Source organism: Xenopus tropicalis, chromosome 8, assembly GCF_000004195.4.
Source record: "Xenopus tropicalis strain Nigerian chromosome 8, UCB_Xtro_10.0, whole genome shotgun sequence".
Classification (NCBI taxonomy): domain Eukaryota; kingdom Metazoa; phylum Chordata; class Amphibia; order Anura; family Pipidae; genus Xenopus; species Xenopus tropicalis.
Genome location: NC_030684.2, coordinates 3,209,302 through 3,280,142, shown reverse-complemented (window position 1 = coordinate 3,280,142; position 70,841 = coordinate 3,209,302). Strand labels below are relative to the sequence as shown.

Sequence of the window (70,841 nt, the reverse complement as noted above, 5' to 3'; positions counted from 1 at the left end):
CGGGGTATTTTCATGGCAGCCAGATAATGCCAGCTTGGTTTTGCCCTGCAGGAAAGATGTTCAGCCAGACCACTATCTGCCGCTTTGAGTCCCTGCAGCTGACATTCAAAAATATGTGTAAACTCAAACCCCTATTGGAGCAATGGCTGGGAGAGGCGGAGAATAACGACAACCTACAGGAGGCAAGTTATTGGCTGAAAAACTGGGCAGGGTCCCTCTGTGTCTCCCCATTCTGTATGTGCCCCCCATCCCCCCTCTGTCTGGGCAGGGTCCCTCTGTGTCTCCCCATTCTGTATGTGCCCCTCACCTTCCCCTCTGTCTGGGCAGGGTCCCTCTGTGTCTCCCCATTCTGTATGTGCCCCTCACCTTCCCCTCTGTCTGGGCAGGGTCCCTCTGTGTCTCCCCATTCTGTATGTGCCCCTCACCTTCCCCTCTGTCTGGGCAGGGTCCCTCTGTGTCTCCCCATTCTGTATGTGCCCCTCACCTTCCCCTCTGTCTGGGCAGGGTCCCTCTGTGTCTCCCCATTCTGTATGTGCCCCCCCCCTCTGTCTGGGCAGGGTCCCTCTGTGTCTCCCCATTCTGTATGTGCCCCTCACCTTCCCCTCTGTCTGGGCAGGGTCCCTCTGTGTCTCCCCATTCTGTATGTGCCCCTCACCTTCCCCTCTGTCTGGGCAGGGTCCCTCTGTGTCTCCCCCCTTCTGTATGTGCCCCTCACCTTCCCCTCTGTCTGGGCAGGGTCCCTCTGTGTCTCCCCATTCTGTATGTGCCCCCCCCTCTGTCTGGGCAGGGTCCCTCTGTGTCTCCCCATTCTGTATGTGCCCCCCCCTCTGTCTGGGCAGGGTCCCTCTGTGTCTCCCCATTCTGTATGTGCCCCTCACCTTCCCCTCTGTCTATGGGTAATTATGGGGGTGCTCTTTCTATCCCCTATAATAAAACCCCCATTAAGGTTCCGCGTTCCTGTTCTAGATGATCCACAAGGCCCAGCTGGAGGAGCAGAACCGTAAGCGGAAGATGAGAACCTGCTTCGACAGTGTTCTGAAGGGCCGGCTGGAGGGCCACTTTATGTGCAACCAGAAGCCGGGGGCCCGGGAACTGGCCGAAATCGCCAAAGAACTCGGCCTGGAGAAAGACGTGAGTTGCGCGGCCTGGGCTTCATATACAGGTTTACTTACCCTTTAAACTGTAGTCAGGTTGGCGGTGGAGCTTTTTAATACTAAAACTGGGGGTGCAGAGTAAGCTAAGGATATTCACCCCCTCTCCTGAGCCCATGTTGGGGGGTGTTTAACCCCTTATTCCCCACCACCAATCGTGTTCCATTCCCCATTAGGTGGTGAGAGTCTGGTTCTGCAACCGGCGGCAGAAGGAGAAGAGCAAATCCAGAATGTCCAAGGCCCACGAGTTTGTGGGCGGTGCCAGCCCGGTGCCCTCCCCTGCGGAACACATCTCCCAGGACTACGGCTTGGCCCCCCTGCACCCCAACCGGCCCCCCTTCTACCCACCCCCCTTCCCTCGGAACGACCTGTTCCCCCACATGGTGCCGGGGATGTCCATGGGGGTCCTGACCGGCTGAGCTGCTGATTTTATTCTAGAACCTTCTGCCCAGAACTTGCCTTAATGGTGGGGGGGGGGGTTGCTTTTATTATTTTATGTGAGGAAGAGGAGTCGGGGCAGTTGCTGAACTACAACTGGGCGAGCCTCTGGGGTTCGGACCTGGGCCCCCCTGGCGTTCCTTTGTCTGGACCTGGGGGGGGGGGGGTTGTTTAAGTGCCCAGATTGGACAGTTATGATGATAAACCAGCACTTGTTAATTTGCACTGCATTATGGGAAGGGGTGGGGGGGTATTTCTACTGATGAGATTGGCCTAAGCTTTAATGATGCCCATTGGGTTTAAATGAGATACAAAGTAGCAGCAGTCGGTTCCGAGTCTGTATCTGTTTATATTCTCTGCACTGCTGGGTCCGACTCCGGAACCGGCCGGACAGATACTGGTGTAAGGCCTCCGATGGACCCAGTACCGGTTACCGACGCTGCCCCATTAGTGTTTGTTTGTCATTGGAATATCGGTTTGCTCTAATGTACACTGGCATGGATTGCAAGCTCTTGGGGCACTCCTGTGTGCAGATTATTGGTCATAGCTACAGAGGGGGAGGGGCCTAAAGGTGCCCACCTACTGCTGCGGGAGTTCATCACCTCCCTGCATTAAAGGGATGGGGTGGGGGTGACTAAAGCGGTTATTTTAGCAATCCTTATTGCATGGGGGGCAGTAACTGTATCTCACTGTGTAACCTCTGGTCTGTGTGTAGGTGCCCAGAGCATTCCCTTGGGAAACTGGGATTAATGTTATAACGCTGGGAATTGGGTTATATCATCCCCAGAGCCTTTTCCTATAACCTGATGTGTGACCTGATTCTAATAAAACTGCCTTATTCTTCCATTGCTTTGGCTTTTCTTTCCCTTTAAACTCTGTATGGCCCATTATTGGCCATAGTGTTTCCCTTAGACAGTACAGTATGGGGGTACAGCTTATTGTGTGCCCAGAACATTCCCTCTCTGTATATTTGTATTTATACATATGGGTAGGGGGTGCCATAGTGTTTCCCTTAGACAGTACAGTATGGGGGTACAGCTTATTGTGTGCCCAGAACATTCCCTCTCTGTATATTTGTATTTATACATATGGGTAGGAGGTGCCATAGTGTTTCCCTTAGACAGTACAGTATGGGGGTACAGCTTATTGTGTGCCCAGAACATTCCTTCTCTGTATATTTGTATTTATACATATGGGTAGGGGGTGCCATAGTGTTTCCCTTAGACAGTACAGTATGGGGGTACAGCTTATTGTGTGCCCAGAACATTCCCTCTCTGTATATTTGTATTTATACATATGGGTAGGAGGTGCCATAGTGTTTCCCTTAGACAGTACAGTATGGGGGTACAGCTTATTGTGTGCCCAGAACATTCCCTCTCTGTATATTTGTATTTATACATATGGGTAGGGGGTGCCATAGTGTTTCCCTTAGACAGTACAGTATGGGGGTACAGCTTATTGTGTGCCCAGAACATTCCTTCTCTGTATATTTGTATTTATACATATGGGTAGGGGGTGCCATAGTGTTTCCCTTAGACAGTACAGTATGGGGGTACAGCTTATTGTGTGCCCAGAACATTCCTTCTCTGTATATTTGTATTTATACATATGGGTAGGGGGTGCCATAGTGCTGCAGGCTGTGCTTCCTGTACAATTGCCCCCCCCCCCCCCATTAGGGCACATGGGGCTGCGCTATAAGGCAAGTACAGGACCAGGTGCCCATAACTTCCGCTTTAATTCTCAGGGGAAACAGAGTGATTTATGGCAGTGAGAGCGGCGCTCACATTCATAGTGAAACCCCGGGGTGCGAGACTGCTGGGAATAATTTGAGCAGAGATTTGTTCTCTGGGGGGGGGGTTGTCGGCAATGCACAGTGACAATTTTATGTACAATAAATAGTGACTGTCTGTGGCACCTTACAGCCCCCCTGGCATTCCCAGTACCCAGAGGCACAAACAGCCCCCCCCCAGCCCAATAAATAGTGACTGTCTGTGGCACCTTACAGCCCCCCTGGCATTCCCAGTACCCAGAGGCACAAACAGCCCCCCCAGCCCAATAAATAGTGACTGTCTGTGGCACCTTACAGCCCCCCTGGCATTCCCAGTACCCAGAGGCACAAACAGCCCCCCCCCAGCCCAATAAATAGTGACTGTCTGTGGCACCTTACAGCCCCCCTGGCATTCCCAGTACCCAGAGGCACAAACAGCCCCCCCAGCCCAATAAATAGTGACTGTCTGTGGCACCTTACAGCCCCCCTGGCATTCCCAGTACCCAGAGGCACAAACAGCCCCCCCCAGCCCAATAAATAGTGACTGTCTGTGGCACCTTACAGCCCCCCCGGCATTCCCAGTACCCAGAGGCACAAACAGCCCCCCCAGCCCAATAAATAGTGACTGTCTGTGGCACCTTACAGCCCCCCGGCATTCCCAGTACCCAGAGGCACAAACAGCCCCCCCAGCCCAATAAATAGTGACTGTCTGTGGCACCTTACAGCCCCCCTGGCATTCCCAGTACCCAGAGGCACAAACAGCCCCCCCCCCAGCCCAATAAATAGTGACTGTCTGTGGCACCTTACAGCCCCCCTGGCATTCCCAGTACCCAGAGGCACAAACACCCCCCCAGCCCAATAAATAGTGACTGTCTGTGGCACCTTACAGCCCCCCTGGCATTCCCAGTACCGCAGAGGCACAAACAGCCCCCCCCCCAGCCCAATAAATAGTGACTGTGGCACCTTACAGCCCCCCTGGCATTCCCAGTACCCAGAGGCACAAACAGTCCCCCCCCCCAGCCCAATAAATAGTGACTGTCTGTGGCACCTTACAGCCCCCCCTGGCATTCCCAGTACCCAGAGGCACAAACAGCCCCCCCAGCCCAATAAATAGTGACTGTCTGTGGCACCTTACAGCCCCCCTGGCATTCCCAGTACCCAGAGGCACAAACAGCCCCCCCCAGCCCAATAAATAGTGACTGTCTGTGGCACCTTACAGCCCCCTTGGCATTCCCAGTACCCAGAGGCACAAACAGCCCCCCCCCCAGCCCAATAAATAGTGACTGTCTGTGGCACCTTACAGCCCCCCTGGCATTCCCAGTACCCAGAGGCACAAACAGCCCCCCCAGCCCAATAAATAGTGACTGTCTGTGGCACCTTACAGCCCCCCTGGCATTCCCAGTACCCAGAGGCACAAACAGCCCCCCCAGCCCAATAAATAGTGACTGTCTGTGGCACCTTACAGCCCCCCTGGCATTCCCAGTACCCCAGAGGCACAAACAGCCCCCCCCCAGCCCAATAAATAGTGACTGTCTGTGGCACCTTACAGCCCCCCTGGCATTCCCAGTACCCAGAGGCACAAACAGCCCCCCCCCAGCCCAATAAATAGTGACTGTCTGTGGCACCTTACAGCCCCCCCAGCATTCCCAGTACCCAGAGGCACAAACAGCCCCCCCCCAGCCCAATAAATAGTGACTGTCTGTGGCACCTTACAGCCCCCCTGGCATTCCCAGTACCCAGAGGCACAAACAGCCCCCCCCCAGCCCAATAAATAGTGACTGTCTGTGGCACCTTACAGCCCCCCTGGCATTCCCAGTACCCAGAGGCACAAACAGCCCCCCCCAGCCCAATAAATAGTGACTGTCTGTGGTACCTCCCCCATGATCCTACTAAGCCCTGCCCCCTTTGTGTCACTGAGCCCCTGGGGTACCAGTGCTGCTCCCACCTACATTGGATTTAGGCACCTCCAGGCAGCAGGTCTGTAAGAGCAAATCAGAACATCAGATGGAGCCTGTGAGGTTATTGCTCCAGCCCTGGGCACATATCGACAATCTCTGCCATAAAGCGAGACTGCACTGCTGTTTTACTGCACTTAAACATCCCATAAAGTAACAAACATCTTTATTGGTATCACAGGAATACAGAATGTTCTCTCTATGGAGCAGTTGTGACTCTGTAGTGGAAAGTACCGGCTGTGGCCCCTGTAGGTCTCTCATTGGGCCCATAAGTAGGAAGGAAATGCTGAGGAGCCGGCCTATTGGTTGCCAATGTGTCCTGGAGGAATGATGTCACGTGTGCTATGATGTCACAGCTCTGAACACATCGCAGGTGGTTTAAAGGGCAAGATGACCTTAAAATTCACAAAAATAATCTGATTTACGTTTGCGAGTATTTCACATGCACCCACCAAGCTCCAATTTGGCATTTCACTATGTTATACGGTTGCTAAGCAGCCCTAGCAACCATACACAATGTACAATTTCACGGACTGCTGGGGGTCTGGATCAGTATATAAAGTTCTGTGAAAGGTTGGACTACGGGTTGTTAGTACTAAATTCTAACTTACCCTTTATATTTAGTTTTAGCCAGAGATAAAAAAAACCCACCGAGAGTTAACTTCCCCTTTAAAAATAAAGCTTCCTGTTACAATATGATGTAGAGAGGAATATTCTGATACAATTTGCAATTGGTCTTCATTGTTTATTTGAGTTTTTTTTCAATTATTTAGCTTTTCGTTCAGCGGCTATCTGGTTGCTAGGGTCCACATTACCTTAGCAACCAGGGAGGGGTTTGGATGAGAGGCTGATATATGAATAAGGAAGGGGCTGAATAGAAAGATAAGGAATAAAAAGTAACAGTAACAATAAAACTGGAGCCTCACAGAGCAATAGGGTTTGGTTGCCGGGGTCAGTTATCCTGTTGCTAGGGCTCAAATTACCTTAGCAACCAGGGAGTGGTTTGGATGAGAGGCTGGTATATGAATAAGGAAGGGGCTGAATAGAAAGATAAGGAATAAAAAGTAACAGTAACAATAAAACTGGAGCCTCACAGAGCAATAGGGTTTGGTTGCCGGGGTCAGTTATCCTGTTGCTAGGGCTCAAATTACCTTAGCAACCAGGGAGTGGTTTGGATGAGAGGCTGGTATATGAATAGGGGAGGGGCTGAATAGAAAGATAAGGAATAAAAAGTAACAATAACAATAAAACTGGAGCCTCACAGAGCAATAGGGTTTGGCTGCCGGGGTCAGTGACCCCCATTTGAAATACTGGAAGAAAAAGGCAAATAATTCAAAAACTATAACAAATAAAAAATGAAGACCATGTGCAAAGTTGCTAGGAATAGCTCATTTATTACTGAACCCCTTTAACCCATAGACGTATGTGGTTGCTAGGGTTCCATTCACCCTAGCAACCAGGCAGTTGTTCAGATAACACAGTGTTATGAGTCGTCCCGGGTTCTGTTCCAGATCCAGCCGTGTAGGTCCCTATAGACCTTGTTCCGGGGCAGGTTGGGTTGGGCCGCACAGATCAGACAGAATCGCTCCCTCCAGTCGCTGTAGATCTTCACTCCCTGTCGCTCCCTCCAGCGGAAATACCGCCGGTACCGCTCGTCGCTCAGGGTCCGCAGATATCGGGCGAGATGCTCGGGCGACGCGAAGTCCGACACGTGAATGAACGAATCGGCCGGGACGAATCGCTCGTAGTTTTCCCGGGGGGGTCCCAGCACGACGGGGACGGAGCCGGAGAGGAAGGAGTTAAACCAGAGCTTCTCCGTGATGTAGTCCCGGTGCCGGGAATTCTCCAGCGCTAAGTAGAACCGGTACCGGGACACGGTGGGGAGGAGGCAGGCCGGGCACAGGGGCCGCCGGTTCGCTTTACCGTAAATATCCACCTTCAGGTAGTGGGACAGGTTGGAGTAGAAGGCGGCTCTTTCCTGAGACTTACGGTAGTGACTGACCACCCAGGACACCTGTCCGGTCTTGTTGGGCAAGTTGGGCACCTTGGCCGGCTGAGGGACCAGCATCCCATAGGGCACGAATATATCCGAGTCGGTCCGATAACTCAACGTCCAATTGAAAAGCTCATTCAGTTCCACATCCTTATGCATGTAGGTCGGGGGTTCCAAGGAGGCCCAGACCCATTTCTGACCCAACGGCCGGACCGTGTCCGGGAACTCGAATCCCTTTTCCCTCAGCTCCTTATGGTGAAACACCACGACCTGGGCCCGGGGGAAGTCGCTGCGATTACCCGTCAGTCTGCAGCCCCCGATACCGAACCGATCCAGACAGACGTTCCCGGAAAGGTCCATCGGCCTATGGAAGGGCCAGTGCCAGATCAGGATGGTGAGTGGGTCTGGGGGGCCCTGGGCGACCCCGGGGGGAGAGATTAATACAAAGCTGCTGTTCCAGAAGAGAAGTCCAATCAGAACCATGGAGCCCAGGGCGGAGCAGCAGCGCAGTCTGTGGCCCAAACTCATGCTCCTCCCACCAGTGGGCACCGACTGGGCATCAGGGTTACTATGGAGAAAGAGACGAACATTAGGAGCTTCGCCTGTTAAACTACATTTCCCAGCATGCCTCATCAGCCACCCAGTGAGGGTAAAGATCTGCTGGTTTGGCCCCGGGGCCAATGATTGGATCATAAGAGACAGATACAGGTCTATCAGGAGAGACCCACGTCAATAGGCCAATGGCCAAAGGGATTATAAGCCCCGCCCAATAGGTATTTGACCACTTTTCAGCCAGATATCTACTGGCCGAGGCAGTTGGGGAAGGGTCAGAGAAGCCGCCCTGAAGGGGCTCAGTCAGCAGCTTAAAGCAGTAGCCTTTTAATTATTTCAGTTATCTGGTTGCTAGGGTCCAAATGACCTTAGCAACCAGGGAGGGGTTTGAATGAGAGACTGGTATATGAATAGGGGAGGGGCTGAATAGAAAGATAAGGAATAAAAAGTAACAATAACAATAAAACTGGAGCCTCACAGAGCAATAGGGTTTGGCTGCCGGGGTCACTGACCCCCCCAGTAGCAGGAAATGCTGAGATCTGATAATTACCAGTATTCGGTACATGGGGGCCGGTAGTGATGGTAAATCCCGTATCTGGGCTTAATCAATTTCTAAGAAAAAATAAACATTTCAGAAGAACGATACTGGGAATCTTCCTGTTTCTCTTGGGGTGAGCCCCCCCATCTAATCACAGAGGCCCCAGGAACATAGACATAAAGGTTTTAGTGGGATTTTCCCTAAAAGACGAAATATAAAATACAGTATATATATATATATATGGGGCGTATGAGTCAGAAACAGCCTGTGTGGAAGCAGAATGCATCTACATTTACACACAGACATACAATATCCTTTTAATGCTTATACAGCTAGCTAGAATCTCAGCCATAAAGCAGGACAGGACTGCTGCTTACAATGGGGGGGATCAGATAGGATCTGTGCCACTGTGACAGAATGCTCTGTTATACAGATAGCTAGAATCTCAGCCATAAAGCAGGACAGGACTGCTGCTTACAATGGGGGGGATCAGATAGGATCTGTGCCACTGTGACAGAATGCTCTGTTATACAGATAGCTAGAATCTCAGCCATAAAGCAGGGCAGGACTGCTGCTTACAATGGGGGGATCAGATAGGATCTGTGCCACTGTGACAGAATGCTCTGTTATACAGATAGCTAGAATCTCAGCCATAAAGCAGGGCAGGACTGCTGCTTACAATGAGGGATCAGATAGGATCTGTGCCACTGTGACAGAATGCTCTGTTATACAGATAGCTAGAATCTCAGCCATAAAGCAGGGCAGGACTGCTGCTTACAATGGGGGGATCAGATAGGATCTGTGCCACTGTGACAGAATGCTCTGTTATACAGATAGCTAGAATCTCAGCCATAAAGCAGGGCAGGACTGCTGCTTACAATGAGGGATCAGATAGGATCTGTGCCACTGTGACAGAATGCTCTGTTATACAGATAGCTAGAATCTCAGCCATAAAGCAGGGCAGGACTGCTGCTTACAATGGGGGGATCAGATAGGATCTGTGCCACTGTGACAGAATGCTCTGTTATACAGATAGCTAGAATCTCAGCCATAAAGCAGGGCAGGACTGCTGCTTACAATGGGGGGATCAGATAGGATCTGTGCCACTGTGACAGAATGCTCTGTTATACAGATAGCTAGAATCTCAGCCATAAAGCAGGGCAGGACTGCTGCTTACAATGGGGGGATCAGATAGGATCTGTGCCACTGTGACAGAATGCTCTGTTATACAGATAGCTAGAATCTCAGCCATAAAGCAGGGCAGGACTGCTGCTTACAATGAGGGATCAGATAGGATCTGTGCCACTGTGACAGAATGCTCTGTTATACAGATAGCTAGAATCTCAGCCATAAAGCAGGGCAGGACTGCTGCTTACAATGGGGGGGGGGGAGGATAAAACTCACCTCTGATATTTAGGGGGTCCCCGGCTGCTCGTTCCTGTGAGCCCCTCGCTGATGACATCGGGTTGGGTCGGCGCCGCGGCTCTGATGCCCCCGAATGCCCGGTGTCTCCAGGGAGATTCATGTTCTTCTTGTTTCCTTTACCCCAGAAAAAGCTGAGATCCCAGGTCCCACCCCCTGCGGGCAGAGGCGCTTCTGCATTGGATGTTGCGCTCTTGGGCCGAGCGGTGTCAGCAATAAATCTCCCCGGCGACCGCGCTCGGTTACAAACACGCAAGGTGGGACCTCGGTTCCTTCTGCTTTTCTTGCAAGCGGAGCCCCTGCCCCCCCCCCGCCCTCTTCTTCCTGCCCCGAGGCCATGCCCCATACAGACTGGCACCCCGTGCCCCATACAGACTGGCACCCCGTGCCCCATACAGACTGGCACCCAGTGCCCCATACAGACTGGCACCCCGTGCCCCATACAGACTGACACCCCGTGCCCCATACAGACTGGCACCCCGTGCCCCATACAGACTGGCACCCCGTGCCCCATACAGACTGGCACCCCGTGCCCCATACAGACTGGCACCCCGTGCCCCATACAGACTGGCACCCCGTGCCCCATACAGACTGGCATACAGACTGGCACCCCGTGCCCCATACAGACTGGCACCCCGTGCCCCATACAGACTGGCACCCAATGCCCCATACAGACTGGCACCCAGTGCCCCATACAGACTGGCACCCAGTACCCCATACAGACTGGCACCCAGTGCCCCATACAGACTGGCACCCAGTGCCCCATACAGACTGGCACCCAGTACCCCATACAGACTGCACCCCCATACAGACTGGCACCGCCAGTGCCCCATACCATACAGACGGGCACCCAATGCCCCATACAGACTGGCAACCAGTGCCCCCCATACAGACTGGCACCCCGTGCCCCATACAGACTGGCACCAGTGCCCCATACAGACTGGCACCCCGTGCCCCACACACACTGGCAACCAGTGCCCCATACAGACTGGCACCCACCCAGTGCCCTACAGACTGGCATACTGTGGCCCATACAGACTGGCATACCCCATACAGACTGGCATCCAGATACAGACTGGCCCAGTACCCCACATACAGACTGACACCCCGTGCCCCATACAGACTGGCATCCCGTGCCCCATACAGACTGGCACCCAGTACCCCATACAGACTGGCACCCAGTACCCCATACAGACTGGCACCCCGTGCCCCATACAGACTGGCACCCCATACCGACTGGAAACCAGTGCCCCATACAGACTGGTATCCGGTGCCCTACATTGGCACCCAGTGGCCCATACAGACTGGCCGGTGCCCCATACAGACTGGCACCCAGTGGCCCATACAGACTGGCACCCAGTGGCCCATACAGACTGGCACCCAGTGGCCCATACAGACTGGCATCCCAGAACCAGTACCACAATAAGCCCCTGCTGAGCCCACGGACCTGGGGGGGGTCCATTTATCCTATAGGAGAAACACCATCGAATTTAAAGGGGAAATCCGCACGAAAAGATAATTTTTTTGCCTAATGGCGCAATGCCCTATTCCTAGCAATTTTGCAATTGGTCTTCATTATTTATTTCCTATACTTTATAAATGATTTACTTTCCTCTTTTGCCTTTTCCCAATTTTCAAGCTGGGGGGGGTCGCTGACCCCGGCTGCTGGCAGCGATCACTTTATAAAGCTACAATTTTATTGTTATCGTTACTTTTTATTTCTTATTCTCCTATTGGTTCCCTCATCTATTCGTGTTCCACTGCCTGGTTGCTAAGGTATATAAGACCCTAGCAACCAAAGAGCTGGTGACATACTGAACTAGAGAGCCGCTGCAAACCACACGGAAACCACAAAAAGAACAAAACATGAAGACTAATTGCAAATTGTCTCGGAATATCGATATCGATGTTGTACTAAGAGTTCGTTTTAAAGGGGAACAAACCCTCTAATAAGATGCAATGATGTTGTACCTCCAAAAAAAAGGGGTGGTGCCCCAGTCACTCACATGTTATAGAGACGCTCTCTTTATCATTACTCATCTCTCAAGCACTGAAACCTCAAGTCTAACAGGATGTCACTTGGCACGATCCCCCCCCCCCCCAGAACTGCAACTCTCATCCTTCCAAGTGTGAGCGTCCCAAGGCCGAGCCCCCCAACATCTGGCTCAGTGCCAGGCAGTAATGAAACTGAAATCAACTGGCGTCATGGAATCCCCCCGTATCCCTAACCCCCCATGGAACCGTATATTGTCAGTACAGTATGGGGGTACAGCTTATTGTGTGCCCAGAACATTCCTTCTCTGTATATTTGTATTTATACATATGGGTAGGGGGTGCCATAGTGTTTCCCTTAGACAGTACAGTATGGGGGTACAGCTTATTGTGTGCCCAGAACATTCCTTCTCTGTATATTTGTATTTATACATATGGGTAGGAGGTGCCATAGTGTTTCCCTTAGACAGTACAGTATGGGGGTACAGCTTATTGTGTGCCCAGAACATTCCTTCTCTGTATATTTGTATTTATACATATGGGTAGGGGGTGCCATAGTGTTTCCCTTAGACAGTACAGTATGGGGGTACAGCTTATTGTGTGCCCAGAACATTCCTTCTCTGTATATTTGTATTTATACATATGGGTAGGGGGTGCCATAGTGTTTCCCTTAGACAGTACAGTATGGGGGTACAGCTTATTGTGTGCCCAGAACATTCCTTCTCTGTATATTTGTATTTATACATATGGGTAGGAGGTGCCATAGTGTTTCCCTTAGACAGTACAGTATGGGGGTACAGCTTATTGTGTGCCCAGAACATTCCTTCTCTGTATATTTGTATTTATACATATGGGTAGGAGGTGCCATAGTGTTTCCCTTAGACAGTACAGTATGGGGGTACAGCTTATTGTGTGCCCAGAACATTCCTTCTCTGTATATTTGTATTTATACATATGGGTAGGGGGTGCCATAGTGTTTCCCTTAGACAGTACAGTATGGGGGTACAGCTTATTGTGTGCCCAGAACATTCCTTCTCTGTATATTTGTATTTATACATATGGGTAGGGGGTGCCATAGTGTTTCCCTTAGACAGTACAGTATGGGGGTACAGCTTATTGTGTGCCCAGAACATTCCTTCTCTGTATATTTGTATTTATACATATGGGTAGGGGGTGCCATAGTGTTTCCCTTAGACAGTACAGTATGGGGGTACAGCTTATTGTGTGCCCAGAACATTCCTTCTCTGTATATTTGTATTTATACATATGGGTAGGGGGTGCCATAGTGTTTCCCTTAGACAGTACAGTATGGGGGTACAGCTTATTGTGTGCCCAGAACATTCCTTCTCTGTATATTTGTATTTATACATATGGGTAGGGGTGCCATAGTGTTTCCCTTAGACAGTACAGTATGGGGGTACAGCTTATTGTGTGCCCAGAACATTCCTTCTCTGTATATTTGTATTTATACATATGGGTAGGGGGTGCCATAGTGTTTCCCTTAGACAGTACAGTATGGGGGTACAGCTTATTGTGTGCCCAGAACATTCCTTCTCTGTATATTTGTATTTTACATATGGGTAGGGGGTGCCATAGTGTTTCCCTTAGACAGTACAGTATGGGGGTACAGCTTATTGTGTGCCCAGAACATTCCTTCTCTGTATATTTGTATTTATACATATGGGTAGGGGGTGCCATAGTGTTTCCCTTAGACAGTACAGTATGGGGGTACAGCTTATTGTGTGCCCAGAACATTCCTTCTCTGTATATTTGTATTTATACATATGGGTAGGGGGTGCCATAGTGTTTTCCCTTAGACAGTACAGTATGGGGGTACAGCTTATTGTGTGCCCAGAACATTCCTTCTCTGTATATTTGTATTTATACATATGGGTAGGGGGTGCCATAGTGTTTCCCTTAGACAGTACAGTATGGGGGTACAGCTTATTGTGTGCCCAGAACATTCCTTCTCTGTATATTTGTATTTATACATATGGGTAGGAGGTGCCATAGTGTTTCCCTTAGACAGAAGCCTTTGCCTGACAGTTGCACAAGGGCGGCAGATGGTGCAACGCTGGTGAGAAAGTTCCATTTACCCTTCCTGCACGTTGTGCAATCTGAAGGTGGCACCTGCGGTTCCTATAGCGACGTGACAGCCAATGAGAGGAGGGAGGCCAGAGATAGTTGAATTAGTGAGGGCACGTTTGGGCCCAGTTCTGGGCAGCGCCACCGGTACCCACAGCCACTCTGTGCCCATCTCTTGCCAAAGGGCACAAGTTCATGGGGGCACTGACCCGCCCAATCAGCTTCTCTCTCTGTCGGCGCCAGTTGAACCCAGCGGTTTCCTGTTGTTCTGCACCCACAGCCCAACGCCCATTGCGCCTCTCTCTCTGGCACCCGGAGGCACCGGCCGGGCAAGGTGAGCGAGGGAGGAAACCGCCGGCTGTGATTGATGCGCCGAGAGAAAAGGGAAGAAATGGGTCAGAAAATGCTGAAATCAACCACGGAAATGAAAGAAATCAGTCATTTTAGCACCTCTGGGGGGGGCGGGGGGGCAAAACCATGACTCAAATATCCATGGGGCAGTCCGACAGTTTAACCCTATCATGTGGCTTCAGCCCATAGAGATATATTTTCCCCTCTACTGAACTGCGAAATGGTATGGCAGCTCCCACCCTTGTGTATAAATACCCTATTCCCCCCCGTATCCCAGGCGGATGGTTTGGGCAGGGGGCGGGCATAGATGGATAAGAGAGGTGGATTATGGGTCAATCAGGCAGGAGCCAATATTGATCCAATGTATTGATCCCAATGCAGACAAATAGGGGGCGTCTCTGTTCCCTCCAGGTGCAGTAGGGTGCCGGAGAGACTGGGCATGGGTGCCATTACCTTCCTGCAGGGGGCGCAGTAGGGTGCTGGAGAGACTGGGCATGGGTGCCATTACCTTCCTGCAGGGGGCGCAGTAGGGTGCCGGAGAGACTGGGCATGGGTGCCATTACCTTCCTGCAGGGGGCGCAGTAGGGTGCCGGAGAGACTGGGCATGGGTGCCATTACCTTCCTGCAGGGGGCGCAGTAGGGTGCCGGAGAGACTGGGCATGGGTGCCATTACCTTCCTGCAGGGGGCGCAGTAGGGTGCCGGAGAGATTGGGCATGGGTGCCATTACCTTCCTGCAGGGGGCGCAGTAGGGTGCCGGAGAGACTGGGCATGGGTGCCATTACCTTCCTGCAGGGGGCGCAGTAGGGTGCCGGAGAGACTGGGCATGGGTGCGGTTACCTTCCTGCAGGGGGCGCAGTAGGGTGCCGGAGAGACTGGGCATGGGTGCCATTACCTTCCTGCAGGGGGCGCAGTAGGGTGCGGGAGAGATTGGGCATGGGTGCCATTACCTTCCTGCAGGGGGAGCAGTAGGGTGCCGGAGAGACTGGGCATGGGTGCCATTACCTTCCTGCAGGGGGCGCAGTAGGGTGCCGGAGAGACTGGGCATGGGTGCCATTACCTTCCTGCAGGGGGCGCAGTAGGGTGCCGGAGAGACTGGGCATGGGTGCCATTACCTTCCTGCAGGGGGCGCAGTAGGGTGCCAGAGAGACTGGGCATGGGTGCCATTACCTTCCTGCAGGGGGCGCAGTAGGGTGCCAGAGAGACTGGGCATGGGTGCCATTACCTTCCTGCAGGGGGCGCAGTAGGGTGCCAGAGAGACTGGGCATGGGTGCCATTACCTTCCTGCAGGGGGAGCAGTAGGGTGCCGGAGACAGGGCATGGGTGCCGTTACCTTCCTGCAGGGGGCGCAGTAGGGTGCCGGAGAGACTGGGCATGGGTGCCATTACCTTCCTGCAGGGGGCGCAGTAGGGTGCCAGAGAGACTGGGCATGGGTGCCATTACCTTCCTGCAGGGGGAGCAGTAGGGTGCCGGAGACAGGGCATGGGTGCCGTTACCTTCCTGCAGGGGGCGCAGTAGGGTGCCGGAGAGACTGGGCATGGGTGCCGTTACCTTCCTGCAGGGGGCGCAGTAGGGTGCGGGAGAGACTGGGCATGGGTGCCGTTACCTTCCTGCAGGGGGCGCAGTAGGGTGCCGGAGAGACTGGGCATGGGTGCCGTTACCTTCCTGCAGGGGGCGCAGTAGGGTGCCGGAGAGACTGGGCATGGGTGCAGTTACCTTCCTGCAGGGGGCGCAGTAGGGTGCTAGAGAGACTGGGCATGGGTGCCGTTACCTTCCTGCAGGGGGCGCAGTAGGGTGCGGGAGAGATTGGGCATGGGTGCCGTTACCTTCCTGCAGGGGGCGCAGTAGGGTGCTGGAGAGACTGGGCATGGGTGCCGTTACCTTCCTGCAGGGGGCGCAGTAGGGTGCCGGAGAGACTGGGCATGGGTGCGGTTACCTTCCTGCAGGGGGCGCAGTAGGGTGCGGGAGAGACTGGGCATGGGTGCCGTTACCTTCCTGCAGGGGGTGCAGTAGGGTGCTGGAGAGACTGGGCATGGGTGCCGTTACCTTCCTGCAGGGGGCGCAGAAGGGTGCGGGAGAGACTGGGCATGGGTGCCGTTACCTTCCTGCAGGGGGCGCAATAGGGTGCCGGAGAGACTGGGCATGGGTGCGGTTACCTTCCTGCAGGGGGCGCAGTAGGGTGCGGGAGAGACTGGGCATGGGTGCCATTACCTTCCTGAAGGGGGTGCTGGAGAGGCTGGGCATGGGTGCCGTTACCTTCCTGCAGGGGGCGCAGTAGGGTGCGGGAGAGACTGGGCATGGGTGCCGTTACCTTCCTGCAGGGGGCGCAGTAGGGTGCGGGAGAGACTGGGCATGGGTGCCGTTACCTTCCTGCAGGGGGCGCAGTAGGGTGCGGGAGAGACTGGGCATGGGTGCCATTACCTTCCTGCAGGGGGCGCAGTAGGGTGCGGGAGAGACTGGGCATGGGTGCCGTTACCTTCCTGCAGGGGGCGCAGTAGGGTGCTGGAGAGACTGGGCATGGGTGCCGTTACCTTCCTGCAGGGGGTGCTGGAGAGACTGGGCATGGGTGCCGTTACCTTCCTGAAGGGGGCGCAGATATAATGCTTCCCTCTCCTGCAGATCCGTAATGCACTGAGTTATACGTTGCAGCGCCATCTGGTGGCCATTAGTGGAAACGCCAGTGTTAATGTTTAGGAAGGAAGAACAGAAGACACCAAGGGGGTAGAAAAGTGAAGGGGGGGGGGGGGGGGGGAGATTGGGGGCAACAGATAAAGACCGGGAGGGTAATGAGAAGAGAGGGGGATAGAATATTCAGGTGACACTGGAGGTAACAGACCCGGTGGGGGGGGGCAATACTCAGGGCAGTATATATACACATGGGGGTATATGGAACAAATAGATTGTTGTGTGTTACTGGTATCATTGAACCAGTGAGGGTCTCCCAGCTTTGGGGAACCCCATACAAACTACTTGTCCCAGGCCCCTCCCACTTACCCATCATTCTCTTCTATGTGTCACATGGTATAACTGAATCAGTGGAAGCAAAACTCAGAAACCTTATTCCAATGGAATGTTGCCCAGCTGGTCGGAAAGTGGATGGGGGGGGGCAGTAACCATGGGGGGCAGTAACTAGGGGGGCACATATTGTATCACAGCTGTTTCCTTTTATGTGGGGTAAAGAGACCCCTAAGGCTTTGCTAGAATCTTCTCTCCCCAGAAGGTAAAGTTATGAGCGATACACACACTGACCACTAGATGGCGCCATGTCATCTCTTTAAGCCATAAATAAATTGCATTCTGCCTCTGAGTTTTCATCCTATTAAATGTTATAGGACCTACCCCCCCCGTATTGTAACGTCCCATCCCCTAACCCCCCCATATTGTAATGTTCTGTCCCCTATACCCCCTTATTGTTATATCTTGCCCCCTAACCCCCCTGTATTGTAATGTTCTGCCCCCTAACCCCCCTGTATTGTAATGTTCTGTCCCCTATACCCCCTTATTGTTATATCTTGCCCCCTAACCCCCCTGTATTGTAATGTTCTGTCCCCTAACCCCCCTGTATTGTAATGTTCTGTCCCCTATACCCCCTTATTGTTATATCTTGCCCCCTAACCCCCCTGTATTGTAATGTTCTGTCCCCTAACCCCCCTGTATTGTAATGTTCTGTCCCCTATACCCCCTTATTGTTATATCTTGCCCCCTAACCCCCCTGTATTGTAATGTTCTGCCCCCTAACCCCCCTGTATTGTAATGTTCTGTCCCCTATACCCCCTTATTGTTATATCTTGCCCCCTAACCCCCCTGTATTGTAATGTTCTGTCCCTTATACCCCTTATTGTTATATCTTGCCCCCTAACCCCCCTGTATTGTAATGTTCTGTCCCCTATACCCCCCTTATTGTTATATCTTGCCCCCTAACCCCCCTGTATTGCATTACATGCACACTACATGGCCGCAGTAAATCCAGTGTAGGCTGCAGCGTGTGAATGAGCGATGCCTTATGGGTCCCTATGGGGTGCGACCCCCTGGCTCGGATGGGAAATCGTCTCTACAGGAACGGTTTTTGCTGCACTTTCCTAGTTAACCCTGTATTTCGGTGAGTGCGGCGCTGGGTGTACTGTGCCTTTAAGGGGAGGGGCTTAGGCAGACAGGCAGGGGATGAAATTTAATGCAGCAGCAGAGGAGGAGGAGGAGGCAGAGGGAGAGAAGGAGCCGATACAAACACAGCTGGTGCCATAGGGAGCCCCAAATGCACGACAGGTTGCTGCTGAACTAGAGACCTCAGCGTACAAGGGTAACACTGGGCACAGGCCCCCCCCTCTGCTCCCACAATCCTCTGCTGCTTCCCAGGTAGAGGGGGGCAGCCCCCCCTGACTGAGCAAGAAGCCATGTCTCCCTATGTCAATCCCCCTCTCTCTTCTGCCCCTTAACCCTTTACCGCACCAGCAGGAAGGAGATTGCTGCCCCTGGGGGGGGGGGGGGGTAAAGCAGCCCCTTGGCCATGGGGTTCCTACACCAACTGCACCTCCTGCTATGGAAGAACATCACCCTGAAGCGCCGAAGCCCCGTAAGTACCCCCTTAATTATGCTTTGGGGGGTGGGGGGCTCATTCTGTGGGTACTGGGGAGAATCTACACCCCCCCAGGGGCATCATTGGTCCCATTGGTGCACAGCGGGGGTAGTTATTGGCGACTACTGCGGCAGCAAAGAGGTTAATAGAGATTGCTGGTCTGCCATTGGTTTGAGCCACACTGTAAAGAGTTAAATACGACCGGTTGGGGGGAGTGGGGGGGGGTATGGGGCAAGTTGGGGTAAATGGGCACTGTCTGCCATTGACATATATATAAATGTAGGTTATAGCAGGATTATTTAGGTCAGAGACGTCCAATCGGTGGGCTGAGCCCTTGGCTGGGAGAGGATGATGGGAGTTGTAGTGCCCGACGTCCATCCGATTGGCCGATTCTTAATTCAATGGGAAACTGATGCCAAAAATAGAAGGGAAAGATGAACAAGAAGAAGATATAAATGAGGGGGGGGGGGGGGCTGTGATGGAAGCTGTGGGGGGACCCCTAACCCCCCCCCCCATACCCAGAGGCCTCACCTGCTGTAGGGGGGGGGGGATCCATTTCTCAGTACCACTGAGTTTGATTGACAGCTCCGGTTCTGCAGCAACTGATCAGCACTCACAGACTGGGCCTCGCCAGGGATTGGCTATTTCTGCCTCCCATCTGGGGGGGGGTATCGGCGCAAGGTGGGGGGGGCCCCCCAGTCGTCCCCCCCCCCCCCCCCCCGCTCATTAGCAGCTGCCTGACTGTCACTGTTGTATTTCTGGTTCAGGAATATCTGGCACCTGTGGATATCGCTGGGGGGGGGGGGGGGGCTAAGGGCCACATCTTGAGGGGGGGGCCCTGTCAGTGGAATAATGGCTGCCCCTGCCCCCCCCCAGTCTCTTCCTCACCTCCTGCCTTTTCCTCCTCCTCCCAATCCTGCGCCGCTTCCTTCCACCTCTGCCCAATCCGTGCCCTGCTACGTGCCAACCCTCCCCTCTCTTAGAGTGTCAGCTCTTCAGGGCAGGATCTGGCCAATCTGCACCGGGCACATGATGAGAAATAGCGGCAGTGGCCGGGGGTTCTGGGAGTTGTGCGTTACCTGTGCAGCTGCAATATGGGGTCTTGTGATCTCAAGAGCTTGCAGTCTGTTTCCTTGGTGCTGCCATAGAGACGGAATCTCTCTCTGAATGAGTTTGGCCACTCACAGGCACCGTACCTAAAGGGAAACTAACCCTCCAGTGTATGAAAAAAGCTCACTGGGCCTTAAATATGGGGGGGTGAGGAATGATACTGGGCCGGGGTGGGGGTGGGGACCACTAACTGGTTGCTAAGATCAGTGCTCCTAGCAACTAGATAGGATCCAAACTAGAATGGCTGGCACAGTCACATGATTACCCGTCATGTTAAAGTTGATTTAAAGGTACAGGTTCTAGGTTGAGGGGCTTCTAGGGTGGGGGGGGCACCTGGGGCACATTCCAAGGTGTCCAGTTAGTAGTTAATGGGGGGGGGGGTTGAACTATAACTTGATACTCAGCCTGTTTCCCATTGTGCTTAATAGGATTAAAGGGAAAGCTAAGCCGCTGCCAAACCCACTTGTTTTTGTGTCTGGCAGATATCGTGCCAATCAGGCGCCCCGGGCACGGTGCCACCTAGTGTGTCGCTTGGCACTAAATAATGCAGAGCCCGTGTGGGTGTCACAGCACCCGCCCCCCCCCCCCCTTCCCCTCTCCCTCCGTGTGATTGGATCATGGATGGGTGCCAGGGAATTCTAATCACACGCCAGGGATCCCCTGGGGGCAGGACAGCCACGTAGGCCCGGGGGGGGGGTACAGCGGCCAATATATCAGCAGGGAGGCCTGGGGGGGGTACAGCGGCCAATATATCAGCAGGGAGGCCTGGGGGGGGTACAGCGGCCAATATATCAGCAGGGAGGCCTGGGGGGGGGTACAGCGGCCAATATATCAGCAGGGAGGCCCGGGGGGGGTACAGCGGCCAATATATCAGCAGGGAGGCCCGGGGGGGGGGGTACAGCGGCCAATATATCAGCAGGGAGGCCCGGGGGGGATACAGCGGCCAATATAATAGCAGGGAGGCCCGGGGGGGATACAGCGGCCAATATATCAGCAGGGAGGCCCGGGGGGGATACAGCGGCCAATAAATCAGCAGGGAGGCCCGGGGGGGGGATAGAGTGGCCAATATATCAGCAGGGAGGCCCGGGGGGGGGTACAGTGGCCAATATATCAGCAGGGAGGCCCGGGGGGGGATACAGCGGCCAATATATCAGCAGGGAGGCCCGGGGGGGGATACAGTGGCCAATATATCAGCAGGGAGGCCCGGGGGGGGGATACAGTGGCCAATATATCAGCAGGGAGGCCCGGGGGGGGATACAGCGGCCAATATATCAGCAGGGAGGGCCCGGGGGGGGATACAGTGGCCAATATATCAGCAGGGAGGCCCGGGGGGGATACAGCGGCCAATATATCAGCAGGGAGGCCCGGGGGGGGATACAGTGGCCAATATATCAGCAGGGAGGCCCGGGGGGGGATACAGCGGCCAATATATCAGCAGGGAGGCCCGGGGGGGATACAGCGGCCAATATATCAGCAGGGAGGCCCGGGGGGGGGTACAGCGGCCAATATATCAGCAGGGAGGCCCGGGGGGGATACAGCGGCCAGTATATCAGCAGGGAGGCCCGGGGGGGGATACAGCGGCCAATATATCAGCAGGGAGGCCCGGGGGGGGATACAGCGGCCAATATATCAGCAGGGAGGCCCGGGGGGGATACAGCGGCCAATATATCAGCAGGGAGGCCCGGGGGGGATACAGCGGCCAATATATCAGCAGGGAGGCCCGGGGGGGATACAGCGGCCAATATATCAGCAGGGAGGCCCGGGGGGGGATACAGCGGCCAATATATCAGCAGGGAGGCCCGGGGGGGGATACAGCGGCCAATATATCAGCAGGGAGGCCCGGGGGGATACAGCGGCCAATATATCAGCAGGGAGGCCCGGGGGGGGGTACAGCGGCCAATATATCAGCAGGGAGGCCCGGGGGGGGGGATACAGCGGCCAATATATCAGCAGGGAGGCCCGGGGGGGATACAGCGGCCAATATATCAGCAGGGAGGCCCGGGGGGGATACAGCGGCCAATATATCAGCAGGGAGGCCCGGGGGGGGGGATACAGCGGCCAATATATCAGCAGGGAGGCCCGGGGGGGGATACAGCGGCCAATATATCAGCAGGGAGGCCCGGGGGGGATACAGCGGCCAATATATCAGCAGGGAGGCCCGGGGGGGGGTACAGCGGCCAATATATCAGCAGGGAGGCCCGGGGGGGGGGATACAGCGGCCAATATATCAGCAGGGAGGCCCGGGGGGGATACAGCGGCCAATATATCAGCAGGGAGGCCCGGGGGGGATACAGCGGCCAGTATATCAGCAGGGAGGCCAGTAAGGTGTCCCCGGGGGCACTGGGCCCCAGGGCAGCATGGGAGATGCTGAGAGACACATATCTCTGGGTAAATAGAAGCTTTACTTCCCCTTTAATGGACAATGTGCAATGTGTCCCCCCGGCCGGTTGCCAAGGATACAGCGCCCGGCTACGCTCTTGCACGGCGGATGGTGTAACCTGTTATTTGTACGGTGCCCTCGGGGCTGTAATTAACCGGGGACAATATTTATCAGTCACTCGGGAGTTAATTAGTGGAACAGACGGAAAGGGTTCAACGAGGCGACACTTGCGGGCGGCAGCTCTAATTATCGTGTTTATAAAGCAGATGCCGAGGTGCAGTACAGCCGGGGGGGGGGCTAGCGGCTGTACCCCCAGAGCTTACAGTCTGGGGGGGGGCAGTATGGCAGCTCCCTCCTGGGGCTTTAAAGGGGGGATCACCTTGTGTTACAGAATTCGAAGCAACTTTTCAATTGGTCTTTATTATTTATTTCTTATAGTTTTTGAATTATTTGCCTCTTTGCAGCTTTCAAATGGGGGTCACTGACCCCGGCAACCAAACCCTATTGCTCTGTGAGGCTCCAGTTTTATTGTTACTTTTTATTCCTTCTCTTTCTATTCAGCCCCTCCCCTATTCATATACCTGTCTCTCATTTAAAGTGTTCCCTGGTTGCTAAGGTAATTAGGACCCTAGCAACCAGATAGCTGCTGAACAAAAAGTACAATAACTAAAAAAGTACAAATGATAAAAAAGGAAGACCAACTGCAAATTGTCCCAGAATATCACTCTCTACATCTTAAGTTTAATTCAAAGGTGAACATCCCCTTTTAAGGGTGAATAACTGATAAACGAGGGTGGGTGCCCCAGGCAAGGGCAGTAAGGATTATAGGGTTGAGTCTGAGTTTCTACTGAGCCGATCTGATTGGATACAAGAGGTTTTGAGACCTTTAATAAGCTCTGATTCATGTGATTTTATAGCCACTGTGACCCCCAACCCACTTACCGACTGGGCCACTGTGACCCCCAACCCACTTACCGACTGGGCCACCGTGACCCCAAACCCACTTACCCACTGGGCCACTGTGACCCCCAACCCACTTACCGACTGGCCGGACCCCCAACCTACCGTGGGCCACCGACCCCAACCCACTTACCAACTGGGCCACCCGTGACCCCCAACCCACTTACCGACTGGGCCACCGTGACCTCCCAATCCACTTAACCGACTGGGCCACCGTGACCCCCAACCCATTACCGACTGGGCCACCGTGACCCCCAACCACTTACCGACTGGCCACCGTGACCCCCAACCCACTTACCGACTGGGCACCGTGACCCCCAACCACTTACCGACTGGGCCACCGTGACCCCAACCCACTTACCGACTGGGCCACCGTGACCCCCAACCCCACTTACGACTGCGGCCACGTGACCCCCAACCCACTTACCGACTGGGCCACCGTGACCCCCAACCCACTTACCGGACTGGGCCACCGTGACCCCAACCCACTTACCGACTGGGCCACCGTGACCCCCAACCCACTTACCGATGGGCACCGTGACCCCCCAACCCACTTACCGACTGGGCCACCGTGACCCCCAACCCACTTACCGACTGGGCCACCGTGACCCCCAACCCACTTACCGACTGGGCCACCGTGACCCCCAACCACTTACCGACTGGGCCACCGTGACCCCCAACCCACTTACCGACTGGCCACCGTGACCCCCAACCCACTACCGACTGGGCCACCGTGACCCCCAACCCACTTACCGACTGGGCCACCGTGACCCCCAACCCACTTACCGGACTGGGCCACCGTGACCCCAACCCACTTACCGACTGGGCCACCGTGACCCCCAACCCACTTACCGACTGGGGCCACCGTGACCCCCAACCCACTTACCGACTGGCCCGGCCCCACCCCTACGCTGGCCACCGGCCCCCAACCCCACTTACCGACTGGGCCACCGTGACCCCCAACCCACTTACCGACTGGGCCACCGTGACCCCCAACCCACTTACCGACTGGGCCACCGTGACCCCCAACCCACTTACCGACTGGGCCACCGTGACCCCCAACCCACTTACCGACTGGGCCACCGTGACCCCCAACCCACTTACCGACTGGGCCCACCGTGACCCCCAACCCACTTACCGACTGGGCCACCGTGACCCCCAACCCACTTACCGACTGGGGCCACCGTGACCCCCAACCCACTTACCGACTGGGCCACCGTGACCCCCAACCCACTTACCGACTGGGCCACCGTGACCCCCAACCCACTTACCGACTGGGCCACCGTGACCCCCAACCCACTTAGGGGCCCCGTACTGGGGCCACCGTGACCCCCAACCCACTTACCGACTGGGCCACCGTGACCCCCAACCCACTTACCGACTGGGCCACCGTGACCCCCAACCCACTTACCGACTGGGCCACCGTGACCCCCAACCCACTTACCGACTGGCCACCGTGACCCCCAACCCACTTACCGGACTGGGCCACCGTGACCCCCAACCCACTTACCGACTGGGCCACCGTGACCCCCAACCCACTTACCGACTGGGCCACCGTGACCCCCAACCCACTTACCGACTGGGCCACCGTGACCCCCAACCCACTTACCGACTGGGCCACCGTGACCCCCAACCCACTTACCGACTGGGCCACCGTGACCCCCAACCCACTTACCGACTGGGCCACCGTGACCCCCAACCCACTTACCGACTGGGCCACCGTGACCCCCAACCCACTTACCGACTGGGCCCGTGACCCCAACCCACCGTGACTGGGCCCCACCCACTTACCGACTGGGCCACCGTGACCCCCAACCCACTTACCGACTGGGCCACCGTGACCCCCAACCCACTTACCGACTGGGCCACCGTGACCTCACATATTGACCTGGGCCCCAGGGCTCAGAGAGAGCGAGAATCTCTGTTTCTATTTAACATGTAAAGTGATATGGCAGCTCCCACCCCTGTGTATAAATACAAATATACAAAGAGAGGAGCCCCCCCAGGAACATGTTGTCTCTGATTCCCAGTCCTGTTACTCAGCGCCATGAAATACTGGGGGGGGGGGTATAAAGTGTCTCCATCGCCCCCCATGGAAATGATCCCAACAACCAACTTTATTGTGTCTCCGGCCAGAGACTCTCATCATAAACACAAAGTGGCCATTGAACTTTACTCTGTGTCTCACCCCCCCCCCCCCCCCCCCCCCCGAGTCCGAATGTCACCCCCAGCTGGAACTGCTGAAGGGCACGACAACTAGAAACTATAATGGTGCCGTTATCTGTCATATTCCCCTCTCACAGAACCCCTCAGTGACTGCTAATATCCTTATCATTTACAGTAGGGGGTACATTATCCCTTATAATACATGAGTGATACTCAGAGTTCCCTGTATAACTCAGCCTGCAGCCTTGTGCCTTTATATGGGGGGCACAGAACCCCTCAGTGACTGCTAATATCCTTATCATTTACAGTAGGGGGTACATTATCCCTTATAATACATGAGTGATACTCAGAGTTCCCTGTATAACTCAGCCTGCAGCCTTGTGCCTTTATATGGGGGGCACAGAACCCCTCAGTGACTGCTAATATCCTTATCATTTACAGTAGGGGGTACATTATCCCTTATAATACATGAGTGATACTCAGAGTTCCCTGTATAACTCAGCCTGCAGCCTTGTGCCTTTATATGGGCACAGAACCCCTCAGTGACTGCTAATATCCTTATCATTTACAGTAGGGGGTACATTATCCCTTATAATACATGAGTGATACTCAGAGTTCCCTGTATAACTCAGCCTGCAGCCTTGTGCCTTTATATGGGGGGCACAGAGCCCCTCAGTGACTGCTAATATCCTTATCATTTACAGTAGGGGGTACATTATCCCTTATAATACATGAGTGATACTCAGAGTTCCCTGTATAACTCAGCCTGCAGCCTTGTGCCTTTATATGGGGGGCACAGAACCCCTCAGTGACTGCTAATATCCTTATCATTTACAGTAGGGGGTACATTATCCCTTATAATACATGAGTGATACTCAGAGTTCCCTGTATAACTCAGCCTGCAGCCTTGTGCCTTTATATGGGGGGCACAGAACCCCTCAGTGACTGCTAATATCCTTATCATTTACAGTAGGGGGTACATTATCCCTTATAATACATGAGTGATACTCAGAGTTCCCTGTATAACTCAGCCTGCAGCCTTGTGCCTTTATATGGGGGGCACAGAACCCCTCAGTGACTGCTAATATCCTTATCATTTACAGTAGGGGGTACATTATCCCTTATAATACATGAGTGATACTCAGAGTTCCCTGTATAACTCAGCCTGCAGCCTTGTGCCTTTATATGGGGGGCACAGAACCCCTCAGTGACTGCTAATATCCTTATCATTTACAGTAGGGGGTACATTATCCCTTATAATACATGAGTGATACAATAGGGGCTGGCGCGGGTGGCAGTTGGTGCCAGGGGGCACACAGGCCCTTTGTTTCCTGCCCATCAATATGATACTAGAATGCCCGGCTGGCACAGGCTGGCACCACAGATGCCCCGGGGTAACAGGAAGGGAGGGGAGGGGGTCGGTATATAACAGACACGGCTCTGCACCAACCACTTCCTGTAATATTGATCTCGGTCAGAGTCGGAACCTTTCGGATGCTCGGATATTGGCCAACTTCCCCACACTGTCTGTGATTTGGGGGGGTCCCTCCACTGTACGGCCCCCTTGCCCCCCATGTTTGTATTGCTATAGAGGTGGGAGCTGCCATGTTGCTCTATGTACCATTAGCATTCATCTCTCATCCCGACCCCCCCCAGTGCTCACTCCCCCCCCCCCCAATCAGCCAATCGCTACGCCTGCTCTGCACTCTCTTTGATTAATCCCTGGGGAGGTTCTACCTCTCTCTGTACATGCGGCCGGGGAGCCAAATCTCACCCAGCACCCATACACAGGGTGGCAGAGAGAGGCCGTGGGCACAGTGGCACCTTATGGCACGTGGTGTTTATTTATATCTCTGTCACCGCAAGTTCATGAATAAAACAAAGGGGAACTGAGCTACGTAGCATCATATTCAGCCCTTCCCTGCACTGCTGGTTCTGACTCCTGATACAACTCCCCAATATCCATTCATTCCTCAATCTCACTGGGTTTATAGTTATGTGTAACTGTCACTGTGTCTGTCCCTTTCCCTTCCCTGCACTGCTGGTTCTGACTCCTGATACAACTCCCCAATACCCATTCATCCCTCATTCTCACTGGGTTTATAGTTATGTGTAACTTTCACTGTGTCTGTCCCTTTCCCTTCCCTGCACTGCTGGTTCTGACTCCTGATACAACTCCCCAATATCCATTCATCCCTCATTCTCACTGGGTTTATAGTTATGTGTAACTGTCACTGTGTCTGTCCCTTTCCCTGCACTGCTGGTTCTGACTCCTGATACAACTCCCCAATACCCATTCATTCCTCATTCTCACTGGGTTTATAGTTATGTGTAACTGTCACTGTGTCTGTCCCTTTCCCTTCCCTGCACTGCTGGTTCTGACTCCTGATACAACTCCCCAATATCCATTCATTCCTCATTCTCACTGGGTTTATAGTTATGTGTAACTGTCACTGTGTCTGTCCCTTTCCCTTCCCTGCACTGCTGGTTCTGACTCCTGATACAACTCCCCAATACCCATTCATTCCTCATTCTCACTGGGTTTATAGTTATGTGTAACTGTCACTGTCCCTTTCCCTTCCCTGCACTGCTGGTTCTGACTCCTGATACAACTCCCCAATATCCATTCATCCCTCATTCTCACTGGGTTTATAGTTATGTGTAACTGTCACTGTGTCTGTCCCTTTCCCTTCCCTGCACTGCTGGTTCTGACTCCTGATACAACTCCCCAATACCCATTCACCCCTCATTCTCACTGGGTTTATAGTTATGTGTAACTGTCACTGTGTCTGTCCCTTTCCCTTCCCTGCACTGCTGGTTCTGACTCGCGATACAATGTAAAACCCACTAATCCTTTATTGTATCCACAGTGGGTTCTGACGTTCGAAATCTTTATCCCTTTGGTGCTGTTCTTTATCCTCCTTGGCCTGAGACAGAAGAAACCAACCATCCCAGTGAAGGAAGGTAAGTACAACCGAAATGTCTTGTAAGCAGCAGTCCTGCCCTGCTTTATGGCTGAGATTCTAGCTATCTGTATAACAGAGCATTCTGTCACAGTGGCACAGATCCTATCTGATCCCCCCATTGTAAGCAGCAGTCCTGCCCTGCTTTATGGCTGAGATTCTAGCTATCTGTATAACAGAGCATTCTGTCACAGTGGCACAGATCCTATCTGATCCCCCCATTGTAAGTAGCAGTCCTGCCCTGCTTTATGGCTGAGATTCTAGCTATCTGTATAACAGAGCATTCTGTCACAGTGGCACAGATCCTATCTGATCCCCCCATTGTAAGCAGCAGTCCTGCCCTGCTTTATGGCTGAGATTCTAGCTATCTGTATAACAGAGCATTCTGTCACAGTGGCACAGATCCTATCTGATCCCCCCATTGTAAGCAGCAGTCCTGCCCTGCTTTATGGCTGAGATTCTAGCTATCTGTATAACAGAGCATTCTGTCACAGTGGCACAGATCCTATCCCCCCCCATTGTAAGCAGCAGTCCTGCCCTGCTTTATGGCTGAGATTCTAGCTATCTGTATAACAGAGCATTCTGTCACAGTGGCACAGATCCTATCTGATCCCCCCATTGTAAGCAGCAGTCCTGCCCTGCTTTATGGCTGAGATTCTAGCTATCTGTATAACAGAGCATTCTGTCACAGTGGCACAGATCCTATCTGATCCCCCCATTGTAAGCAGCAGTCCTGCCCTGCTTTATGGCTGAGATTCTAGCTATCTGTATAACAGAGCATTCTGTCACAGTGGCACAGATCCTATCTGATCCCCCCATTGTAAGCAGCAGTCCTGCCCTGCTTTATGGCTGAGATTCTAGCTATCTGTATAACAGAGCATTCTGTCACAGTGGCACAGATCCTATCTGATCCCCCCATTGTAAGCAGCAGTCCTGCCCTGCTTTATGGCTGAGATTCTAGCTATCTGTATAACAGAGCATTCTGTCACAGTGGCACAGATCCTATCTGATCCCCCCATTGTAAGCAGCAGTCCTGCCCTGCTTTATGGCTGAGATTCTAGCTATCTGTATAACCCCCCCAGATTCTGCAGGTTTATGACATAGGAGATAAGGAATGTAGATTATTTGGGCGGCTGCGGATTGGCCGGTTAATGATTGGCAGAGGGATTTATTGCCGTTCGGGGATACTGGATATTGACAGAATAATTTCACCTGGGGGGGGGGGGGAAGCGCCTGTGTGGGCGGCTCAGCCCTGGCCCTGAAAGGGTTACTGCTTCTAGGGAACAGGTTGGGGGGGGGCATTTTTGCCATTAAATATTATTTGGCCCAGTGCCCCCCAGGCTGGCAGAGAGACAGCGCGGAGAAGTTGTTTCCAATTAAAGTGACGGCGCTGATCCGCGTGACTGTTACACCGTGTTCCTTTGTATCGGATCAGCGTGTATTGTGGTTCTGCTCTTCCTGCTGACGCTGCTTTAGGGCAACAGAACTCTGTGCTCCCAGGGACTGAGACCGGCCCCATAATCCTTTGTTTCATAATTAATATGTACATTAGCCCACTTGATTAAGCCGGGGGGGGTTGTTTTACAGAGGCCACGAGCAGCAGTACAACTTGACTTTTTAGGACTGACAATAAAATCCTTTAGAAACCCACTACTAATATCCCTCTGAACCCCCTACTGATATCCCTCTGAACCCCCTACTGATATCCCTCTGAACCCCCTACTGATATCCCTCTGAACCCCCCTACTGATATCCCTCTGAACCCCCTACTTGATATCCCTCTGAACCCCCTACTGATATCCCTCTGAACCCCCTACTGATATCCCTCTGAACCCCCTACTGATATCCCTCTGAACCCCCTACTGATATCCCTCTGAACCCCCTACTGATATCCCTCTGAACCCTACTAATCCTGACCCCCTACTGATATCCCTCTGAACCCCCTACTGATATCCCTCTGAACCCACTACTAATATCACTCTGAACCCCCCTACTGATATCCCTCTGAACCCCCCTACTGATATCCCTCTGAACCCACTACTGAATATCACTCTGAACCCCCTACTGATATCCCTCTGAACCCCTACTGATATCCCTCTGAACCCCTACTGATATCCACTCTGAACCCCCTACTGATATCCCTCTGAACCCCCTACTGATATCCCTCTGAACCCCCTACTGATATCCCTCTGAACCCCCTTACTGATATCCCTCTGAACCCCCTACTGGTATCCCTCTGAACCCCCTTACTGGTATCCCTCTGAACCCCCTACTGATATCCCTCTGAACCCCCTACTGATATCCCTCTGAACCCCCTACTGATATCCCTCTGAACCCTACTGATATCCCTCTGAACCCCTACTGATATCCCTTCTGAACCCCCTACTGATATCCCTCTGAACCCCCTACTGATATCCCTCTGAACCCCCTACTGATATCCTCTGAACCCCCCTACTGATATCCCTCTGAACCCCCTACTGATATCCCTCTGAACCCCCTACTGATATCCCTCTGAACCCCCTACTGATATCCCTCTGAACCCCCTACTGATATCCCTCTGAACCCCCTACTGATATCCCTCTGAACCCCCTACTGATATCCCTCTGAACCCCCTACTGATATCCCTCTGAACCCCCTACTGATATCCCTCTGAACCCCCTACTGATATCCCTCTGAACCCCCTACTGATATCCCTCTGAACCCCCTACTGATATCCCTCTGAACCCTACGAACCCTGAACCCCTACTGATATCCCTCTGAACCCCCTACTGATATCCCTCTGAACCCCCTACTGATATCCCTCTGAACCCCCTACTGATATCCCTCTGAACCCCTACTGATATCCCTCTGAACCCCCTACTGATATCCCTCTGAACCCCCTACTGATATCCCTCTGAACCCCCTACTGATATCCCTCTGAACCCCCTACTGATATCCCTCTGAACCCCCTACTGATATCCCTCTGAACCCCCTACTGATATCCCTCTGAACCCCCCTACTGATATCCCTCTGAACCCCCTACTGATATCCCTCTGAACCCCCTACTGATATCCCTCTGAACCCCCTACTGATATCCCTCTGAACCCCCTACTGATATCCCTCTGAACCCCCCTACTGATATCCCTCTGAACCCCCTACTGATATCCCTCTGAACCCCCTACTGATATCCCTCTGAACCCCCTACTGATATCCCTCTGAACCCCCTACTGATATCCCTCTGAACCCCCTACTGATATCCCTCTGAACCCCCTACTGATATCCCTCTGAACCCCCTACTGATATCCCTCTGAACCCCCTACTGATATCCCTCTGAACCCCCCTACTGATATCCCTCTGAACCCCTACTGATATCCCTCTGAACCCCCCTACTGATATCCCTCTGAACCCCCTACTGATATCCCTCTGAACCCCCCTACTGATATCCCTCTGAACCCCCTACTGATATCACTCTGAACCCCACTCAGACCATAAGGGGCCTACATAAGACCACACCCAACAGGATCTCCAAACCCTCCCAATAAATAGCTGCCCAATTACTGCCCAGATACCAGACGGGTGACTTTGCCCCCATACATAGGCTGTAGGGTTATTGACTTGGTATCGAGGGGCCAGTTGGTGGCAAATATTGCCCCCAGTATGGACCATCTCTATTCCAAGCCAAGGGGACAATATAATGTGTGTAGGAGACCAGTCCTGAGTGCTCATTGGCCGAGGCTGGCACTACTAGATGCCCACTGACTTCACTGGAAATAGAGAACTTAAGGCCCAGGTTGTTGCTCGGTGCCGGATACCCACACCCTCCAATGAAATGCCCCGGGCACACCCTGCGGTTGGAATTTTCCATTCTCTGCCCGGGGCCACAGGTTCTTGTTGGCACAACAAGACTTACCAACAGCAGAGGTGGAGTTGCCAAGGTTAAACATTTCCACCTGCTCTTGAGCAACTGCCCTGAAATACCGGTTCTACTGAGGGCATTATCTCATGCCGCCATCTTGGATAGGGGCAATAATCATCTGACCTCATGGAAAATGTTGCGAACACAACGTTCTGTAGACCCTAATGTTCCACCACCACCGCGCCGTAGCCATAGTGTCTATGTTCCTGGGTTCCCACTCTCACCATCCTGGTACCATTGGCCAATTAAGCGAGAGAGAGATATTTTGGAACCTGTGCCAACCGCCATCTTGGATAGGGGCAACACAATAACCATCTTGACTTATCTGTTGGTCTCTATATTTTGTGGTTGTTTCTTTTCTGTTTGTTTTAATTTTTGTTTTCTTTTTTCCATGAATTTCTTTTATTTTCTCACCCATCACTGCCCGATTCCGCATCGCATGCTCCAGTCTGTAAGTGGCCCGTTCTGGTTTCCATTTTGGTGTGGCTCGAGTTGAAGGGTGGCGTTGGCATCTTCCTTCTGTTACCCCCATCTCTCCCCCACCCGCTGTTTAACATGGCTGCCCTACTCTATTATTGTCCAACCTGCAGTCTTCCAGCTGGTGTTGCTGTTTGCCCTCAGCTAGAGGGCAGAAGGTTGGAGGCTTCCACCCATCTCCACATTAGGGAGCCTTTGTGACCAGTAGTAGCCTCCAGAGATGATAGCCCTCCCAACATGAGAATAGAGTGTCATAGAAGAAGACTCATTTCCACCAGGGACCATCACATGACCCATCTTACTCATCTCATTCTACAAACCCCACTAGAATTGTCTTTGGGACCATCTCTTCAGTGGTCCTACAGTTCCCCAGTAGAGTCAACAAACAATCCCTTACGATTCCTGTTCTTGAAGTCCATGTGTTTATAGGAGAAGTAGGGTCACAATATCTGACTAACGTGGAGGTGATTGGTCTCTGGTTGATATCTTCTGTCTCTAACGGTTAAGGGTTTAAGTGTCTTCTACTTTCCAAGGCTGAATAACAATCCTTCTTGTTCCCTCTGGTAATAAGTACTGTTGAGACGTTCTCTTGAAGGACATGAGGTAGATCTTAGTCTTTACTGAGGGCCAGGGATGTCATACTGTGTATAATACATAGTGGAGAGAGGAGAGAAGAATGTCTTCCAAGCAGATCTTCAGTAAAGGAGAAGTTCTCAGGGCAGGTTGCATGGTCTATGTATGTTCTACAGATCATGAAACAAAGGAGGTCACCATGTGCCTGTCCTACTCATGGACCTTTTCCTCAAATCTAGGAATATATTCTTGCTAAGTGAAGTCCTTTCTCCTAGTCATTAGAATAAACCTCACTTTGAGGTCCAACATTTGGTCAGGAACCCCGTTGAGTTGCTAGGACAGCAAGTAAGCGTTCACCCCAAATGACATTTAAGGTGGGCTTCCAAAAACATCAAGGAGAGGTTTCTGGTCCTATTCTCAAGGAAAGCCCATGCCTGGGGCCCCTCTAGAAGTCGGGTCTAACCCTGCTCTGAACCTTGTGTCCTGGGTTCTTGCCGTTCTACTCACTGCTGGAGATATTGGGCCAGTGTTCCGTTAGGGATTTATTTATTAACCTCTTTCTTTCTCTGCTCTGTGTTGATATTTAATTAATAACTTTCCTTTTCTTTATCTTCTGACCTTGGTCTTCATGCTCTCCATGTGTCTAACTGCCCAACCTTTCTCCTTCCCTTTATTCCCCCCATAATATTCTGCTCCTTCTTCAACTTTTTCCAACTATTAACTCCCCCTCTCATTGGTGGGTTGTCTTGTTCCTTTGGGTTTGGGGTTTGCTTCTCCGTTGACCTCTTCTTCTTCTTTTTATCCTCCTACCACCTATATGGATCTGAACCACAACAGCATACTACACAGCTGCCCCACTGACCTCTGCTGGAATATTACCGGTCATGCAGTCTCTGTGCCCAGATGGACAGAGGGATGAGTACGGGTTCCTGCAATACACCAATTCCACGTAAGTTCCACTATATAAGTTCTTGACTGTCAAGACTGACCGGTTGCAGGTAGACAGGTGTGGAGCCCATACACTCATAATGACCTGTACAGACAAGGGACAAAGCAGAGTTCAGTAGACATGCCAATGGTCTAGAGCAGACATAGAACAGGCGGCAACTCAGGAATCAGGCAGGGGGCCAAGATCCCAAGAAGGGGCAAGGAACCAGGAAGCGGGTCAGGAACCAGAAATACAGAGCAGACAAAGAACAGTCAGGCACTCTGAAACACGGCAGAGGTTCGGGAACCCAGCAAGGGGACAGGAACCAGGCAAGGGGGTCAGGAACCAGGCAGGGACCAGAAAACTGGCAGAGGGTTAGGAACCAGGCAGTGGCCCAGGAACCAGTAAACCACAGCAGACAAAGAACAGGCAGGTACTCGGGAAGCTGGCAGAGGGCCAGGAACCCAAGAAGGTGCAAGGAACCAGGCAAGGGGTCAGGAACCAGGAAACTGACAGAAGGTTAGGAGCCAGGCAATGGGCCAGGAACTAGTAAACCACAGCAGACAAGAACAGGCAGGTACTCAGGAAGCTGGCAGCGGAACCCAAGAAAGTGCAAGGAACCAGTCAGGGAGTCGGGAACCTGGCAGAGGGTCGGGAACCTAACAAGGGGCAAGAAATCAGGCAGAGGATCCGGAACCTAACAAAGGCCAAGAACCAGGTAGAGGGCCAGGAACCTAGCAAGGGGCAAGAAACCAGGCAGAGGATCAGGAACCTAACATGGGGCAAGAAACCAGGCAGAGGATCAGGAACCTAACAAGGGGCAAGAAACCAGGCAGAGGATCAGGAACCTAATAACAGTCAAGAACCAGGCAGAGGGTCAGGAACCTAACAAGGGGCAAGAAACCAGGCAGAGGATCAGGAACCTAACAAGGGGCCAGGAACCAGGCAGAGGATCAGGAACCTAACAAGGGGCCAGGAACCAGGCAGAGGATCAGGAACCTAACAAGGGGCAAGAAACCAGGCAGAGGATCAGGAACCTAACAAGGGGCCAGGAACCTAACAAGGGGCCAGGAACCAGGCAGAGGATCAGGAACCTAACAAGGGGCCAGGACCAGGCAGAGGATCAGGAACCTAACAAGGGGCAAGAAACTAGGCAGAGGATCAGGAACCTAACAAGGGGCCAGGAACCAGGCAGAGGATCAGGAACCTAACAAGGGGCCAGGAACCAGGCAGAGGATCAGGAACCTAACAAGGGGCCAGGAACCAGGCAGAGGATCAGGAACCTAACAAGGGGCCAGGAACCAGGCAGAGGATCAGGAACCTAACAAGGGGCCAGGAACCAGGCAGAGGATCAGGAACCTAACAAGGGGCCAGGAACCAGGCAGAGGATCAGGAACCTAACAAGGGGCCAGGAACCAGGCAGAGGATCAGGAACCTAACAAGGGGCCAGGAACCAGGCAGAGGATCAGGAACCTAACAAGGGGCCAGGAACCAGGCAGAGGATCAGGAACCTAACAAGGGGCCAGGAACCAGGCAGAGGATCAGGAACCTAACAAGGGGCCAGGAACCAGGCAGGGAGTCAGGGACCAGAAATCTTGAGCAGACAAAGAACAGACATGCACTCAGGAACGAGACTGAGGGTCAGGAACCCAGCAAGGGCTCGTAAACTAGACAGGGGGTCCAGGGTCAGGAACCTGTCATGTGAGGGTCAGGAACCAGGCAGGGGGTCAGGAACCAATGTAATATGATGTGACTTATACCCTGGGGATCAGGTACAAACACATATTTAATATGGTTGGGTGCAGGTACCAGGGAGTTAGTGAGCGGCGCGCACCTTCCTCTTCCTGTTAGTGCAGCGCGGATTAACCACAGAGTCACTCTGACATAATAATCATATTTTCTGCATCTTCTGAATGGGAACAATTAGTGACCCAGAATGCACTGGGATTCGCTCACAGCTTGATCCACACACAGGGATCTGATTGTAAGCTTCATGGCTTAAGAATTTATAAACCCACATTTAATTCGGTTTCTGCTCCTGGGCTGCTCTCTTTCCCATGGTCAGGCAGGATTTCTTCACTTACCCAGGGGGAGGTTCCTGCCTGACCATGGGAAAGAGAGCAGCCCAGGAGCAGGAAGTACAGAGAATCAGAGCTCTGTACCTGGGTAAGTACTGGGGGGAGATTGGATTCACTTACCCAGGGGGAGGTTCCTGCCTGACCATGGGAAAGAGAGCAGCCCAGGAGCAGGAAGTACAGAGAATCAGAGCTCTGTACCTGGGTAAGTACTGGGGGGAGATTGGATTCACTTACCCAGGGGGGGGTTCCTGCCTGACCATGGGAAAGAGAGCAGCCCAGGAGCAGGAAGTACAGAGAATCAGAGCTCTGTACCTGGGTAAGTACTGGGGGGAGATTGGATTCACTTACCCAGGGGGAGGTTCCTGCCTGACCATGGGAAAGAGAGCAGCCCAGGAGCAGGAAGTACAGAGAATCAGAGCTCTGTACCTGGGTAAGTACTGGGGGGAGATTGGATTCACTTACCCAGGGGGAGGTTCCTGCCTGACCATGGGAAAGAGAGCAGCCCAGGAGCAGGAAGTACAGAGAATCAGAGCTCTGTACCTGGGTAAGTACTGGGGGGAGATTGGATTCACTTACCCAGGGGGAGGTTCCTGTCTGACCATGGGAAAGAGAGCAGCCCATGAGCAGGAAGTACAGAGAATCAGAGCTCTGTACCTGGGTAAGTACTGGGGGGAGATTGGATTCACTTACCCAGGGGGGGTTCCTGCCTGACCATGGGAAAGAGAGCAGCCCAGGAGCAGGAAGTACAGAGAATCAGAGCTCTGTACCTGGGTAAGTACTGGGGGGAGATTGGATTCACTTACCCAGGGGGAGGTTCCTGCCTGACCATGGGAAAGAGAGCAGCCCAGGAGCAGGAAGTACAGAGAATCAGAGCTCTGTACCTGGGTAAGTACTGGGGGGAGATTGAATTCACTTACCCAGGGGGAGGTTCCTGTCGGACCATGGGAAAGAGAGCAGCCCAGGGGCAGGAAGTACAGGGAATCAGAGTTCTGTACCTCGGTAAGTACTGGGGGGAGATTGAATTCACTTACCCAGGGGGGGGGGGGGTTCCTGCCTGACCATGGGAAAGAGAGCAGCCCAGGAGCAGGAAGTACAGAGAATCAGAGCTCTGTACCTGGGTAAGTACTGGGGGGAGATTGGATTCACTTACCCAGGGGGAGGTTCCTGCCTGACCATGGGAAAGAGAGCAGCCCAGGAGCAGGAAGTACAGAGAATCAGAGCTCTGTACCTGGGTAAGTACTGGGGGGAGATTGGATTCACTTACCCAGGGGGAGGTTCCTGCCTGACCATGGGAAAGAGAGCAGCCCAGGAGCAGGAAGTACAGAGAATCAGAGCTCTGTACCTGGGTAAGTACTGGGGGGAGATTGGATTCACTTACCCAGGGGGAGGTTCCTGCCTGACCATGGGAAAGAGAGCAGCCCAGGAGCAGGAAGTACAGAGAATCAGAGCTCTGTACCTGGGTAAGTACTGGGGGGAGATTGAATTCACTTACCCAGGGGGAGGTTCCTGTCGGACCATGGGAAAGAGAGCAGCCCAGGAGCAGGAAGTACAGAGAATCAGAGCTCTGTACCTGGGTAAGTACTGGGGGGAGATTGGATTCACTTACCCAGGGGAGGTTCCTGCCTGACCATGGGAAAGAGAGCAGCCCAGGAGCAGGAAGTACAGAGAATCAGAGCTCTGTACCTGGGTAAGTACTGGGGGGAGATTGGATTCACTTACCCAGGGGAGGTTCCTGCCTGACCATGGGAAAGAGAGCAGCCCAGGAGCAGGAAGTACAGAGAATCAGAGCTCTGTACCTGGGTAAGTACTGGGGGGAGGTTGGATTCACTTACCCAGGGGGGGGGGTTCCTGCCTGACCATGGGAAAGAGAGCAGCCCAGGAGCAGGAAGTACATGTCCGTCTGTCTCTCTGTTTATAGAGTGACGCAGCTGCTGGAGAGACTGACGGAAGTGGTGGGAGACAGTAACTTGTTTGACTCCAACCGACCCGGTTTGGGAGAGGAACTCGAATCCCTCAAACATCACTTGGAATCACTGAGCAGCGACCCCAGCTCCTTCGAGAACCATTTCCACAGCCAATCAGGTACCGACCAGATGAACCTCACTAAATGGCCGGGATAGGCTAGACGTCATGTGACTATTCCTCCTGTTTGTTTCAGTGTGGGACCTGCCATGTTGCTTGCCATAATGGTATTCTTGTAGGCCTTGTACATTCTCATGTAGGCAACAGCACCCTCTAGTGATCATAAATAGGTAGTACCATTGGCAATGCAGGCTTTAGTCATGGCAAGCAATATGGCAGCTCTCAACTATGGAGATGTAAAAAAGTTATTTATTTATTTATATCTTGTGCCCAGGGTTTACATTGGACTCAGTGGTGAAGGATAAGGAGGCATTTCGGGGTTTCCTGAGCCGCAATCTCTCCCTTCCCAGCGACATTGTTGATTTGCTGGCCGGATCCAACATCAACCTGCAAGAGGTATGTGGCCCCCGGGTACCCCTGGAACTATAGCGGGGTGACTGTTACCCCAATGTTTCTATATATCTGTAACCTTGTTATGGGCTAAGGGGGCCCAGCCTGAAGGCCAGTTAGGGGGGGATTTGGGGTGAGTGCTTATTTGTGCCCTGGGTACCCCTGGAACTATAGCGGGGTGACTGTTACCCCAATGTTTCTATATATCTGTAACCTTGTTATGGGCTAAGGGGGCCCAGCCTGAAGGCCAGTTAGGGGGGGATTTGGGGTGAGTGCTTATTTGTGCCCTGGGTACCCCTGGAACTATAGCGGGGTGACTGTTACCCCCAATGTTTCTATATATCTGTAACCTTGTTATGGGCTAAGGGGGCCCAGCCTGAAGGCCAGTTAGGGGGGGATTTGGGGTGCTTATTTGTGCCCTGGGTACCCCTGGAACTATAGCGGGGTGACTGTTACCCCAATGTTTCTATATATCTGTAACCTTGTTATGGGCTAAGGGGGCCCAGCCTGAAGGCCAGTTAGGGGGGGATTTGGGGGTGAGTGCTTATTTGTGCCCTGGGTACCCCTGGAACTATAGCGGGGTGACTGTTACCCCAATGTTTCTATATATCTGTAATCTTGTTATGGGCTAAGGGGGCCCAGCCTGAAGGCCAGTTAGGGGGGGATTTGGGGTGAGTGCTTGTGCCCTGGGTACCCCTGGAACTATAGCGGGGTGACTGTTACCCCAATGTTTCTATATATCTGTAACCTTGTTATGGGCTAAGGGGGCCCAGCCTGAAGGCCAGTTAGGGGGGGATTTGGGGTGAGTGCTTGTGCCCTGGGTACCCCTGGAACTATAGCAGGGTGACTGTTACCCCAATGTTTCTATATATCTGTAACCTTGTTATGGGCTAAGGGGGCCCAGCCTGAAGGCCAGTTAGGGGGGGATTTGGGGTGAGTGCTTGTGCCCTGGGTACCCCTGGAACTATAGCGGGGTGACTGTTACCCCAATGTTTCTATATATCTGTAACCTTGTTATGGGCTAAGGGGGCCCAGTCTGAAGGCCAGTTAGGGGGGGATTTGGGGTGAGTGCTTATTTGTGCCCTGGGTACCCCTGGAACTATAGCGGGGTGACTGTTACCCCAATGTTTCTATATATCTGTAACCTTGTTATGGGCTAAGGGGGCCCAGCCTGAAGGCCAGTTAGGGGGGGATTTGGGGTGAGTGCTTATTTGTGCCCTGGGTACCCCTGGAACTATAGCGGGGTGACTGTCACCCCAATGTTTCTATATATCTGTAACCTTGTTATGGGCTAAGGGGGCCCAGCCTGAAGGCCAGTTAGGGGGGGATTTGGGGTGAGTGCTTATTTGTGCCCTGGGTACCCCTGGAACTATAGCGGGGTGACTGTTACCCCAATGTTTCTATATATCTGTAACCTTGTTATGGGCTAAGTTTAAACTCTCCCCGGGGGCAAGGACAACTTCCATATAAACGTGTCCTCCTAAGATACTATTCAGATACTAAGGTTCTATCCGACCTTCTCCTTTATTTCTCTCTCTCCGGCAGGTCTACCATCTGTTTTTCAGTTCTCCGTATCTGTCTCCCAAAGAGCCGCCGGACAGGAGTCACTGGGATGCTGCAACATCGGTTGGAGAACATCTCCTCAACCTGCCTGTGAGCACCAATTTCACTTATATTTAACCCCTACAGGTCTTTTCTTCCTCCAGTAAGATCTTTAGATCTTTTATTCTGGTCAAGGAAGTATGAAATGTAAATTTTGGCTTTGTGCCTCCATGTTGGATTATAAGAGGTGGAATGTTCCTGTGGTCTCAGGGGCTTCTTCCAGGGAAATGGAAATCACTGAAGAAGGGGCTGATCCACAAGGCGCTGAAGGACCCCTTGAGATCGGGGCACAAGTTGGCGCTACTTCGACTCCTGACGTTGGCTCTTGGGTTGTCCATTCCCAACCTGTCGCCCGAAAGCTACGACCCCCAAGAGGTGGTAAAGGACCTGGAGGTAATTAAGGGTTCCATAGATTTCTGTGCTGCCCTCACTACTTCAACCATCTTAGCACCCAAGGAATATCTCCTATGGGTCTACTGTATATGGGCAGGACCATCCTGGGTCAAGGGCATTTTTGGTGGAGAACTGGTCGAGTTAATATTCTGTGTTCTGGGTTTGTTCTAGGAGATCATCTTCACCCCTTCTGCCTTGGAATCCCTGACCTGTGAAGGGAGCTCGGACGAACTTGGAAATATCCTAAAAACCTCCGAGCGCAAGCGCCCCCTGTTGACTCTCTACCATAACCTCATTTGCAACGGCAGCCAATCACTGCGTCGGGAGCGCTTCGCGGAGCTGGCGGATGAGCTCAAGGAGCAGGTCGATGTACAGAAGACGGTCAGCAGGGTAGGTACCCCCACAGTGTTAGTGAGTCTAGAACCCCATTCGTGAATCTAGAACCATGTCCGTGAATCTAGAACCCCCTTCATGAATCTAGAACCCCATGTTCCTTAGTTTCTACTTTGCTTGGAGTTTCTGCCATCTGTTATTTTCCTATCTCCACACTGGTGTCTCCAAGCAGCCTTGGTTGGATTTACTAGAACAAAAAGTTTTTGGGGGACTAGGTATGGGGTACTGGGTGTGGCCAGGTGACATCATGGTGTGGCTACATTATACAATAGGTCTCAAAATATTGTCTATACTGTTGTCTTTAGATAGTTCTCCAAAATACATTACCAGGAATGATATTGATGATGAGGTTCTAGACTGAGCAATATGAAGACCTAGCAGAAGGAGCTTACAATCTACCTAGGATCTGGTGTAATTGAGACCTCTTTGCTAATTAAGATGGAGATCACTTGGCTTTTAATCATGTTTGTGGTGGTTCCTGGTGGTTGCTAGGTACCACCTTGGCCTTGTGATGAAGGGTCTAGGGATGAAAAGGTTGAGGTTGAAGTCGGACATATAACCATCATATTCAACCCAAAAAACGATTTTTTTAGCTGCGGTTGGATGAGGTAAATGCCACAGCAACCCAACGCCGCCTTCAGTCGCTGCTCGAGGACCTGCTGGAAGTGGAGAAGATCCTGAAGGACGTGGACATTCTGTCGGCTCTGGCCAAGCTGCTTCCTAAGGGGGCTTGTGCTAGCAAATCCGTCTTGCCCACTGCGAACTCAACCAGCTGGGGGTTCAACTCCACCAGTGGCTTCAACTTCAGCACCGAGGCCGAAGAAGAAGCCAAGAAGCAAGAGGATGAGGTAGACGAGGAGAACCCAAGGAGTCAATTCTCGGCCTTTGTGCAACTGTGGGCAGGGCTGCAGCCTATCCTGTGTGGCATCAACCGGTAAGGGTTGGGGGTGATCTTGGGGTTCGTTACAGTAGACCACCTCCCATTTTCACCACCATGGGCATCACTGATTACAGTGGGTTCTAGGTTTGGCCACTAGAGAGGGGCTGGTAGATGAAGGGGACAATGTGACTAGACCAAGGTGGACTTACCCTCTAGGAGGCCACTTGGACAACCCTTGGATATAACAAGTGTCCCTGCTCTTCTGTCTTCCTGTCGGCCAATAGAGAGATACCTTCCTCCATGTTTGTTATGAATTGAGAGAAAAATGCATCAACTCCCCCTTCTGGAAGAGAAAGGACACTGCACCTGTAATAATATAATTAATTCTACGCACCCTTCTGACGTAATGCAACCAATCACTAAGGGGCTGGGGGTGGGGCTGGACCCCATTCTGCTGACCAATCAATCACTCCGCAAATAAAATATTGGATAATCAGGAGGATATTTATGGGCTTTTCCCCCTGTGAAGTTGGAATAGACTATTGATCCCTCAGTCGATGAAGGAGTGAGTGCTATTAAACCCACTCCATTTGCTTATTGCCTAATTGCCCCAGGGGCCCAAACTCATCGTCCCCCCCCCTATGCTTTTCTGTCAGGACTATTGAACCGGAGGCGCTTAAACAAGGCAACATGAGTTCCTTGGGGTTCACCAGCAAAGAGCAAAGGAATCTGGGGCTCCTTGTTCACCTGATGACCAGTAACCCCAAGATCCTCTACTCCCCCGTGGGCACCGAGGTCGACAAGGTCATCCGGAAGGTGAGTGTTGAGTCGTCGGGTAAAACTGAGGAATTCTGGGGGTTTCCTGGGTGTGAGGAACCCTTAGAACCAGTAGACCCGTCTGGTCAGTGCAGTAGGCGAGTGTGCAGCTAGGGGGCGCCAGAGTGCAGCTATTACAGGTCCCTTATGGCCACTCTATTGCCGGACATCAGTCATTTATTCTCTCAGTCTGACACCTCATCCCATTCTGTGTAGGGGCTCCCCTGTGGCACATAAACAGTTACTGTCCTACTACTCCCATGTATATTTAACGTTAATGCGTTGGGGTATTTCTTTTTTTAAACCTGTTTTTCCTCGTTAATAATTAAACTATGTTAGTTCCCTACAGGCGGGTTCTGTATATTTGTATTTATACATATGGGTAGGGGGTGCCATAGTGTTTCCCTTAGACAGTACAGTATGGGGGTACAGCTTATTGTGTGCCCAGAACATTCCCTCTCTGTATATTTGTATTTATACATATGGGTAGGGGGTGCCATAGTGTTTCCCTTACACAGTACAGTATGGGGGTACAGCTTATTGTGTGCCCAGAACATTCCCTCTCTGTATATTTGTATTTATACATATGGGTAGGGGGTGCCATAGTGTTTCCCTTAGACAGTACAGTATGGGGGTACAGCTTATTGTGTGCCCAGAACATTCCCTCTCTGTATATTTGTATTTATACATATGGGTAGGGGGTGCCATAGTGTTTCCCTTAGACAGTACAGTATGGGGGTACAGCTTATTGTGTGCCCAGAACATTCCCTCTCTGTATATTTGTATTTATACATATGGGTAGGGGGTGCCATAGTGTTTCCCTTACACAGTACAGTATGGGGGTACAGCTTATTGTGTGCCCAGAACATTCCCTCTCTGTATATTTGTATTTATACATATGGGTAGGGGGTGCCATAGTGTTTCCCTTAGACAGTACAGTATGGGGGTACAGCTTATTGTGTGCCCAGAACATTCCCTCTCTGTATATTTGTATTTATACATATGGGTAGGGGGTGCCATAGTGTTTCCCTTAGACAGTACAGTATGGGGGTACAGCTTATTGTGTGCCCAGAACATTCCCTCTCTGTATATTTGTATTTATACATATGGGTAGGAGGTGCCATAGTGTTTCCCTTAGACAGTACAGTATGGGGGTACAGCTTATTGTGTGCCCAGAACATTCCCTCTCTGTATATTTGTATTTATACATATGGGTAGGAGGTGCCATAGTGTTTCCCTTAGACAGTACAGTATGGGGGTACAGCTTATTGTGTGCCCAGAACATTCCCTCTCTGTATATTTGTATTTATACATATGGGTAGGGGGTGCCATAGTGTTTCCCTTAGACAGTACAGTATGGGGGTACAGCTTATTGTGTGCCCAGAACATTCCCTCTCTGTATATTTGTATTTATACATATGGGTAGGAGGTGCCATAGTGTTTCCCTTAGACAGTACAGTATGGGGGTACAGCTTATTGTGTGCCCAGAACATTCCCTCTCTGTATATTTGTATTTATACATATGGGTAGGAGGTGCCATAGTGTTTCCCTTAGACAGTACAGTATGGGGGTACAGCTTATTGTGTGCCCAGAACATTCCTTCTCTGTATATTTGTATTTATACATATGGGTAGGGGGTGCCATAGTGTTTCCCTTAGACAGTACAGTATGGGGGTACAGCTTATTGTGTGCCCAGAACATTCCCTCTCTGTATATTTGTATTTATACATATGGGTAGGGGGTGCCATAGTGTTTCCCTTAGACAGTACAGTATGGGGGTACAGCTTATTGTGTGCCCAGAACATTCCTTCTCTGTATATTTGTATTTATACATATGGGTAGGGGGTGCCATAGTGTTTCCCTTAGACAGTACAGTATGGGGGTACAGCTTATTGTGTGCCCAGAACATTCCCTCTCTGTATATTTGTATTTATACATATGGGTAGGAGGTGCCATAGTGTTTCCCTTAGACAGTACAGTATGGGGGTACAGCTTATTGTGTGCCCAGAACATTCCCTCTCTGTATATTTGTATTTATACATATGGGTAGGAGGTGCCATAGTGTTTCCCTTAGACAGTACAGTATGGGGGTACAGCATGGGGGTACAGCTTATTGTGTGCCCAGAACATTCCCTCTCTGTTTATTTGTATTTATACATATGGGTAGGAGGTGCCATAGTGTTTCCCTTAGACAGTACAGTATGGGGGTATAGCTTATTGTGTGCCCAGAACATTCCCTCTCTGTATATTTGTATTTATACATATGGGTAGGAGGTGCCATAGTGTTTCCCTTAGACAGTACAGTATGGGGGTACAGCTTATTGTGTGCCCAGAACATTCCCTCTCTGTATATTTGTATTTATACATATGGGTAGGAGGTGCCATAGTGTTTCCCTTAGACAGTACAGTATGGGGGTACAGCATGGGGGTACAGCTTATTGTGTGCCCAGAACATTCCCTCTCTGTTTATTTGTATTTATACATATGGGTAGGGGGTGCCATAGTGTTTCCCTTAGACAGTACAGTATGGGGGTACAGCTTATTGTGTGCCCAGAACATTCCCTCTCTGTATATTTGTATTTATACATATGGGTAGGAGGTGCCATAGTGTTTCCCTTAGACAGTACAGTATGGGGGTACAGCTTATTGTGTGCCCAGAACATTCCCTCTCTGTATATTTGTATTTATACATATGGGTAGGGGGTGCCATAGTGTTTCCCTTAGACAGTACAGTATGGGGGTACAGCTTATTGTGTGCCCAGAACATTCCTTCTCTGTATATTTGTATTTATACATATGGGTAGGGGGTGCCATAGTGTTTCCCTTAGACAGTACAGTATGGGGGTACAGCTTATTGTGTGCCCAGAACATTCCCTCTCTGTTTATTTGTATTTATACATATGGGTAGGAGGTGCCATAGTGTTTCCCTTAGACAGTACAGTATGGGGGTATAGCTTATTGTGTGCCCAGAACATTCCTTCTCTGTATATTTGTATTTATACATATGGGTAGGGGGTGCCATAGTGTTTCCCTTAGACAGTACAGTATGGGGGTACAGCTTATTGTGTGCCCAGAACATTCCCTCTCTGTATATTTGTATTTATAAATATGGGTAGGGGTTGCCATAGTGCCAAAGGCGCGCATTGCAAACTCTGCGATGGGTGTGGCCTGGAGTCATTTGTTTAACTCCTCCGTTTCGCTTGTTCCAGGCGAATGAGACCTTTGCGTTCGTGGGAAACGTGACTCGATACGCCTGGATGTGGCTGAACATTTCGGCAGAGATCCGCGGGCTGCTGGAAGAAGGGATCCTACAGAGACGGATCGAGTGGCTACAACAGGTACCCATGCCCTGCAGCACAGCTCTTCTGCCTCACTTTACGGCAGGAGGTTCTAGATAGTAGATTATGGGATTACTGGGCCCCACTGGTCAGATGTAGACAGCCCTAAATGCTTAAGGTTGAGTTATATAGGCCTAGGGTGAATCTAAGAAAGGGTTGGTGGCCCTGGGGCCCGGTGCGATATCCTGTGGGCGGGTCTGACTGATATACACTTCAGTAGGAGGAGCTGGGGGACAATTTAAAGCCAGGTCAGATCAAAGACAACCTCAGAACATCCTCAATTTATTAATACTGGACTTCTAATTTCCTTTAGTTCACCAATGATCTTCAGAAACACCCAGAGCTTCTAAATGGGTCGGACAGTGAGCTTCTACGTAAGGTTCTCAGTTCCAACTTCACCATGCCCAACGCCAGCAGCCTCTTACAGCAACTAGACACCATCGACAACGCCGCCTGTGGTTGGACGCGCTTCATGTCCAAGGTACCCGGGTCACAGTCCCTCTCTAACGACAGAGAATAATAATGAATGAAGTCAACTATGTTCTTCTCGGTTTTTGTTAGGTGAGCGTGGACATCTTTAAGGGCTTCCCCAATGAGGACAGTATTGTCAACTATACTCTCAACCAGGCCTACCATGATAATGTCACAGTGTTTGCAAGTAAGTCTCTTAGTCTTGCGCAGAGTTCAGTACCTAGTACTTCTATAGATCTTCAGATCTTTTGAGAACCTTCATGTGGATAGAACAACATGTAGCCAATAAGACTATTAGAACGTCAACAGGACCAGACCAAGAAGATCATTATAACATTCACAGGGCTAGACCAACCTGTAGCTAAGAAGGCCATTAGAACTTTCACAGGACTAGAGCAACCTGTAGCTAAGAAGGCCATTAGAACATTCACAGGACTAGACCAACCTGTAGCTAAGGAGACCATTAGAACATTCACAGGGCTAGACCAACCTGTAGCTAAGAAGAGCATTAGAGCATTCAAAGGACTAGACCAACCTGTAGCTAAGAAGACCATTAGAACATTCACAGGGCTAGACCAACCTGTAGCTAAGAAGGCCATTAGAACTTTCACAGGACTACACCAACCTGTAGCTAAGAAGACAATCAGAACATTCACAGGGCTAGACCAACCAGTAGCTAAGAAGGCAATTAGAACATTTACAGGGATAGACCAGCCTGTAGCTAAGAAGGCCATTAGAACTTTCACAGGACTAGACCAACCTGTAGCTAAGAAGGCCATTAGAACGTTTACAGGGATAGACCAACCTGTAGCTAAGAAGGCCATTAGAACTTTCACAGGACTAGACCAACCTGTAGCTAAGGAGACCATTAGAACATTCACAGGGCTAGACCAACCTGTAGCTAAGAAGAGCATTAAAACATTCAAAGGACTAGACCAACCTGTAGCTAAGAAGACCATTAGAACATTCACAGGACTAGATCAACCTGTAGGTAAGGAGACCATTAGAACATTCACAGGGCTAGACCAACCTGTAACTAAGAAGACCATTAGAACCTTCACAGGGCTAGACCAACCTGTAGCTAAGGAGAGCAATACAACATTCACAGGGCTAGACCAACCTGTAACTAAGAAGACCATTAGAACATTCACAGGGCTAGACCAACCTGTAGCTAAGAAGAGCATTAGAACATTCAAAGGATTAGACCAACCTGTAGCTAAGGAGACCATTAGAACATTCACAGGGCTAGACCAACCTGTAGCTAAGAAGGCCTTTAGAACATCAACAGAACTAGACCAACCTGTAGCTAAGAAGGCTATTAGAACATCCACAGGACTAGACCAACCTGTAGCTAAAGAGGCCATTAGAACATTCACAGGACTAGAACAACCTGTAGCTAAGAAGACCATTAGAATATCCACAGGGCTAGGTCAACCTGTATCCAATAATATCATTAGAACATTGACAGGGATAGTCAATCCCATTTCTCCAGAACATAAGATCATTGTGAGAGTTCCATAACACCACCAGTGGTTGAAGTTGTTTTTTTTTCTGCTGGTTCATTACGTTTGTTCTTTCCCCTGTAAGGTGTGATCTTCCAGACTCAGAAAGATGGCTCCCTCCCGCCCCACGTCATGTACAAGATACGGCAGAACTCCAGCTTCACGGAAAAGACCAATGAAATCCGTAGAGCCTACTGGAGGCCAGGCCCAAACACCGGAGGACGGTTCTACTTCTTGTACGGCTTCGTCTGGATACAAGGTCTTTAGACATTGGGGTTAAAGGTCTGCCAAGTGCTGCCAAGTCATTGATACTTGGACCATTCTCTATTGGTTGGGTCTTCAACAAGATGGACCCCTAGACTGGTCCACTGGGATGTAAAACCAATTGAGTCTAGTTGCTGATGATAGAATTTCCCTTTGCAGACATGATGGACCGAGCAATCATCAGTACAATTGTGGGACACGATGTGGTGGAACCTGGGAACTATGTTCAGATGTTCCCATATCCATGTTACACACGTGATGAGTAAGTAAAGGGGGAGGGGCAAACATAGAGGAGGTCCAAATGCAACCTGTAATTATTTTTGTGTGTCCTTTCCAGTTTTCTTTTTGTAATCGAGCACATGATGCCCCTGTGCATGGTCATCTCTTGGGTCTATTCCGTAGCCATGATGATACAACATATTGTGGCCGAAAAGGAGCATCGTCTGAAGGAGGTAACATGATTGGGATCCAAATAATGGAAACTGTTTACCACCAACTGGATCCGTAACTGGATCCAGTTGGTGGAGCTAGTGTTCTCATCGGTGCTTTCCATGTCTAGGGCTGAAGCAATGGTTGGGTCCCATTGGGGTCAAGTCAATAGACATTTGGGGGAAAGTATGTTCTTATTATCATGTTCTAGGTATTTAGGGACATGTCTGTCATGGTATCTTCCCAGGTGATGAAGATGATGGGCCTGAATAACGCAGTGCACTGGGTAGCCTGGTTTATTACAGGCTTTGTACAGCTCTCCATCTCGGTCACTGCTCTGACCGGCATCCTGAAGTACGGCCAAGTCCTTATGCACAGCAATGTCTTCATCATTTGGCTCTTCCTTTCAATCTACGCAGTGGCCACCATCATGTTCTGGTGAGTTGGGTGAGACCTTATAGCAATGAATCTGTTGTATGGTTACATTAACCTCCTCCCATTCACTCAACGTCAAAGGGTCCATAAATCCAAGACTCTTCTTGGCTTTATGTGAGGTCAACCTTGAGTAACATCTTGGTTTGCCCTATCCCAAGGTCTCAGCCAGGAGAAGCAAAGCAAAGCCAGTTGATGAGTTTGCTTTCATGTCCAACCCATCAACCTTCTTTACAGTTCTTGCATAAAGTCAACGTACATATCTTCTGCAGAAAGGTCCCACCCTCTAGCTGAACAGTGGGAAGGGAGCAGTCCAGTAGAAGTCAGTATAAAAATAGTGGCATCTCCTTCCACTGGTGACTGGTGCCACTGTATCCCTACTGGGCTGGTTGAACCTTTGCTTTGCCATCCCAGGAGAACATTCGTAGTTGGGCAAATGCAAATAAACCCAAAATGGGCCAATATTAATGCAGTAGGATGACTTCTTCATCTGAACCCATGAAAGATGCACCTAATTTTTCAACGTTTTATACAAAAATAGAGATTGTTGACCTTTATCAGAATGTATGTTCCTCAGGGAAAGCTGTGATGGTCATAGCTTCATGAAAGAATACGGTCTTGTCACGTCTATGTGTATTGCTCTGATATATCGATTGTTTTATTCAGTTTCTTGGTGTCCGTGTTGTACTCGAAGGCCAAACTAGCGTCGGCCTGTGGTGGGATCATCTACTTCCTGAGTTACGTGCCTTACATGTATGTGGCGATCCGCGAAGAGGTGGCCCATGACAAGATCACCGCTTTCGAGAAATGCATCGCGGTTAGTACCGTCCAGTCTTTTTTATTTTTTTACGCTTTTCTTTAACCTGAAGAAGGACATCTTAGTCAGAAGAACCATAATCCGACCTCCATGTCTACCTGATCTACCTTACTTTTCCCTTCGTTTCTCCACAGTCTCTCATGTCTACGACAGCCTTTGGCCTTGGCTCCAAATACTTTGCCCTGTACGAGGTGGCTGGTGTAGGGATACAGTGGCGCACTTTTAGCCAATCACCGGTGGAAGGAGATGACTTTAACCTGATGCTTTCGATGATGATGCTGATCATTGACACTATGGTGTATGGAATCCTCACTTGGTACATCGAGGCAGTTCACCCAGGTACTTGGCAGAGATGGGTTCAAGGAGGAGGGGCAAGAAGCAGTCAATGAGTAATACTAAGTTTTCTATGTTTTGTGTAGGTATGTATGGCCTACCCCGTCCCTGGTACTTCCCTTTTCAGAGGTCCTATTGGCTGGGAAGTGGTCGAATAGAAACATGGGAGTGGTCCTGGCCTTGGTCCCGCCCACCTCGACTGAGCATCATGGAAGAGGATCAAGCCTGTGCTATGGAGAGTCGTCGCTTGGGTAATTATATCCTTATCGTATGTTGTCTAAGAGAAGCACTTTGGGAGCTTCCATCTCTATTTATATGATCTTTCTTCTAAGATGAGACTCGGGGGATAGAGGAAGAGCCCAGCCACCTACCGCTGGTAGTGTGTATCGACAAACTCACCAAGATCTACAAGACTGGCAAGAAGTTGGCGCTTAACAAGTTGAGCTTGAACCTTCATGAGAACCAGGTGGTTTCCTTCTTGGGGCACAATGGAGCGGGCAAGACCACTACCATGTAAGTAGCTCCTTGTTGCTTTGCATCTCCATTGTACTTGTTTTTGTAAAGCCCAGTCTCATATTCTTATTTCTCTACCCTGAACAGGTCAATCCTGACGGGTCTGTTTCCCCCAACGTCCGGCTCTGCCACTATTTATGGCCACGACATCCGGACAGAAATGAACGAGATCCGGAAGAGCATGGGGATGTGCCCTCAGCACAATGTTCTGTTCGATAAACTGACAGTGGAGGAGCATCTCTGGTTCTACTCGCGGCTCAAGGGGATGGCGGAAGAGGAGATACGCAAGGAGATGGATAAGTATGTGGCTATGAACGTACAATGACCACCTGATCTATATGGACCACAGTGTGGAACTTGATGTTGGGATGAGGTCTCTCAGGGCTTTTGACCAGGATCTAACCAGAAGATCAGGGGTACCATATAAATTTGCTGTTTTCCCAGGATGATTGAAGACCTGGAGCTCTCCAACAAGCGGCACTCCTTGGTGCAGACCCTCTCCGGTGGCATGAAGCGGAAGCTGTCTGTGGCCATTGCGTTTGTCGGTGGTTCAAAGGCTGTTATTTTGGACGAGCCGACGGCCGGAGTGGATCCCTATGCAAGGAGAGCCATCTGGGACCTCATCCTAAAATACAAACAAGGTAAGAACATCCATGTGCAATGGCATATCATCAGCGGAGCAATACTGAAATACTCTTGCCCTACTAAGTCAATCTTGGTCAGCTGTTATACTCTTCCCTTACTATCTCCATCTTCCCTTACTGTCTCCATCTTGCCCTACTGTCCCCATCTTGCCCTACTGTCTCCATCTTCCCTTACTGTCTCCATCTTGTCCTACTGTCTCCATCTTGTCCTACTGTCTCCATCTTGTCCTACTGTCTCCATCTTGCCCTACTGTCTCCATCTTGCTTTACTGTCCCCATCTTGCCCTACTGTCCCCATCTTGTCCTACTGTCTCCATCTTGTCCTACTGTCTCCATCTTGCCCTACTGTCTCCATCTTGCCCTACTGTCTCCATCTTGCCCTACTGTCTCCATCTTGCCCTACTGTCTCCATCTTGTCCTACTGTCCCCATCTTGCCCTACTGTCCCCATCTTGCCCTACTGTCCCCATCTTGCCCTACTGTCTCCATCTTGCCCTACTGTCTCCATCTTGCCCTACTGTCTCCATCTTGCCCTACTGTCTCCATCTTGTCCTACTGTCCCCATCTTGCCCTACTGTCCCCATCTTGCCCTACTGTCTCCATCTTGCCGTACTGTCCCCATCTTGCCCTACTGTCCCCATCTTGCCGTACTGTCCCCATCTTGCCCTACTGTCTCCATCTTGCCCTACTGTCTCCATCTTGCCCTACTGTCTCCAGCTTGCCCTACTGTCTCCAGCTTGCCCTACTGTCTCCATCTTGCCCTACTGTCTCCATCTTGCCCTACTGTCTCCATCTTGCCCTACTGTCCCCATCTTGCCCTACTGTCTCCATCTTGCCCTACTGCCTCCATCTTGCCCTACTGCCTCCATCTTGCCCTACTGTCTCCATCTTGCCCTACTGTCTCCATCTTGCCCTACTGTCCCCATCTTCCCTTGCTATCCCCATCTTGCCCTACTGTCTCCATCTTGTCCTACTGTCTCCATCTTGCCCTACTGCCTCCATCTTGCCGTACTGTCCCCATCTTCCCTTGCTGTCCCCATCTTGCCCTACTGTCTCCATCTTTGCCCTACTGACCTGTCTTGTTTTGCTTCCTAAATCCTTATCCAGAAGTCTCTATGTTGCCCCAGTGCCTCCATCTTTCAACCATTCCTCCTTCCTTTAGATTCTCTGTTCCGCCCCTTTAGCTAAAGATCCCAATTCTTTGCCACCTCCCAGGCCGTACAATCCTGCTCTCTACACATCACATGGATGAGGCAGACCTTCTGGGAGACCGTATTGCCATTATTTCCCATGGGAAGCTAAAGTGCTACGGGTCGCCACTCTTCCTGAAGAGCACTTACGGAGATGGCTACAAGCTGACCGTTGTCAAGAACCAGAGTGGCCCAGGTTAGTTATATAGAGGCCAATGGGTCGATCATGGTGCTATCGGCCTCAGCTCTTCTAAGATCCCCAAGTGGGGGGCATTCAGATGGGCACAGGATTGACAAGTAGGCATTTTCCTACTATTGGATGTATCATGTCTCCTTCTACAGACACCGGCCATACTGGTCCCTCCTGTATCAGTCCCTGCTCAGAGCCTCGAGTGTCTCAGTTCATAAAGAAGTATGTGGCCTCCTGCCTACTGGTGTCCGACACCAACACTGAGCTGTCCTACATTCTGCCCAGCGAGTCCGTCAGGAAGGGATGTTTTGAGCGCCTCTTTCAGGTACACTATGGCTTCCTGTGTATTCCTGTGTATGGCTACCATATTGCTTCTCTGTATATTTGTATTTATACATATGGGTAGGGGGTGCCATAGTGTTTCCCTCAGACAGTACAGTATGGGGGTACAGCTTATTGTGTGCCCAGAACATTCCCTCTCTGTATATTTGTATTTATACATATGGGTAGGAGCTGCCATAGTGTTTCCCTTAGACAGTACAGTATGGGGGTACAGCTTATTGTGTGCCCAGAACATTCCTTCTCTGTATATTTGTATTTATACATATGGGTAGGGGGTGCCATAGTGTTTCCCTTAGACAGTACAGTATGGGGGTACAGCTTATTGTGTGCCCAGAACATTCCCTCTCTGTATATTTGTATTTATACATATGGGTAGGGGGTGCCATAGTGTTTCCCTTAGACAGTACAGTATGGGGGTACAGCTTATTGTGTGCCCAGAACATTCCTTCTCTGTATATTTGTATTTATACATATGGGTAGGAGCTGCCATAGTGTTTCCCTTAGACAGTACAGTATGGGGGTACAGCTTATTGTGTGCCCAGAACATTCCTTCTCTGTATATTTGTATTTATACATATGGGTAGGGGTGCCATAGTGTTTCCCTCAGACAGTACAGTATGGGGGTACAGCTTATTGTGTGCCCAGAACATTCCCTCTCTGTATATTTGTATTTATACATATGGGTAGGGGGTGCCATAGTGTTTCCCTTAGACAGTACAGTATGGGGGTACAGCTTATTGTGTGCCCAGAACATTCCCTCTCTGTATATTTGTATTTATACATATGGGTAGGGGGTGCCATAGTGTTTCCCTTAGACAGTACAGTATGGGGGTACAGCTTATTGTGTGCCCAGAACATTCCCTCTCTGTATATTTGTATTTATACATATGGGTAGGAGGTGCCATAGTGTTCCCCTTAGACAGTACAGTATGGGGGTACAGCTTATTGTGTGCCCAGAACATTCCTTCTCTGTATATTTGTATTTATACATATGGGTAGGAGGTGCCATAGTGTTTCCCTTAGACAGTATAAGGGTTCAGCCTAAACTTGTTCTGCTTTCGGCAGCACTTGGAACAGAACCTAAGTGACTTGGAACTGACCAGTTTTGGCCTGATGGACACCACCCTAGAGGAAGTATTTCTCAAGGTCTCTGAAGAAGATCAGTCTCTAGAAAACAGCGATGCAGGTAGTGACCTAGGATTTACCCTCTGTAGATCTAGAACTAGAGCTAGAACATAGCCATTCTTACACCAGTAACGTCTGTTCCTCCAGATATCAAGGAGTCAAAGAAAGACACCCTGAGACCCCTCATACAGCCTGATGGGGGAACAGGGTCACCACTGACCGACGCTTTGGAAAAGCCAGAAGTGGAACTCAACAACTTTGCTTCAGAAGCCAAAACCAGCCAATCCCCCAGCTCGCTACGTTCCGGCTCTTCTTCTTCTGTGGGTTCCGTGCGCGGGGATGAAGGTGGCGCCTATGCCGAGTTCTATGGGGACTACTCCCCCTTATTTGATAACCTGCAGGATGCAGAAAACCTCAGCCTACACGGTAACTAGGGTCACCAGGGTGAAGGTTCTAATTGTCCTTCTCTGGTTTTGACTCTTCCAACAATGTAACAATTCATTATGGGTCTTTAACCCAGAACCCGAGACAGAAGAACAGGTCTTGGACGGGCAAGGAAGCTACAAATTGGAAGGCTCTTGGCTTAAGCTGCGCCAGTTCCACGGGCTCATCGTCAAGAGGTTCCACTGTGCCAAGCGCAACACTAAGGCCCTGTTCTCCCAGATCCTCCTTCCGGCGTTCTTCGTCTGTGTCGCCATGACGGTGGCATTGTCTGTCCCTGAGATCGGTAAGTCCTTCCCTATGGAGGTGCCAGGGAACCTTTACCCCATCAACACAAACGCTTTCCTTATCCTACGAGACCAGGTTAACCTTCTTCATGATCTTGATAGGTGACCTTCCACCGCTGATCCTGTCGCCCTCTCAGTACCACAATTACACTCAGCCCAAGGGGAATTTTGTGCCCTATGCCAACGAGGAGCAACCAGAGTACAGGTGAGTCCCACTTGACCTCGTATGTCCAGGTTGGTCACCATGACTGTGGTTCTTGGCCAGATGCCTCCAAAAACATCTGTCAATGTTTGGGTTCCTCTACATAAACCGTTATTTCTGGTTATTTTACCACCTCAACAGGATCAAGCTGTCCCCAGATGCGGGCCCCCAGCAGCTCGTTAATACATTTCACCTGCCCTCGGGCATCGGGGCCACGTGTGTTCTGAAGACGGCATTCAATAGCACTCTGGATCAGCTCGTCCAGTCCCTCAACATGAACAGCAGCGAGTCAAAGATGTTGGCTGCCCAGTACTTCGACGCCATGTGTGTTGACTCGTTCACCCAAGGGCTACCCCTTTCTAACTTCGTGCCGCCTCCGCCTTCGCCCGCTCCCTCGGATTATCCCCCCGATGAGGACCTCTCCCGCCTCTGGAATGCCACCACCTTCCCACCCGAGCCTGTCCAAGGTAAAGAGCAGGATTCAGCCATTAGTTGCCATTAGTACCTACTTCCTAAAGACACCAGAAGTTGTAGACCACATCTCCCAGACTTCAAATCAGGTCCTTCCATTCAAGTCCACTAATGTTAATCGAGAACACTGTTGATCATTATTTTGCATTATTGAGAGGTACTGAAGATAATATCGATCGTAAGCTCTTTGGGGCATGGGCGCCCATCCAGCTTTGCCATCAATGCTTAGTTATTGACCTGTGATAATGTTCTTCTGATCTCCAGCAATTCCCACCCCCTAGTACTTGGCCATCAAATTGGTGATTCTCTGTTCTACCTTTCCTTTTTTTCCCAGCAGAAGCCGTCACCTCCACCCCGTCCCTCCCTCGTCGGATCCACGAGCCAATCAGATGCACCTGTTCAATGCAAGGCACTGGCTTCTCCTGCCCTAGTGGTGTCGGGGGCCACCCACATCAGATGAAGGTGGTGACGGGAGATATCATGGTGGCCATCAGCGGACGGAACGTTTCGGAATATCTCCTGTACACGTCGGACCGATTCAGGTTGCACAGGTGGGGCTACGGTCACGGCGGTGGGACATGGAGTTGCCATTACTCCTTAATATTATTCTTAATTGTCCGTAATCGTTGTGTAATGTCTGCAGGTATGGAGCCCTGACGTTCGGCAATGTGCAGAAAGCCATCCCAGCATCCTTTGGTGCAAAGGCTCCTCCCATGTTGAGGAAGATCGCGGTTCGGCACACAGCCCAGGTTAGTTGACCTCCGTCTTTTTGGGTCTCTTAAGATCTGGCCATAGAGTTTAACATAAGACCTGTTCTTACTTGAAGGCTTACTACAACAACAAAGGGTACCACAGCATGCCAACTTACCTCAATGCCTTAAACAATGCCCTCTTGAGAGCCAACCTGCCCAAGGGCAAGGGGAACCCTGCAGCCTATGGTGAGATTCTGGGAACCAATGGGCATTGAGTTGGGCAGCACGATGGGCTTCTTCCTTATTGGGATTCTTCCGTTCCTTCTAGGTATCACCGTGACCAACCATCCAATGAACAAGACCAGCGCCAGCCTCTCCCTTGATTATCTGTAAACGCTCTCGGATTTATCTTTCTTGGCTTCTGTGTGGCCTACGGTCAACCCAGTTCCCTAACGCAAGTCTTGTTCTCCTCAATAGGCTACAAGGCACGGACGTGGTCATCGCCATCTTTATCATCGTCGCCATGTCCTTCGTCCCGGCGAGTTTTGTGGTCTTCCTCGTGGCCGAGAAATCCACCAAGGCCAAGCACTTGCAGTTTGTCAGCGGCTGTAACCCCGTCATCTACTGGCTGGCCAACTACGTTTGGGATATGGTAAGTGCTGAAGGGGGGAGGTCCTCGATTTTCTTTTATTGATATATATGGAAGCCAGTAGATGAAACTTTGGAGAGACCTGTATGGACCGTTGGTGCACCTAGAACCCTTATGGAACTGGATATCTCTCTCTTTCAGTTGAATTACCTAGTTCCTGCCACCTGTTGCATCATCATCCTCTTCGTGTTTGACCTCCCTGCCTACACTTCGCCGACCAACTTTCCAGCCGTCCTGTCGCTCTTTCTCCTCTATGGGTAGGTGGTGTTCCTCCATCTGGCCTACTCATTGGTGACAATGCTGGTCTTGAGTCATCTCAAGATGTTGAAGACCTATAAGAGATAGAAAAGACCACATCGCTGACCTTTTTCGTTCCTGTTCCCAGATGGTCTATCACCCCTATAATGTACCCTGCCTCCTTCTGGTTTGAGGTCCCCAGCACGGCCTATGTCTTCCTCATCGTTATTAACCTCTTTATCGGCATCACAGCCACGGTGGCGACCTTCTTGTTGCAGCTCTTTGAACATGACAAGGTTTGAGTCCCATCTTACTAGAACTCAACTATGGCCTCCTCAAATAGACCACATTGGAGACCCTTCCTACTTCAATTAATAAATACCTTTGAAGCTTTAGTTGAGTGAAAGTAGGACTACTCTTGTATTCACTAAGAGTCAAGAGTGGTCCTTCTCCTCACCGAATGTCCCATCTTCTTTGACGTCTCTTGCACAGGACCTCAAATTGGTCAACAGTTACCTGAAAAGTTGCTTCCTCATCTTCCCCAACTACAACCTGGGGCATGGGCTGATGGAGATGGCGTATAATGAGTACATTAACGAGTACTATGCCAAGATCGGTAATTATGAACTTTAATGCTTAATACTTGGCCTACATACAACCAACCCCTGGGTAACGGAATCTCAGCTGGAGATAGGGTGGTTGGAGGTGAAGCACCTACTTGTAGTAGGCTGTGTGTAGCCCAGTAATGACTTAGCCAAGGGATGTAGTAGGCTGTGTGTAGCCCAGTTATGACTTACCCAGGGATGTAGTAGGCAGTGTGTAGCCCAGTAATGACGTACCCAGAGATGTAGTAGGCTGTGTGTAGCCCAGTAATGACTTACCCAGGGATGTAGTAGGCTGTGTGTAGCCCAGTAATGACTTACCCAGGGATGTAGTAGGCTGTGTGTAGCCCAGTAATGACTTACCCAGGGATGTAGTAGGCTGTGTGTAGCCCAGTAATGACTTACCCAGGGATGTAGTAGGCTGTGTGTAGCCCAGTAATGACTTACCCAGGGATGTAGTAGGCTGTGTGTAGCCCAGTAATGACTTACCCAGGGATGTAGTAGGCTGTGTGTAGCCCAGTAATGACTTACCCAGAGATGTAGTAGGCTGTGTGTAGCCCAGTAATGACTTAGCCAGGGATGTAGTAGGCTGTGTGTAGCCCAGTAATGACTTACCCAGGGATGTAGTAGGCTGTGTGTAGCCCAGTAATGACTTACCCAGAGATGTAGTAGGCTGTGTGTAGCCCAGTAATGACTTACCCAGAGATGTAGTAGGCTGTGTGTAGCCCAGTAATGACTTAGCCAAGGGATGTAGTAGGCTGTGTGTAGCCCAGTAATGACTTACCCAGAGATGTAGTAGGCTGTGTGTAGCCCAGTAATGACTTACCCAGGGATGTAGTAGGCTGTGTGTAGCCCAGTAATGACTTAGCCAAGGGATGTAGTAGGCTGTGCGTAGCCCAGTAATGACTTATCCAGGGATGTAGTAGGCTGCGTGTAGCCCAGTAATGACTTACCCAGGGATGTAGTAGGCTGTGTGTAGCCCAGTAATGACTTACCCAGGGATGTAGTAGGCTGTGTGTAGCCCAGTAATGACTTAGCCAGGGATGTAGTAGGCTGTGTGTAGCCCAGTAATGACTTAGCCAGGGATGTAGTAGGCTGTGTGTAGCCCAGTAATGACTTACCCAGGGATGTAGTAGGCTGTGTGTAGCCCAGTAATGACTTAGCCAGGGATGTAGTAGGCTGTGTGTAGCCCAGTAATGACTTACCCAGGGATGTAGTAGGCTGTGTGTAGCCCAGTAATGACTTACCCAGGGATGTAGTAGGCTGTGTGTAGCCCAGTAATGACTTAGCCAAGGGATGTAGTAGGCTGTGTGTAGCCCAGTAATGACTTACCCAGGGATGTAGTAGGCTGTGTGTAGCCCAGTAATGACTTACCCAGGGATGTAGTAGGCTGTGTGTAGCCCAGTAATGACTTACCCAGGGATGTAGTAGGCTGTGTGTAGCCCAGTAATGACTTAGCCAAGGGATGTAGTAGGCTGTGTGTAGCCCAGTAATGACCTACCCAGGGATGTAGTAGGGCTGTGTGTAGCCCAGTAATGACTTAGCCAAGGATGTAGTAGGCTGTGTGTAGCCCAGTAATGACTTACCCAGAGATGTAGTAGGCTGTGTGTAGCCCAGTAATGACTTAGCCAAGGGATGTAGTAGGCTGTGTGTAGCCCAGTAATGACTTACCCAGGGATGTAGTAGGCTGTGTGTAGCCCAGTAATGACTTAGCCAAGGGATGTAGTAGGCTGTGTGTAGCCAGTAATGACTTACCCAGGGATGTAGTAGGCTGTGTGTAGCCCCAGTAATGACTTACCCAGGATGTAGTAGGGCTGTGTGTAGCCCAGTAATGACTTAGCCAAGGGATGTAGTAGGCTGTGTGTAGCCCAGTAATGACCTACCCAGGGATGTAGTAGGCTGTGTGTAGCCCAGTAATGACTTACCCAGGGATGTAGTAGGCTGTGTGTAGCCCAGTAATGACTTACCCAGGGATGTAGTAGGCTGTGTGTAGCCCAGTAATGACTTACCCAGGGATGTAGTAGGCTGTGTGTAGCCCAGTAATGACTTACCCAGGGATGTAGTAGGCTGTGTGTAGCCCAGTAATGACTTAGCCAAGGGATGTAGTAGGCTGTGTGTAGCCCAGTAATGACTTACCCAGGGATGTAGGTTGTAGCCAGTATGCTTCCGGTGTAGGGCTGTGTAGCCCAGTAATGACTTACCCAGGGATGTAGTAGGCTGTGTGTAGCCCAGTAATGACTTAGCCAAGGGATGTAGTAGGCTGTGTGTAGCCCAGTAATGACCTACCCAGGGATGTAGTAGGCTGTGTGTAGCCCAGTAATGACTTAGCCAAGGGATGTAGTAGGCTGTGTGTAGCCCAGTAATGACTTACCCAGGGATGTAGTTGGCTGTGTGTAGCCCAGTAATGACTTACCCAGAGATGTAGTAGGCTGTGTGTAGCCCAGTAATGACTTAGCCAAGGGATGTAGTAGGCTGTGTGTAGCCCAGTAATGACTTACCCAGGGATGTAGTAGGCTGTGTGTAGCCCAGTAATGACTTACCCAGAGATGTAGTAGGCTGTGTGTAGCCCAGTAATGACTTAGCCAAGGGATGTAGTAGGCTGTGTGTAGCCCAGTAATGACTTACCCAGGGATGTAGTAGGCTGTGTGTAGCCCAGTAATGACTTAGCCAAGGGATGTAGTAGGCTGTGTGTAGCCCAGTAATGACTTACCCAGGGATGTAGTAGGCTGTGTGTAGCCCAGTAATGACTTACCCAGGGATGTAGTAGGCTGTGTGTAGCCCAGTAATGACTTACCCAGGGATGTAGTAGGCTGTGTGTAGCCCAGTAATGACCTACCCAGGGATGTAGTAGGCTGTGTGTAGCCCAGTAATGACTTACCCAGGGATGTAGTAGGCTGTGTGTAGCCCAGTAATGACTTCCCAGGGATGTAGTAGGCTGTGTGTAGCCCAGTAATGACTTACCCAGGGATGTAGTAGGCTGTGTGTAGCCCAGTAATGACTTACCCAGGGATGTGTAGCTGTGTGTAGCCCAGTAATGACTTGCCAGGGATGTAGTAGGCTGTGTGTAGCCCAGTAATGACTTACCCAGGGATGTAGTAGGCTGTGTGTAGCCCAGTAATGACTTACCCAAGGGATGTAGTAGGCTGTGTGTAGCCCAGTAATGACTTACCAGGGATGTAGTAGGCTGTGTGTAGCCCAGTAATGACTTACCCAGGGATGTAGTAGGCTGTGTGTAGCCCAGTAATGACTTACCCAGGGATGTAGTAGGCTGTGTGTAGCCCAGTAATGACTTACCCAGGGATGTAGTAGGCTGTGTGTAGCCCAGTAATGACTTACCCAGGGATGTAGTAGGCTGTGTGTAGCCCAGTAATGACTTACCCAGGGATGTAGTAGGCTGTGTGTAGCCCAGTAATGACTTACCCAGGGATGTAGTAGGCTGTGTGTAGCCCAGTAATGACTTACCCAGGGATGTAGTAGGCTGCGTGTAGCCCAGTAATGACTTACCCAGGGATGTAGTAGGCTGCGTGTAGCCCAGTAATGACTTACCCAGGGATGTAGTAGGCTGCGTGTAGCCCAGTAATGACTTACCCAGGGATGTAGTAGGCTGCGTGTAGCCCAGTAATGACTTACCCAGGGATGTAGTAGGCTGCGTGTAGCCCAGTAATGACTTACCCAGGGATGTAGTAGGCTGTGTGTAGCCCAGTAATGACTTACCCAGGGATGTAGTAGGCTGTGTGTAGCCCAGTAATGACTTACCCAGGGATGTAGTAGGCTGTGTGTAGCCCAGTAATGACTTACCCAGGGATGTAGTAGGCTGTGTGTAGCCCAGTAATGACTTACCCAGGGATGTAGTAGGCTGTGTGTAGCCCAGTAATGACTTACCCAGGGATGTAGTAGGCTGTGTGTAGCCCAGTAATGACTTACCCAGGGATGTAGTAGGCTGTGTGTAGCCCAGTAATGACTTACCCAGGGATGTAGTAGGCTGTGTGTAGCCCAGTAATGACTTACCCAGGGATGTAGTAGGCTGTGTGTAGCCCAGTAATGACTTACCCAGGGATGTAGTAGGCTGCGTGTAGCCCAGTAATGACTTACCCAGGGATGTAGTAGGCTGCGTGTAGCCCAGTAATGACTTACCCAGGGATGTAGTAGGCTGCGTGTAGCCCAGTAATGACTTACCCAGGGAGTTTTTATAAATTCTTCATTAACAGGTCAGTTTGACAAAATGAAGTCCCCGTTCGAGTGGGATATCGTTACTCGGGGCCTGGTTGCCATGACAATAGAAGGATTCGTCGGTTTCTTCATCACCATCATGTGCCAGTACCATTTCTTCAGAAAACCACAGTGAGTATCTGCGTTCCATGGAGTAATGCCGTTCCAACTCCGGGTATCCCCACCCCGATGCCCCATATCTCTGTAGGCGTAGAGCGTTGATTTGGGGGTGCCCCTTTGCCTACTCACCCCTCGTTCCTCACGTACCTTCACAGGCGGCTGCCCATTTCCAACAAGCCCATAGAGGACGACGACGTTGATGTGGCCAATGAGAGGCAGCGGGTACTGAGGGGAGGAGCCGATAACGATATGCTGAAGATTGAGAACCTGACCAAGGTATGGCTGACCCCACCGCACCCCATGTCCTTCTACTCTACGGCTTGCACTCTACTCAGTCCTGATCCACTATTCCAGGTGTACAAGTCAAGGAAGATGGGCCGGATCCTTGCGGTTGATCGTCTCTGTGTTGGGGTCAGACCGGGGGAGTGTTTCGGGCTGTTGGGGGTCAATGGTGCCGGCAAGACCACCACATTCAAGATGCTAACCGGAGATGAGAGCACCACGGGCGGAGAGGCTTTTATCAATGGCCACAGGTAACCTACCTCCTGTCGTGCCTTTAGGCCTCTGAGTATTTGAATATTCTGGGATGGGTAGCCAATCGCAGTGTTCTGGAAAGAGCTTGGCCAACCATTAGCCAATAAGGGCTAGAACAAGCATCATCCAATTGGGCTAGACAAGCATTATCCAATTGGGCTAGAACAAGCTTGGCCAACCATTAGCCAATCAGGGCTAAAACAAGCATCATCCAATTGTTCTGCAAAGGGCTTGGCCAACCATTAGCCAATCAGGGCTAGAACAAGCATCATCCAATTGTTCTGCAAAGGGCTTGGCCAACCATTAGCCAATCAGGGCTAGAACAAGCATCATCCAGTTGGGCTAGAACAAGCTTGGCCAACCATTAGCCAATCAGGGCTAGAAAGAGCATCATCCAGTTGGGCTAGAACAAGCTTGGCCAACCATTAGCCAATCAGGGCTAGAACAAGCATCATCCAATTGGGCTAGAACAAGCATCATCCAGTTGGGCTTGAACAAGCTTGGCCAACCATTAGCCAATCAGGGCTAGAACAAGCATCATCCAATTGGGCTAGAACAAGCATCATCCAATTGGGCTAGAACAAGCATCATCCAGTTGGGCTTGAACAAGCTTTGCCAACCATTAGCCAATTAGGGCTAGAAAGAGCATCATCCAATTGGGCTAGAACAAGCATCATCCAATTGGGCTAGAACAAGCATCATCCAGTTGGGCTTGAACAAGCTTTGCCAACCATTAGCCAATTAGGGCTAGAAAGAGCATCATCCAATTGGGCTAGAACAAGCATCATCCAATTGGGCTAGAACAAGCATCATCCAGTTGGGCTTGAACAAGCTTGGCCAACCATTAGCCAATGAGGGCTAGATAGAGCATCATCCAATTGGGCTAGAACAAGCATCATCCAATTGGGCTAGAACAAGCATCATCCAGTTGGGCTTGAACAAGCTTGGCCAACCATTAGCCAATGAGGGCTAGATAGAGCATCATCCAATTGGGCTAGAACAAGCATCATCCAGTTGGGCTTGAACAAGCTTGGCCAACCATTAGCCAATCAGGGCTAGAACAAGCATCATCCAATTGGGCTAGAACAAGCATCATCCAGTTGGGCTTGAACAAGCTTTGCCAACCATTAGCCAATTAGGGCTAGAAAGAGCATCATCCAATTGGGCTAGAACAAGCATTATCCAAGTGTTCTGCAAAAGGCTTGGCCAACCATTAGCCAATCAGGGCTAGAACAAGCATCATCCAGTTGGGCTTGAACAAGCTTGGCCAACCATTAGCCAATCAGGGCTAGAACAAGCATCATCCAGTTGGGCTAGAACAAGCTTGGCCAACCATTAGCCAATCAGGGCTAGAACAAGCATCATCCAATTGGAGCTTAGGAATGTTCATGGAGCTGGAGAAACCTATTGGCCCAAGGTGTCCAAGAGTTTATGCTGTGGGCTCTTTGATTGGAGGTTGGGTTGCTATAAAGCAAAATGTCACACAGGGAGGTCTATGGAGCTCTTCCATGTTGGGAACATCTCTTGGAGGGCCACCTGGACCATATTCCTCCAGCTTCACCAATAGCCAATCAAAACCTTAGAAACTAGTGCAACTGGTCCATTCTGGAGCTCCTCCTTAGCTGTCAATCAGAAGCTTAATGGGTCTAGCGGAGTAAAAATAATGAAAGCCAAGACCTTTATTGGTTGCTATAGGTTTCTGGGGCGGGGAAGACTTTTTTCCATATTTTTCATCTCTTGTGTTTCTGATATTAACCCTTGCACCACAGTATCCTGAAGGAGCTCCTCCAGGTCCAGCAGACCATTGGCTACTGCCCGCAGTTCGATGCCCTGTTTGACGAGCTGACGGCCCAAGAACACCTGGAGCTATATACCCGCCTCAGGGGCATTCCCTGGAAGGACGAGGAGAGGGTGAGGCCGGTGGCATCTATTCTGCCCAGGGGGGGTCATTCTCTTTATACTGCTGGCAATGACATGGCTCCTTCCTCAGGTGGTGAAATGGGCCCTGGAGAAACTGGAGCTGGCCAAGTACGCGGACAAGCCGGCCGGCACCTACAGCGGGGGGAACAAGAGGAAGTTGTCCACCGCCATTGCACTTATTGGTTACCCGTCCTTCATCTTTCTGGTAAGGGGAAGTTGTCATTATCATTAACGTCCACCCTTGGCCACAGTTGCCAGGACCACCATGTTTATTTCAATCCGCCGTAGGATGAGCCCACCACCGGCATGGACCCCAAGGCGCGCCGCTTCCTCTGGAACCTCATTCTGGACATCATCAAGACCGGCCGGTCCTTAGTGCTGACGTCGCACAGGTGAGTAGTAGTGTCAGTAGTCCGTTCCCACTTGGATACGGGATATAGCAACGTCTTACCTTGGTCTGATCTCCCCCCCCCCCAGCATGGAGGAGTGCGAAGCTCTATGCACCCGACTCGCCATCATGGTAAACGGGCGTCTGAAGTGTCTCGGCAGCATCCAGCACCTAAAGAACAGGTGAGAGAGCTCCATCTTTAACCAGGTAGGAGATACTCAGGGCTTCTGCCACTGCACTGATCTCTATGGAAGTGATGGAATGCTCCCTCTGGTGGTGAGACCTGGGTAAGACAAAGCATATGCTCAATTGTATGGAGTAAATAAACACAGATGATTGGGCACTGAAAATGAAACACTATGGCACCCCCTACCCTTATGTATAAATACAAATATACAGGGAAGGAATGTTCTGGGCACACAATAAGCTGTACCCCCATACTGTACTGTCTAAGGGAAACACTATGGCACCCCCTACCCATATGTATAAATACACATATACAGAGAAGGAATGTTCTGGGCACACAATAAGCTGTACCCCCATACTGTACTGTCTAAGGGAAACACTATGGCACCTCCCTACCCATATGTATAAATACAAATATACAGAGACGGAATGTTCTGGGCACACAATAAGCTGTACCCCCATACTGTACTGTCTAAGGGAAACACTATGGCACCCCCTACCCATATGTATAAATACAAACATACAGAAAAGGAATGTTCTGGGCACACAATAAGCTGTACCCCCATACTGTACTGTCTAAGGGAAACACTATGGCACCCCCTACCCATATGTATAAATACAAACATACAGAGAGGGAATGTTCTGGGCACACAATAAGCTGTACCCCCATACTGTACTGTCTAAGGGAAACACTATGGCACCCCCTACCCATATGTATAAATATAAATATACAGAGAGGGAATGCTCTGGGCACACAATAAGCTGTACCCCCATACTGTACTGTCTAAGGGAAACACTATGGCACCCCCTACCCATATGTATAAATACAAATATACAGAGAGGGAATGTTCTGGGCACACAATAAGCTGTACCCCCATACTGTACTGTCTAAGGGAAACACTATGGCACCTCCTACCCATATGTATAAATACAAATACACAGAGAGGGAATGCTCTGGGCACAGAACAACATGGCTCCCATATGGCTTGTGAAATAATTATTTGATCTCTCAGACATACCCTGTTCTAATTGGCCAGGTTTGGGGACGGCTACATGATAACCGTAAGGACAAAATCCAGCATAAACGTTAAGGAGGTCGTACGGTTCTTCAACAGGAACTTTCCGGAAGCCGTACTTAAGGTGAGCGCTATTGGAATGCTCTGGGTTCTGTCAAAATATGTAATTATCTGATCAGTGTCCCAGTTGGCTGTGGGCTTCCTGCCCATCGGAATGCTGGGATTTCTAGTTCAGGTTGATGACGTGGGGGGGGGGTTTGTCCCCTGGCAGGAGCGGCACCACACCAAGGTCCAGTACCAGCTGAAGTCCGAACAGGTGTCGTTGGCCCAGGTGTTCAGTAAGATGGAGCAGGTTCTGGACGTCCTTGGAATTGAAGATTATTCTGTGAGCCAGACCACCCTGGATAATGTACGTGCCCCCCAGACATACATATTTACTGCATTCCAACCCTTGAACCCCTAAAAGACCTTTAACACTATTGGCTACAGACCCCTGGGCAGTGATTGGCTCCCCTTTCGCAGGCACAAAGCTGCCATGTTGCCAGCACATTGGTGACTGCCATTACACCGCCGGCCAGCAGAGGGAACCCTTGCACCCTGCAGTGATTTCGCTGTTTATATCCTGTATCCCACTAACTCTGCCAGGTCTGGGAGACACCCCAAGATGTAGTTGTGTTCATTAACCCTTAGCTTTCACCCCCTGTTTAACCCTTCAGGTATTTGTCAACTTTGCAAAGAAGCAGAGTGATAACATGGAGCAGCAAGAGAGCGCCCCCAACTGCGCAGTAGCGACGCCGCTGGACAGGGTGCTGAGCCTTCTCAGGCCTCGGACGACACCCACCGAGCTCCGGGCACTGGTGGTAGAGGAGCAGGAGGATCTCGACACCGACGACGAGGGGCTCATAAGCTTTGAGGAGGAGAGGGTGAGACTGTGTGTTGTATGGGGTGGGGGGGGAGCCTTGTATTGCCCTCCCTGCAGTTCCAGCAAGTTACCACTAGGGGCAGAACCCAAGGGAATAAGCCAGATTGAACCCCCAGGAGCAGTGCAGGCTGGGAAGGGTTCTGGGAATCCTCCCTGCAGTTCCAGCAAGTTACCACTAGGGGCAGAACCCAAGGGGATAAGCCAGATTGAACCCCCAGGAGCAGTGCAGGCTGGGAAGGGTTCTGGGAATCCTCCCTGCAGTTCCAGCAAGTTACCACTAGGCGCAGAACCAAAGGGAATAAGTCAGATTGAACCCCCAGGAGCAGTGCAGGCTGGGAAGGGCTCTGGGAATCCTCCCTGCTGTTAAGGCAAGTTACCACTAGGGGCAGAACCCAAGGGAATAAGCCAGATTGAACCCCAAGGAGCAGTGCAGGCTGGGAAGGGCTCTGGGAATCATCCCTGCAGTTCCAGCAAGTTACCACTAGGGGCAGAACCAAAGGGAATAAGCCAGATTGAACCCCCAGGAGCAGTGCAGGCTGGGAAGGGCTCTGGGAATCCTCCCTGCAGTTCCAGCAAGTTACCACTAGGGGCAGAACCAAAGGGAATAAGCCAGATTGAACCCCCAGGAGCAGTGCAGGCTGGGAAGGGCTTTGGGAATCCTCCCTGCAGTTCCAGAAAGTTACCACTAGGGGCAGAACCCAAGGGAATAAGCCAGATTGAACCCCCAGGAGCAGTGCAGGCTGGGAAGGGCTTTGGGAATCCTCCCTGCAGTTCCAGCAAGTTACCACTAGGGGCAGAACCAAAGGGAATAAGCCAGATTGAACCCCCAGGAGCAGTAGAGCTGGGACTCCTCCCTGCAGTGTAAGCAAGTTACCACTAGGGGGAGTATCAAATAGATGAAGCCAAGATTGATCGCCAGAGATTTTGGTTCTGACCCACTAACAAGAACTTTCCTGCCCTTGTTCCCACAGGCCCAGTTGTCGTTCAATACAGACACGCTCTGCTAGAGGGGGGAATGGCGGCGGATTCTGGACGACTCTTCTCCCATTCTGCCCTTCGGCTGCCCAGGCACAGCCCCATTATCCCACGAATGTCTGTGTCCCCCAGGTCGGGCATTGGCCGAGACTCGGACAGCTTTGTCTGTGCTGCCCCCTTGTGTTCAGGGTTCATACTGCTGCTACGGCGCATGGAGGGGGGGGGTGTCTGGATGCCCCAATGCCTTCTGGGTATCACGAGAGACTCCATGTTGTTCTGCTGCTCTGGAATGGACTCTCCGGGTCGGTCTTAGCGCTGCTTAATAAATCCATCCCGGACTGGGTTACGCTTTAGGCTCCGCCTCTGGCACTGCCCCCACTGGACTCCAATGAGCTGTGGTTAAAGGGAACATTCGCCCGGTACCAATGTCAGATTTTAAAAGCCCCAGCACCCCTGGAGGTTCTGTTGCCCCCCCCCCATTCAACGTCTTTATGTTACGGTACCGTTTCCTTGTGCAATATCTGTGTGCCATGCCAGGGGGGGGCTCAGCGGGAAAGTAACCCCCCCACCTATTGGGCATTGGAAGATCTGCACTGCCAAACCCGACTTCGACAAAAAAGAGAAAGGGAAATGTTTGTGTGTAAATACCCCCCCCCCCCCCATCACTTTGTCTTTCCTTTTACAGAACTGCAAATGAAATGACCAAATCCACGCACTTTATATTGTGGCTCCGGTGTCGCCTGTTTCTTCCCCGCCGGGGGGCGGCAAGGGGGAGGAGCCAATGGGTCATTTACCCCCCCTTCTTCTGTGGGTGGGGGGAGTAGTACTAATGAGTTTCTGTAGGTAAGTGGAGTGTTCCATGATTCCTCTAGGGGGAGTACTCGCCCCTTCTCTCGCCCCTGTATATAATAGGGAGCATAGAGGTACTCGCCCCTTCTCTCTCTCTGTAGGTGGGGGGAGTAGTACCCCTGTATATAATAGGGAGTATAGAGGTACTCGCCCCTTCTCTCTCTCTGTAGGTGGGGGGAGTAGTACCCCTGTATATAATAGGGAGTATAGAGGTACTCGCCCCTTCTCTCTCTCTGTAGGGGGGGGGTAGTACCCCTGTATATAATAGGGAGTATAGAGGTACTCGCCCCTTCTCTCTCTCTGTAGGTGGGGGGGGGGGAGTAGTACCCCTGTATATAATAGGGAGTATAGAGGTACTCGCCCCTTCTCTCTCTCTCTGTAGGTGGGGGGGGTAGTACCCCTGTATATAATAGGGAGTATAGAGGTACTCGCCCCTTCTCTCTCTCTGTAGGTGGGGGGAGTAGTACCCCTGTATATAATAGGGAGTATAGAGGTACTCGCCCCTTCTCTCTCTCTCTGTAGGGGGGGGAGTAGTACCCCTGTATATAATAGGGAGTATAGAGGTACTCGCCCCTTCTCTCTCTCTGTAGGTGGGGGAGTAGTACCCCTGTATATAATAGGGAGTATAGAGGTACTCGCCCCTTCTCTCTCTCTGTAGGTGGGGGGAGTAGTACCCCTGTATATAATAGGGAGTATAGAGGTACTTGCCCCTTCTCTCTCTCTGTAGGTGGGGGGGAGTAGTACCCCTGTATATAATAGGGAGTATAGAGGTACTCGCCCCTTCTCTCTCTCTGTAGGTGGGGGGGAGTAGTACCCCTGTATATAATAGGGGGTATAGAGGTACTCGCCCCTTCTCTCTCTCTGTAGGTGGGGGGAGTAGTACCCCTGTATATAATAGGGAGTATAGAGGTACTCGCCCCTTCTCTCTCTCTGTAGGTGGGGGGGTAGTACCCCTGTATATAATAGGGAGTATAGAGGTACTCGCCCCTTCTCTCTCTCTGTAGGTGGGGGGGAGTAGTACCCCTGTATATAATAGGGAGTATAGAGGTACTCGCCCCTTCTCTCTCTCTGTAGGTGGGGGGGGGGGAGTAGTACCCCTGTATATAATAGGGAGTATAGAGGTACTCGCCCCTTCTCTCTCTCTGTAGGTGGGGGGGGGGTAGTACCCCTGTATATAATAGGGAGTATAGAGGTACTCGCCCCTTCTCTCTCTCTGTAGGTGGGGGAGTAGTACCCCTGTATATAATAGGGAGTATAGAGGTACTCGTCCCTTCTCTCTCTCTCTGTAGGTGGGGGGGGAGTAGTACCCCTGTATATAATAGGGAGTATAGAGGTACTCGTCCCTTCTCTCTCTCTCTGTAGGTGGGGGGAGTAGTACCCCTGTATATAATAGGGAGTATAGAGGTACTCGCCCCTTCTCTCTCTCTGTAGGTGGGGGAGTAGTACCCCTGTATATAATAGGGAGTATAGAGGTACTCGCCCCTTCTCTCTCTCTGTAGGTGGGGGGGGAGTAGTACCCCTGTATATAATAGGGAGTATAGAGGTACTCGCCCCTTCTCTCTCTCTCTAGGTGGGGGGGGTAGTACCCCTGTATATAATAGGGAGTATATAGGTACTCGTCCCTTCTCTCTCTCTCTGTAGGTGGGGGGG

At 51.2% G+C, this 70,841-nt stretch overlaps 3 protein-coding genes across 7 annotated transcripts in view; 2 read left to right on the top strand and 1 right to left on the bottom strand.

The window, feature by feature from the left end:
- pou5f3.3 (POU class 5 homeobox 3, gene 3) overlaps positions 1-2,435 on the top strand; it is a 5,129-nt gene extending 2,694 nt beyond the window's left edge. Inside the window, 3 exon segments of the mRNA NM_001130364.1 lie at positions 52-182; positions 967-1,131; positions 1,328-2,435. Of these exon segments, the coding sequence (NP_001123836.1) occupies positions 52-182; positions 967-1,131; positions 1,328-1,570 (539 nt within the window). The 3' untranslated portion in view covers positions 1,571-2,435.
- A 4,244-nt stretch (positions 2,436-6,679) lies between these two features.
- fut7 (fucosyltransferase 7 (alpha (1,3) fucosyltransferase)) lies at positions 6,680-10,042 on the bottom strand. Of its 2 annotated transcripts, XM_012969755.3 has the most exons (2): positions 9,800-10,042; positions 6,680-7,873 (listed from the first exon to the last, which is right to left on the bottom strand). In XM_012969755.3, the coding sequence occupies exon 2, from the start codon at positions 7,831-7,833 to the stop codon at positions 6,796-6,798; it is 1,038 nt and encodes a 345-aa protein (XP_012825209.2). In that variant the 5' UTR covers positions 7,834-7,873; positions 9,800-10,042; the 3' UTR covers positions 6,680-6,795.
- Positions 10,043-18,413: 8,371 nt separating this feature from the next.
- Positions 18,414-69,069, top strand: abca2 (ATP binding cassette subfamily A member 2). 4 transcript variants are annotated; one of them, XM_031890857.1, is made up of 50 exons: positions 18,419-18,813; positions 28,303-28,396; positions 32,739-32,741; positions 34,178-34,289; positions 38,265-38,428; positions 38,703-38,824; positions 40,364-40,471; positions 40,631-40,813; positions 40,985-41,203; positions 41,800-42,140; positions 42,743-42,902; positions 46,112-46,240; positions 46,554-46,721; positions 46,802-46,898; positions 48,299-48,472; positions 48,637-48,739; positions 48,815-48,929; positions 49,154-49,344; positions 50,005-50,155; positions 50,290-50,494; positions 50,575-50,739; positions 50,821-51,001; positions 51,089-51,301; positions 51,446-51,642; positions 52,860-53,030; positions 53,177-53,349; positions 54,432-54,552; positions 54,639-54,917; positions 55,012-55,218; positions 55,322-55,424; positions 55,563-55,888; positions 56,230-56,443; positions 56,536-56,641; positions 56,719-56,830; positions 56,913-56,973; positions 57,062-57,236; positions 57,375-57,490; positions 57,619-57,766; positions 57,963-58,086; positions 62,281-62,413; positions 62,557-62,677; positions 62,756-62,934; positions 64,705-64,846; positions 64,926-65,060; positions 65,144-65,247; positions 65,333-65,425; positions 66,467-66,569; positions 66,717-66,854; positions 67,162-67,368; positions 68,339-69,069. In XM_031890857.1, exons 1-50 carry the CDS (start codon positions 18,748-18,750, stop codon positions 68,372-68,374), a joined length of 7,488 nt encoding a protein of 2,495 aa, XP_031746717.1. In that variant the 5' UTR covers positions 18,419-18,747; the 3' UTR covers positions 68,375-69,069. The 4 variants fall into 4 exon arrangements, with proteins under 4 accessions (XP_031746719.1, XP_031746718.1, XP_031746717.1 ...); XM_031890856.1 differs by having other exon boundaries at positions 56,227-56,443; XM_031890859.1 differs by lacking the exon at positions 32,739-32,741 and having other exon boundaries at positions 18,414-18,813.
- The last annotated feature ends 1,772 nt before the right edge of the window (positions 69,070-70,841 follow it).

Bases quoted from the DNA above. Each gene is read 5' to 3' on its own strand.
- fut7 (XM_012969755.3), bottom strand. From the start codon at position 7,833: ATGAGTTTGGGCCACAGACTGCGCTGCTGCTCCGCCCTGGGCTCCATG.
- abca2 (XM_031890856.1), top strand. From the start codon at position 18,748: ATGGGGTTCCTACACCAACTGCACCTCCTGCTATGGAAGAACATCACC. The intron at 40,814-40,984 runs GTAATTAAGGGT...GGTTTGTTCTAG, and splicing joins AGGTGGTAAAGGACCTGGAG to GAGATCATCTTCACCCCTTC. The intron at 46,722-46,801 runs GTACCCGGGTCA...GGTTTTTGTTAG, and splicing joins GGACGCGCTTCATGTCCAAG to GTGAGCGTGGACATCTTTAA.